Below are 71,263 nucleotides of genomic sequence, written 5' to 3' on the forward strand. Positions count from 1 at the left end.
TATATATGTAAACAATACCATGCATGTTATGAAAGCTACACTGAAGGAGTCTGTTTGGGTTTTCCCCAGTGAGTATGAGACTAGAATCTTGATTCTTGCTTCTGCTAGTGAGAAATCAACCCATTAAGACAGGGGTCTTCAAACTGGGTCCTGGAGGGCCACTGTCCTGCAGATTTCAGGTCAAACACACCTGAGCAAGTTAATCAAGGTATTCAGGATCACTAGAAAATCACAGCTATAGCCTAGGTGAGTTTGATCAGGGTTGGAGCTAAACTCTGCAGGACAGTGGCCCTCCAGCACCAAGTTTGAGGAAGCCTGCCCTAAGACCACAGCGTGAGCACTGAGCACCCCCTGCTGGCAACCTAGTCATCCCAGGAGGTCTCCCCTCAGGTCCTGACCAAGCCTAACCCTGCTTAGCTTCAGGTTGATCGCTGATGGCTTGTGCTGCAGGCCTCTTCAAGCATCCCGTCTAGCCCATAGCTTTCTAAGCATAGTAAATATATATGCCATAATAAAGATTGTTATATTAAATATTCATTTTCATATTCAAAAAATATGAAATAAATACATAACAATCAACTTATTTAGCTTGGTAGTAAATTTATTATGATAAAATATTCCAGCTGAGCTTATTTTGTGTCGTTTCATTAATTTGTAGTGCTCACAGGCGCAGGCTTTGGCTAAATCAGGCCATTTAGAGCCAATTCACAATATATATGTTCCCCATGACACATGTTGCACGTTAAAACTGAAGCTACTGTATATTATACACACCTGAATCAAGTTCAGAACCATATTAGACACTGGTTCACGTATTAAATAGATAACGCCACCTTGAGGTGATTTTTTTTTTATTATTGCAACAAATGATTCAAATCCCTGAATCCAGCATACAACAGAAATGCTTCACTGAACCATCATAATTTCAAAAAGATTCGAACCAGCATATGACGTAACGAAGCATCGTTTGCTGAAATCACGTGGCTTGGCCAGTTTGATTCGCGATCCGAATCACTGATTCAAAACAGACGTTCGGAGCTTCATAAAGCAGTGCTTTGAAAGCGCCTTTTCAGTTTCAGCTTATTTCGGTTATCAGTTTTGTTTTGTTATCAGTGAACATAATAATTTATGGAGCGATGTGTGAAACAAACGGGATCGAACATTTCCCGGTAAAAAAGATGGAACAGCATGAAAACCATCAGACCGCTCAGAGACCAGATCTGAAAACGAAAACCTGCAAGTCCACTTATAGGAAAGAGTGGATGAATGACAGACAGTGTAAGTTTGGTTATTCAATTAAAAAGAATAAGGCAATTGTTGAAAATGAATTATGCATAAGATTTAGATTTCATTGGTTACTCCAGATCAGATGTTCAAATGTCCACACAACCCATAGTTGGGAATTTCTCAAATCGATTTGACAAGTGTGAATTAATATTTAAATCATAAAATAAATGCAGCATTAAAATATCTATGCACATAATGATTAATTTTACAAAGGTGTTCTTATTGAAAGAAAAGTAGCTTGCCTTCCTCCTTGGGAAAACTATTAAATTCAGGTTAAACATGGTAGAGGAATTCTAATTAAAGGAACAGCTTGGGTTGAATTTTTTTTACTAAATGGAGAACTTGTTCGTATGCATTCACCTTCACTATTTCTCTCAAAAATGATGATCGTGTTGGTAAGTACTCCGTGTATCGTCGTCTTCTTCTACAACCCCAAATCAGAAAAAGTTGGGACCGTATGGAAAACGCAAAAAAAAAAGAATTTCTAAATTTACTTTGACTTGTATTTCATTGCAGACAATATGAACACAAAATATTTCATGTTTTGTCTGGTCAACTTCATGTCATTTGTAAATATGCATTCTTTCCTGTCATTCAGACCTGCAACACATTTCAAAAAAAGTTGGGACAGGAGCAATTTAGGGCTAATAATGAGGTAAAATGGTTAAATAATGATGTGATTTGAAACAGGTGATGTCAACAGGTGATTGTAATTATGATTTGGTACAAAAGCAGCATCCAAGAAAGGTCTAATCCTTTAGGAGCAAAGATGGGCAGAGGATCGCCAGTTTGCCAACAAATACGTGAGAAAATTATTGAAATGTTTAAAAACAATGTTCCTCAAAGAAAGATAGGAAGAGATTTGGATATTTCACAATCAACAGTGCATAACATAATTAAAAGATTCAAGGAATCTGGAGGAATTTCAGTGCGTAAAGGACAAGCTGAACAACCGTGATCTCCGATCCCTCAGGCGGCACTGCATCAAGAATCGTCATTCATCTATAAGCGATATCACCACATGGGCTCAGGACTACTTTGGCAAACCTTTGTCAAGTACCACAATACGTAGTTACATCCACAAATGCCAGTTAAAACTGTACTGTGCCAAAAGGAAGCCCTATGTTAACAGTGTCCAGAAGCGCCGTCGACTTCTCTGGGCTCGACCATCACACAGTGGAAACGTGTACTGTGGTCAGATGAATCAGTATTTCAGGTATTTTTTGGGAGGAATGGACGCCGTGTGCTCCGGACCAAAGAAGAAAAGGATCATCCAGACTGTTACCAGCAACAAGTCCAAAAGCCAGGGTCTGTCATGGTATGGGGTTGTGTCAGTGCCCTTGGCAAAGGTAACTTGCACTTCTGTGAAGGCACCATTAATGCTGAAAAGTACATAGAGATTTTGGAGCATAATATGCTGCCTTCAAGAAGACATCTTTTCCAGGGACGTCCACGCATATTTCAACAAGACAATGCAAAACCACATTCTGCACACATTACAAAGTCCTGGCTGCGGAGGAAGAGGGTACGGGTACTTGACTGGCCTGCCTGCAGTCCCGCCCTGTCTCCAATAGAGAATGTGTGGCAACGAAGACCCCGTACTGTTGCCCACCTTAAGACTTGTTTGCAGGAAGAATGGGACGAAATTACACCTGAAACACTTCATCACTTGGTGTCTTCAGTCCCTAAACGTCTTTTAAGTGTTGTGAAAAGGAATGGCAACATTACAAAGTGGTAAATGCTTTACTGTCCCAACTTTTTTTGAAATGTGTTGCAGGTCTGAATGACAGGAAAGGATGCATATTTACAAATGACATGAAGTTGACCAGACAAAACATGAAATATTTTTTGTTCATATTGTCTGCAATGAAATACAAGTCAAAGTAAATTTAGAAATCACTTCTTTTTTTTTTTTTTGCATTTTCCATACTGTCCCAATTTTTTCTGATTTGGGGTTGTACTTCTCCCAGCGTGCGTGCCGTTGAGTTCTGTTGACAACTATGCTTTGCTCAATATACGTCACTTATTCCTTTGCTCTGATTGGTTGTAGGTCTATCCAATTGAGTGCAGAGGCATTTTCTTTCCTGGTTCGGTTGAAACGCCCCACAATCATTCACAGCCCAATGGAGCAGTATGATGACATCGGGCTACAAAAATACTAAGAAAGCTTCTCTTTGCCCTAACAAACAATGATCACCATAATGGTGACCAAACAGATTCAATAAAACATCAACATCGAAACCTTTGTTAATTCTCGAAAAAGAATTCTGACTAGAATCTGAGTATGACGACGTCAGTATAGGGATCTGTTGTTTCAATTCAAGAGCGTCATTGCATGGTACATTACGTCACTTGAATATGACCTTAACAGTGTCTAATTGAGGGGCATTCTATAGGAAAGGGCATCAAAAACATAAAACTAACTTTGTTTAACCTTTATAAGATTTAATGGCAATGACATGAGAGTGACACATTCAACCTTTATTATGTCAAAGATACAATTACTTCTGTTGCATATCTATAACTTTGACTCTCACCTTTATTGTCCTTGGACTGATTTTTGACATTGATCTTTTAATGTTTGTTTTAGATCTGAAAGAAGATTCTGTCACTTGCCATCAATGTGGGCTCCATTTCACAGAGCAAGCAAGCCTTCACCAGCACATGACAATACACACGGGAGAGAAGCCGTTCACCTGCACTCAGTGTGGAAATGGTTTCAGATTGAAACAACATCTTGAGAATCACATAAGACTTCACACGGGAGAGAAGCCGTTCACCTGCCCTCAGTGCGGAAAGAGTTTCACAGTGAAACAAAACCTTGAGGTCCACATCAGAATTCACACTGGAGTGAAGCCGTTCAACTGCTCTGAGTGTGGAAAGAGTTTCGCACAACAAGGACAACTTAAAGGCCACATGAGAAGTCACACTGGAGAGAAGCCGTTCACCTGCTCTCAATGCGGAAAGGGTTTCACAGTGAAACGAAGCCTTAAAGGTCACATGAGAATTCACACTGGAGAGAAACCTTTTACATGCCCTCAGTGTGGACGGAGTTTCACAATAAAACGAAACCTTGACCATCACATGATAGTTCACACTGGAGAGAAGCCGTTCTCCTGCCCTCAATGTGGAAAGTGTTTCACAGTCAAACACAACCTTAAGAGACACATGGGCGTTCACACTGGAGAGAAGCTGTTCACCTGCTCTCAGTGTGGAAAGGGTTTTTCAGGGAAACGAAACCTTGAGAGCCACATAAGAACACACACTGGAGAGAAGCCGTTCACCTGCCCTCAGTGTGGAAAGAGTTTTTCAGTGAAACGAAACCTTGAGCAGCACATGAAAATTCACACTGGAGAGAAGCCGTTCACCTGCTCTCAGTGTGGAAAGAGTTTCACTATGAAACGAAACATTGAGAATCACATGACAATTCACACTGGAGAGAAGCCGTTCGCCTGCTCTCAATGTGGAAAGAGATTTAGAGTGAAACGAAACCTTGAGAATCACATGACAATTCACACTGGAGAGAAGCCGTTCGCCTGCTCTCAGTGTGGAAGGAGATTTAGAGTGAAACGAAACCTCGAGAGTCACATGAGAAGTCACACTGGAGTGAAGCCCTTTATCTGCTCTCAGTGTGGAAAGAGTTTCACAGTGAAGTATAACCTTAATATTCACATGAGAAACCACAGCGAGTCAGTTGATTAGACGCTGTAAAGCAGAAAATGTAAGACTTTGTTGTTGCTATAAGAACACGAATGTGAACATGCATAGAACATGAATGTGAAAGTAAAATATCTAAAGCCTTATTCGCACGGGACTAGTTTTCCAGGGGTTCGGTTGAGAAATTCATGTTTCACAGGCGTACTTTGCAATTTTAATTCCATCCAAATCTGCCAGGTCTGTGTTTTTCCTCACACTACCTCTGTAAATATACCAGGGCAAAGTACCTACTGTTTTTCATCAAACTCAACAGTCCTCTGAGAAATCTAATCCCGTCCGAATGCGAATGTCTGTGAATGCGGTTGTTGTATTATCCTAACGCTTCTCCTCATGTGTTTTTTTGTCCTATCTGAGCTACCGTTTGCGCACCAATCTTTGGCATGTTTTCATTTCGCTTCAGTATGGACCATGGTATCCAACTGAAATAACATATACAATCAATAAATAGAATCAGAACATGAAATTACAGACGCAGAGTGATAAACATTGTAACTCAAACTTTGTTTAGAAAACTGGTCCCATCCGAATAGGGCTTTAGGTTATTCTATAAACGTATCACTTCATTTAATGCCTCATGCTCTTCCCTTGCATCAGCCTTAATTCTACAGAAGAGTTTACTTGACAATATGTTTGAATAACTCTGACAGACAAAAATCATCCTGAGGGAAAGAAGCTGGCAGGGGGCAAGAACAACGTCTCTACGGTACCAGACATTTTAGAAGAGAATATCCTGCAGGTATGCCATTGATATCTCAACAATATCTGTGAAAAAAGCTCTTCAGTCCACTGTGTTCTGTTCTTTCCGATTCTTTTCCGATCAAACAGACGAGCTACTTTTGCTCAAATTGCTCAAGAAGTTAATGCTGGTTCTGATAGACTCTGAACAGTTAGGGTGCCCATGCTGACATGTGGATGTTACTTTGACACGTACCACCTACCTAAGCATTGTTGCAGACCATGTACAGCCTTTCATGCAAACGGTATTCCCTGGTGGCTGTGGCTCTTTCAGCAGATAATGCGCCTGACACAAAGCAAAAATGGTTCAGGAATGGTTTGAGGAGCACAACAACGAGTTTGAGGTGTTGACCTGGCCTCCAAATTCCCCAGATCTCAATCCAATCGAGCATCTGTGGGATGTGCTGAACAGGACTTAAAGGATCTGCTGCTAACATCTTGGTGCCAAATACCACAGCACACCTTCAGGGGTCTAGTGGGGTCCATGCCTCGACGGGTCAGGGCTGTTTTGGCAGCAAAAGGGGACCAAGACAATATTAGGAAGGTGGTCATAATGTTATGCCTGATCGGTGTATGTTTGAGTAATTAAAAAAATACTTATTGCAGGTTTGTGTAATATTCTGAGTTTGCATTTCACAGTTTATATTCATTTTGAGGAATAGGTACTAAAACTTTTTTTGAAAAGAAAAACACTCACTACAGACACACCCCAGGGCGGAGTCATTTTAGCGCTGTGAGCGGCACTGGGTGGAGTTTTGCTGTGTGTAGTAGCGGGCTGGTACCATTACTCCCGATTTCTCTCAACAGGGGGACAGACGAGATGTCGATCTGTAAATGGAAAAGTCAAAGTAACTTGCATTACTTTGAAAAAGTAACTCAGATATTTTTTTTAATTGAAAAGTAATGCATTAGTAGTTATTTGATAAAAGTAATCCGATTACATAACTCACAGTACTTGCGTTACCCCAATACTGGCTGTAACAATATGAAAAAGACAACAGACACTGCACTTACATGGTCAGCTCTTATGATTTCTTAAACAATATCGACTGGAATGCACGCTGAATCCTTAAAATCCTTTCTCCTTAAATTATTTTTGTTTTTACACGCACTTTCCACTTCTAATCCTTTAGCTGTTTTATTTACTGGAATATTTCTAAACCAGGGAAATACAAAATGTATCTGTCAATATGAGCGAAAGCACTTTGAAAATATACATCAGTGTTCCAGTTACTGATGGAACTTTTTTATATGTTACATAATCTAGCCTTAATTATAGTATTACAGAAATATTAAACATGATATGGCCATTTATGGTCTGCTGAAAGTAATTTGTTTATACTTTTACATTTTCCTTTTGATGTTTGTTGGTTGAAAGGTTAAGAGAACAATGCCATTTTTCCAAATGATCATTATTGCATTCATAGAACGAAACTTTTTAACAAGTTTATTTACAGCCATTGATTGTTTCCATTTTTAAGTCACCATGAAATCAAAATTCACCCTCTTTACTTTGTTAGTCAGTGCACACTAAAACGATATAATTTAAAACCATATAAGACACTGGCTCATGGGTTTCTCGGTCTCATACTATAATAATGATCGATGAGTTTATCGACGCACCCTCAATATGAGAATGAGGAGATACGTCATGGTCGTGGGCGGAGTCTGGCCCGTACACCATTCCGGGATCCGACGCTATCGGTTGCCAGGGGTAACATTGTAAGAGCGAAACAGAGATCAGAGCAGGAAAGACGGCTCGAGGAATTATCATCGCGGCGTTTAAGCGGAGAAATTACGAGAAAACTTGAAATGGAGAAGAAGAGGTCTCGTACAGGGAGAAACTTACTACCAGCGCCAAGCTGAGGTATTTAGAGAAGCTGATATCAAAAACGTTGACCCATACGAGCTGCCACGGCAGAACTCTTTACCACCTTGCACTGAAATGTTTCTATAAATATATTTCCTGTGCATTCTGAATAATAAATATATCTCCCCACTATCCTGCAGCAGTCCAGTGCTCGTCATCCTTAGCAATGTTTTTCTCTTACTGATCATATTTTGTACCTGTTGAGTTTATATTTTTAAATTAATTTGACTAAAAATTTAAATGATCGTTTGTGTGCGCTGGTGCTTTTATTCCAGCCTTCTTGAGTAGAATGAATGCTCGGTACGTGCTTTAAATGGATGTAATGTTAACCATGTTAAATATTGAATTAATCTTAAACAGTGATGCACAGTAGAGGAAAATGACAGTCAACTAGGCCTACCTTGAATATTAATTAAGCGTTTTGGGCATAAACATGTTTATAGCATACAGTAAAATGACCGACAATGAAAAATGACAGAATAGTGATCAACATGTTTAATACAAATAAATAAAGGTTCGTATTGATCAAGTGTCTCACACTTCAGCATCGCGCTCACTAGTTAAGACCATGACTGACACCCTGTGGTGAAATAATGGCGTACGTTTACCAGCCGCTGCTTTCTCAGATCGGCTTGGGTGGATTAAAACTTAATGTTCAGTTGAGTTTGGAAAACTATGTACATAGTAATCATCAGAATATCTCTTCTCCAGTCTCTGTCCGAATTCATTACCTGGCGGGCAGACCCCCAAAATGGCGGAAGGGGGGCGGGGCGCTGTGTCGTGACGACATCTCCTCATTCTCAATAGTTTGATACGAGCTCCGTCCGAACACTGAATCGAAACAGGAGATTCGAAGCTTCATGAAGCAGTGTTTAAAGCAAGCATCACTACGCTGCGCTTGGTTTTAAAACAAGTAACTTTTGGTTGGAGAATCTCATAGAATAGAGTGAATCAAACCTGACTGATGGAGCGATCTGGGATAAGATGGGGCGAACATTTCCTGGTGATAAAGATGGAGCAGAATGAAAACAAGCAGACAACACAGGCATCATATGTGAGGACAAAAACCTGCCAGTCGCCGTCCAGCCAGGAATGGATGGATAAAAGTCCTTGTAAGTTGATTATTTATTACAAATAAATCACAATTAATGAAAAGCCACGTGTTTAAATTTACGCCTAAACGTGTCACTGCGTGCTACAGATATTTTGCGGGTTTATATTCAATAAATCCGCAGTGCGCAGACATGTAAATAACATGTAATTATTCATGATGTGTGAATTCAGCTGGTTCTCCGGTCCGAAATCGGGGTTTTCCGCCATAGTTACTTAATTTTATGTATTTATTTCGCAGCGTCTGTCCGTTAAAACCATTTGGTAAGTCCACTAGACATGTGGAAAAAAGATGCGTCCTTTTTGTTCAACGTCTATATTTCCAATAAACATGCAGACTAATACAAAATCACCTGTTTTAGATTGAGCCTGATTTTTTGAAAGCATTGACAAGCACATATCGCGTTTCTCCTCTTTTTCTTGTGTAACAAACAGGCTGTGCCAATGAATAACGGTCCAAGCCATTAAATAAATCAGCTTAAGTTTAAATATGGTCATAGTCAGGTCAGGCTAAATAGACTTTGTGTTTGGTGAAATGATTCACAATAAAGTTTTGGTCAGTTAACCCTTACCTGAGTGCCTAACTTCAATATTTTGATTTGTAAAAATCTTTCACAGCTCAATTTTTATCAATGAACCCTTCCTTGAGTCCTTAATGACAATATTTTGATTTGTGACCCTGGACCACAAAACCAGTTAGGGTAAATTTTTTAAATTTGAGATTTATACATCATCTCAAAAGCTGAAAAGATAAGCTTTCCAATTATGTATGGTTTGTTAGGATAGGACTTTTTCAAAATCTGGAATCTGAGGGTGCAAAACAATCTAAATATTTAGGAAAAACGCCTTTAAAGTTGTCCAAATGAAGACCTTAGCAATGCATATTACTACTAATAATAATTTTTTGATATATTTACGGTAGGAAATGTCCAAAATATCTTCATGGAACATGATCTTTACTTAATTTCTTTAATGATTTTTTGGCATTTAAAAAAATCTATAATTTGGACCCATACAATGTATTGTTGGCTATTGCCACAAATATTCCCATGTGACTTATGACTGGTTTTGTGGCCCAGGGTCACATTTGTGAAATCTTTCATAGTGCCGTTTTGATCAGTTAACCCTTCCTTGAGTCCTGTTTAAATCCTTTTTGACCACTGCAGAGCGCCGTGTGATAACGGTTGTGCTTCGCTGTAATTTTCATGCATTTTAAAGATGTAGACTTTTTAAAAGTTTTTATAATGACATCCATCATTTCGAGAGATAAAATGCAAGATAGATGTGCTATGGTTGGAATGATTTTCTTATTTGTAAACAGATTTAAATGATAAAATAATAGATATGACTAATATTATTAAATATTAAATTATTCTTAATTTTCCAAGCATTTGACAGCAGACGATTATCGCCACCCGCTTTATCACTGAGGTGCCATGACCAAAAATGTACCGTGAAAGATTTCATAGTGTGTTTGAGCCTAGTATGACCTGTTACTTTTACTAACTTTTTTGTACTTGAATTGATTTTGACTTTGATATTTTAATTTTGATTTTAGATCAGCAGGAACTGAAAGAAGATTCGGTCACTTGCCATCAACGTGGGATAGATTTCATTCAACAAGCAAGCCTTAAGCAGCACATGACAATTCACACTAGCGAGAAACGGTTCACCTGCTCTCAGTGTGGAAAGAGTTTCACGAAACAAGGCAACCTTAAACGTCACATGATGCTTCACACTGGAGAGAAGCCTTTTAACTGTCCTCAATGTGGAAAGGGTTTCACGATGAAACAAAGCTTTGAGAGACACATGAATATCCACTCTGGAGAGAAACTGTTCACCTGCTCTCAATGTGCAAACAGTTTCACAGTGAAACAAAAGCTTGAATGTCACATGAGAATTCACACTGGAGAGAAGCCTTTTACCTGCACTCAGTGTGGGATTGGCTTCACACAACCCGAAAACCTTAAACGTCACATAAGAATTCACACTGGAGAGAAGCCATTCTCCTGCCCTCAGTGTGGAAAGAGTTTCGCATTGAAACAAAACCTTCAAAGTCACACGAGAATTCACTCTGGAGAGAAGCCGTTCGCCTGCCCTCAATGTGGAAAGAGTTTCTCATTTAAACAAAGCCTTGAGAGACACATGATAATTCACACTGGAGGGAAACCTTTCATCTGCTCGGAGTGTGGAAAGAGTTTCACAGAGCAAAGAATCCTTAAAGTTCACATGAGAATCCACACTGGAGAGAAGCCGTTCACCTGCCGTCAATGTGGAAAGAGTTTCACAGTGAAACAACATTTTGAAAGTCACATGAGAGTTCACACCGGAGAGAAACCTTTTATTTGTCCTCAATGTGGAAAGGGTTTCACGGTGAAACAAAACCTTGAGAGTCACATGAGGATTCACACTGGAGAGACGCCGTTCACCTGCCCTCAGTGTGGAAAGAGTTTCACAGTGAAACAAAGCCTTGAGAGACACATGAGAATTCACGCGGGAGAGAATACTGGCTAATGTCTAATGCAGGGGTGCTCAAACTTTGAGGCCTTTTTACTGTAACACTAGAGTTATAGAATTATATGTTGCTTTTATTTATATTTATTTGATATTGATATGCTTTTATTTTAGTCTGCATCTTTCATCACTAGAGAATAATGGTGAATATTGTCTGTGCCTCTTACTGAGAGAAAGTACATGCTATCAGTATGTTTTGGGAAAGTTTCTGGTCCGAGATAGAGCTTGACCAAGTCCAACCTTGAAGAAGCTGTGTATCTGTATGAGCGCTACTATTCTTTGTTACAGATCAGGGCCCGTATTTATCAAGCTTCTGAGGTGGCACTTAAAGTGTTAGTTCACCCAAAAATGAAAATTCTGTCATTAATTCCTCACCCTCATGTCGTTCGACACCCGTAAGACCTCCGTTCATCTTCGGAACACAAATGAAGATATATTTGTTGAAAGCTGATGGCTGAGAAAGGCTTCAGATAGGCCTCCATTGGCATTCAGTACATTCACACTCACAAGACCCATAAAAGGCACTTAAAACGTCGTTGCAAAGTCCATCTCACTACAGTGACTCTACAATAATTTTACGAAGCGACGACAATAGTTTCATACAAAGTGTCATACAAAGAAATATGAACACATGAAAAAACAAGAGAGGACCAATGAAATATTAATAACTGATGATAGTTGCAGTCAATGTATGCTTTTTTTGTTTTTCTAACTGTGCGTTCACACCGCCGCCGGCGAGAGCGTCAAAGTGGCCGGAAGTCATTCATTATCAATGGGAGCCCGGCGGCGAGCTCCGGCGAGAGCGGCGCTGCGCGTCTTGGACGATTTGGGCGTCAAGGAGAGTTGAAATCAGGTCAACTTTATGGTAATGAGCTACGACGCGGCTCGGCGGCAACCAATGGGAATGTAGAAGTGCTCCGCTTGAGATGATTCCAGAGAACGCAGTGCTGTAAACTTTGGTTCCGACCACATTAGTTCCCAAGCAAAAAATGGAGGAGAGGTTGATCGTTGCTGTGGCGGGTTTGATAAGAAGGCGCGCAACATTATTTATATTTATATAAATTTTAATATTTTCGCTCCCGAATGCTTGTTTTTCAGCGGGAATACAATTCATTTGCTCAAAACAACACCATTTGACCACTTGCATTAATGCTGCACTTAACCCAGGACAGTTATTGTAATGTAGGGTGTACACAAATTAATGTTAATTAAAGACCACAACTAGCAAACGCCTACTATAAACTGTAATGTTGTGTTGAAATTATACTAGCACTTAACTATGAACACAAAAGCCACACCACACAAATGGCTTTTAATTGGTTTATTTCGTTAGCAAACATGTTAAGTTCTTTCAATCTATCTTTTTGTTATTATTTTTTTTACATTTCACATTTAAATGATTTCATGAGGTTATCTTATATGGTTATACCCTACCTGTGCTCAGTCTGCACAAATGCAGATCAACATGATTGTTTGCTTTGCAGCCCCTTTAAATACAGTTTTAAAAAGACCAAGCATTCGATCTACGTCAGAGTGGCAGTGCGTCCATGAATCTTTCTACAGTGTCGATGGCAGGGCGGCCAGAGCGAAGTTTGACACTCTCGCCGGCGGCAGTGTGAACGCACAGTAAAGCATGTAGCTGTAGTTTGCCTTTTTTGCCAAATTATTTTGTTCAAGCTTTTATCATTTTATAAACTCCCTGTCATCATTTACATTATATTTTTGTTGGAAAGTGTGTGTCTCCTCCTCTCTTCTGCCATCTTGTTACTCCTAACTAGGTTAGGATACCTCTCCAACTCTCTTAAATAATTTAGGAGCAAAGACCAAGGCTGTGTTCGAAATCGCCCCCTATACCCTCATTCACTTTTCCCTACATTAGTCCACTAATATAGTCCACTTTGAAAACGAGTGAGTGATTTCGGACACTAAGTGCGCCGGAAAGGCTGCCGTTTATTTGAAACGTAGCAAACTGGCAGCTCCAGTAATAATGAAAAGATTTATCTTGAACTCTGCCACGGAAACTAGCATGTGTAAAACTTAATCAAACAATTTAATAATAGTTTTTAAAAGGAATTTATACCTGTATGTATGATATCGCGCTGGACCAGTGCGGTTTGGAAGATGGATGGTCGATTGATTCAGCTGTGGCCACTATTTGAGGGAACAGCCATTTAGTGGTGTCTGAAACCATAGTGGACGTTCGCGAATTCGAACACAGCCCTAGTCTTCTTCTTCTTCTTGGTTAATGGCAGATTGCAAACAACTTTAAGGTGCATACCACCATCCAATGTACTGGAGTGTGTAACATCAAGTTATTTTATAAATAATTATAAAAAATTTAAAAAAAGATAATATTCTGCTCATCAAACCTGTGTCTTTAATGAATGTAAATAGTGCCTCCCTGGTGACTCTTATACCCTCTCCTTCTGTTGAGACCTTGTCTTAACACTTAGGAACCTTTATGAATCACACTTACTCAAGTCTAAGAATAAGAGTAAAATTACATCATTCTTAGAATTTTGACACACTTAAGACAAAAATTTTACTCTGACTGGCTTTATACATACGGCCGCTGATTTTCTTTTGTGCCAGTGTAAACGCAGCCATACAAACCGAGTGGAGCCGTCGGTCTGGAGATGCATAAACTCTACAGGTCCAGAGGAGAATCAAAGGTAATCAATTAAACTAAGGGGAGGAGCCACCTTCATTCAGAGCTGTACAAAATGGCAAAGCCAAGCATTGGTGTGTGTTGTGGCATTTGTATCAAAGTTTGCTAGAATGGGGTTTCTGAAAGGTGTGTTATTGATGGTTGCGATTGTTGCATTTGATCTGCCTGATGCATGGGGAAGTTTGATGCATCGTCAAAGTCCAAGAAGCATGGGGCAAAAATCAGATCCAGCTTCCAGAAGTCCTGCCCTTTCTCCTCCATGGCTCTGGAACCCTTTGCAAGTGGCTTCTCCGTTTCAGAGTCCTTTGGGTCCTGCCTCCAGAGGCCTTGCACAGGAGCCTTTTGGCCTTCAGGAGAAGCAGCTGTTGCAGGGTCCAGTGAAGCCTTTGGATTGGAGGTATCCCGTTGTTCCTGAGGTGCAGAGCGAGGTAGCGGTGGACTTCCAGTTGAGGCAACCCGTGACTCCCAGCAGCGTAGCGGTTCAATGCGGAGAGAACCGGGTTCATGTAGAGGTCCAGCAGGACTTGTTTAGCAATGGTCAGTTGATCCAGCCAACCGGTCTGTCTTTAGGGGGATGTCCTGTTGTTGGTCAGGACTCTGGGTCTAGGGTGCTCATCTTTGAGTATGAATTACAGGACTGCAACAGCGTGCAGATGGTAAGAACTCTTAAATCTTAATCTGTTTGTTCCGGTTAAGGATATCCAAAGTCCTCTTCAAGGAGCATCAGTTCACACGGCTGTTGTATTTGCAATGCCAGGGCAGCTGTTTTGGGCATTCAAGACCAAGTCTTATACCTTTTTGAATGGGGAAATCCTAAAATCTCAAGTATTTGCTAAACTTAAATATAAATGACTTTCAAACCAGCAACTATCACACATGAACTGACCCATTAGTGTTTCTTAAGGCCTGTTCACACAATGCATGATATATACATATAGATGTATACAAGCATATGCTGCAGTTGTTTTCTGCTGCTGTGAGTGCTTGTCCACTGTATTGCACAATACACTTTCTCCCATTCATAGTAAAGATTAGCCCGTCTTGGTATGTTTTGCTTTAACTACAATCTCTTACAGATGAACGAGGATGAGCTTGTCTACACCTTCTCTCTTACCTACACCCCTGAGGCTCTTGCAGGTACTCCGATTACCCGGGCTGATGGTGCAGTTGTTGGCGTTCAATGCCACTATCAAAGGTAAGTATCTCAATGACTTTCACTGCTTGTGCAAATGGGAGACCATTTTAATGGCTACTTTCATGAATTGCAGGCTTCACAATGTAAGCAGTGATGCCTTGAGGCCAACATGGGTCCCTTATGCCTCAGCGGAGGCTGGTGAAGAAGTCTTGATGTTCTCCCTGAAGCTCATGTTGGGTTGGTCCAGGTTTATTTTCTTAAATGCACATTTAACGTTGCAAATTGTGGCTGTGCCTAAAGTGTTCCCTTCTCTTTTGTAGATGATTGGTCCAACCAGAGGCCTTCATACTCCTATTTCCTGGGTGGCGTTATTAACATCGAGGCATCTGTGAAGCAGTACAATCATGTGCCTCTGCGTGTGTTTGTGGACAGCTGTGTGGCCACTCAAGTACCTGATGTGAACTCCCTTCCGAGATATTCCTTCATTGAGAATCATGGGTAAGGTCATGGCCCTTGATGCTATAGGACCGTTTTGGTTGCTCTTTTTAACATCTTAGTCACGGATACGATTCATGAGTTGCTCTTTGTGGTGACTTTGCTGTCAGGTGCTTTGTGGATGCCAAGGCTACAGCTTCCAGCTCCCGCTTCATGCCTCGGTCCCAGGTTGACAAGATCCAGTTCCAGCTGGAGGCATTCATGTTCCAGGAGAGCGACAGTCCTTCTGTATGTACTACGACTATCAGGAGTTAATTCAACTTCTCTTTCCATCTGCTTTGGTTTTGACTTGTCTGTCATCCCTTGCAGATCTTCATAACATGCGTTCTGAAGGCAACTATTGCTTCTGCACCCAGTGACGCTCAGCGCAAATCCTGTTCCTTTGCCAATGGGTATGTTGCTTGTTAATTTAAAAAAAAAAATTTAAGCTGACTTTGCTCAAGTTGAACGTGCTTTGTCTTGTTGCAGGTGGCTTGCTGCTGATGGAAATGACCAAGTTTGTGGTTGCTGTGACTCGACATGTGGTCCTGATGGTGGAATTGCTGCTGCTCCCTATGGAGGTTGGTGACTTTTGCTCTAAAGGTTGCCTTTTTTTTTTTAAGTGCTCTAACTTTGCTTTGTCCCACTCTAGGTGTTCAGTGGGAAGGCAAGGCCACACTTGGGCCTGTATTGGTTCAAGGGCAAAAGAAAGTTTCTCAATAAAACTGACAAACCAATCCTTGCTTGTATCTGACTTGTCATTTTTGTGGTTTGTTTACATGACAATGATGTGCTTAAAAATGCACGACAAGGTTGTCATCAGTCCCCGTTCACACAGATCTGCAAAAATGACTAAATGGGCTGTATTATGCATGCTAGGCCAGTAGTTGGTGTTAATTTTGTCAAGAAACACCCAGCAAACATGAAATGTGCATGACATCATGGGCTGAATATGAAATCGCTCCCTATACCCTTAAATAGGGCACTATTTGAGGGGCCAGCCATTTGTAGTGTCTGAAAGCATAGTGAACCTTGAGTGCACTTCTATTTCAAATTGCACTGCAATAAGTGTACAGCTGATGTACACGGTGGCTGTCTGAATTCATTCACTTGTCTTCTGTTGTGGCAATTTTGTGGTCGCAAGTGTCCTCTCTGTTCAATCAATGCAGAAGAAAAGTCTCAGAAACGAAGTTCCAGGTCTCAGAAGGTTAAACTTTATTGTCCGAACAACAAAGTGAGATGCCAGCTGACCATCTGAAGTTCTTGGGGTAAAACATCTCTTTATGTACCTTTTTCTTATTGCTATGGATCCAATGGGCACTTTTAAGCTTATCTCTAGCGTTTGACTCCACCTCAGGTTTCGCCACCATTATAATTAAGCTATACGTTATGTTTCTAATGGTGGAAAGTCCCATGCTTTCCAATTTTTAAAAAAACATCTTTTTACTCAACAGACATGCATATTTCAGGTGGTTTCCATGCATACATACAAGTGGTTTACATTAGGGACCTTTTTACCTTTATGCACTTAAGACTACCATTCTTCTGCTTCCATTAAAAGCATGCACTTAAGACTATCCTTCATCTGCTTCCATTAAAATGCAATAATTCAATCATTATAATATGAAACATACTTGTAACATACTTGTGAATTTTTCCAACACTTCATTCACTCCTTCAAGTGAACTGTATTAGAGGACTAAAGTAGGGACTGGTGATTGAGGGTTTAGGGGTGATTTTGGCTTCAGCCATGGTTTTCACGGTGTTTACAGTCAATGGAATCATTTTCAAACACTCTTTGAAACCTGATTTCAAAACTGGCTTTTTTTGTTGTTTTTTTAGGGACCCAAATGCTGTTGTATAAATGAACACGATGCATACACTTTTAGTTGACTGGAAACCAACTTATCTTTTGACCAGAGTCCTGCATGAGTGCGGGTACCTGACAGGTGACCTGTGAATATTGCTGAAACGGTGGAACATCCTAACTGTGTCAGGTGCAGGTCAGACAAGGGAAAAACACGGGTTTAAAACAGTCACGTGATAAGGAATATAAAATATATGCATGTATATTGTAGAGGTGTTCCAAAAAAAAAAAAAAGGATTTTTTTCGGAACACATCTACAAAAATATGCCTTGCATGTATTTCAAGTACATAATTTCAAATCCATATCAATTTATTTGTGCCCCACGTGCTCTCCCAGGAGAATCACAAACACACCGTGTGATCTGCCTGCACTGCAGTCGTCAAGATGGATCCTGAGGAGTTGAAGAAAACTTATTGGATAGCCGCAAATGTGGCACTGCATCGCTGAGGAAGCACGCAGATAACTGGTAGCAAACCAAGCACAAACAGTTCTATCGAATAGTATTTTTCAAAAGGGGATAGAACTGAATGTGCCTCATAGAGATAAGGACACACAATCATGTTCTTCATGATGTAACCTTTTGACAGCTTCGGCTGAAGTTGTCCTTGTGTTAATGGTCGTGTAATAACTTCTGTATGCTGGCAATAAACATTTTTGTAAGTGTGTCTATAATGTGATATGCTAATCTGATTTTATTTAGTGTACGGGTCGGGTGTCGGTTCTGTTTTAAGCAGGTCGGGTCGGGTCCGGATTTTAATTAGTGCTGCTGTCGGAAAACGGGTCGGATGCGGATGATTTGTAGAGTGGGAGAAGTTATTACATTTCTTACTAGGTCAGTTACAAAAAGAACATCTTGACAATCAAGCTTTTATCATTTTATAAACTCCCTGTCATCATTTAACTCCAATACATTATATTTTCATTGGAAAGTGTGTCTCCTCTCTTCTGCCACCTTGTTACTCCTAACTAGGTTAGGATACCTCTCCAGCTCTCTTAAATAATTTAGGAGCCGAGACCTAGTCTTAACACTTAGGAACTTTTATGAATCACACTTACTCTCAAGTCTAAGAATAAGAGTAAAATTACATCATTCTTTGAATTTTGACACACTTAAAGGGTCATGAAACCCCCTGTTCCATCAGCCGTCAGTTCTCACCAGTTTTGAGAAATGCTATAAAAGTGGGCATGGAGGAGGATGAGGGGAGACTGAATGACAAAACTAGCCTAACGTCGTCATACTCAATTCTAGTCAGAATATGAGTCTGATACTGCTCCATTGGGATGTGATTATGGGGCGTTTTTCAACCGAACCAGGAAAGACCTCCATTGGATAGACCTACAACCAGTCAGAGCAAAGGAGCGACGCATATTTGTCAACAGAACTCAACTGGACGCACGCTGGAAGAAGTAGAAGAAGAAGATGAGTGTGAACGATCTTTCTTGGTGTTGTAAAAAAGAATTTAAGGATACACAGAGTACTTACCAACACAATCATCATTTTTGAGAGAAATAGTAAAGATGAATGCATATACGAACAAGTTCTCCATTTAGGATTAGAACCAATTCAACCCAAGCGCTCTTTGGTGACGTGATGATTACGTTACTGTTGATCATCCGTCCATCAACGTATAAAGCCTGCCCTGACAATTTAATTGGACCGAAAAGCTCCTGTTCGGGTATAGTTGCTCCACAAAGGATCAAGTCCAGACTGAATTTCCCAAACTCAAATGTTGTGTGCGGGGCTAAATTCAGCTGGAATCCAGGCTATGACAACACAGCAACTGCTTCTGATTCAGAGTTTTATTTCACTCTCAGTAAAAGCATAAAATCTTCCCCAAAAAATTGCACGCTGCAAAATATCATTACGTAACACAATATACACGTTTTGTTAGCCCACCGTAACACAAATACACAAAGTACATATCCTGTGGCAGCTATCATTTATTGCACAAATAAATGCACAGCCATTCGCATGTTCTCTGCATAGAAAATATGTACGAACACGCTGTTGCATCATTGATAACTTTTGAGACTTATTTTGCAGCGTTTTATGAGCCGTTTGATCGGTTAATGGCCCTAAAGAGCGGTTAACTCACAGTGTGGATGAATCGCGTTTGTTTCGAAGAGTCAGGATCTACTGAAGAGAACTTGTGCGACGCAGAATCTCTTACAAAGCAAAAATAATCATTCGTTTTTGATCCATTAATGCATCTCTCACTTACTGAATGCGACCTCACTCTTTGAAGCGCCTGTCAATGCTGTGTTAAAGGGATAGTTCACCAAAAAATGAAAATTAGCCCATAATTTAATCACCCTCAATTCATCCTAGGTGTATATGACATTCTTCTTCAGACGAATAAAATCTGAGGTATATTACAAGAGTCCAGGCTAATCCAAGATTTAGAATTTGATTCATAGTTGCTCTGTCTTTGAAGTCCATAAAAAGTGCATCTGTCCGTCAAATAACTGCTCCACGCGGCTCCGGGGTGTTAATAAGGCCTTCTGAAGCGAATCGACGCGTTTGTGTAAGAAAAATATTCATATTTAAAACTTTATCAAGTAGAGTTCCAGCCGGTCTTTCGATCGGCAGGGGAACTTTCAACAGTTTTTCCATAAATTGAACAGGGAAGGTGTCGGCTGAAAGTTTACTTGATAAAGTTTTAAATATGGATATTTTTCTTACACAAACGTATCGATTTGCTTCAGAAGGCCTTTATTAACACCTCAGAGTTATTTGATGGGCAGATGCACTTTTTATGGAGTTCAAAAACAGAGCAACTATTAATCCAATTCTAATGCTTGGATTAGCCTGGACTTTTGTAATATACTTCAGATTTTATTCGTCTGAAAGAAGAACGTCATATACACCTAGGATGACTTGAAGGTGAGTAAATGATGGGCTAATTTTCATTTTTGGGTGAACTATCCCTTTAAGCGAGGCATCTTGTCATAGGATAGACTTGGTGGGGATTACTGGGGTCGCCCACAAAAACATCATATTCGCCATATGCCGTGGGGGAAAAAAAGCCATTAGGATGAATGCACGTAGACCTTGTTAGACACTTTATCCTTACTCTAAAACTTCAGATAACTTTCTAGAGGTGCAGAATGCCACATGGCAAGTTTTCGGGACTGCATCAAGCAAAAATAAATAAATAAATTACAAAGAGTAAAGATAAAGCGCCTATAAGGACACACAGACTCATGAATAATTAAGCGAGTCATCTTCTCATAGGATAAGGACACACAGACTCATGAATGATTATGAGACACCGATGAGTAATTGCCATTCGAGAAAACACCAAATTCTGTTACGTTGATACAAAGTTGAATTTAAACCCGGAAGTTGAATATAGCACAAAAAGGTTTAAAATTAACTAGTACAATCAAAACGAATGGATGGTAACATTGACTACTATGATGCTCAACACTCATAACTCTGTTAAAATCTCAGAAAATTTGGTTTAGGGTTTCATGACCCTTCATGAGTGGCTTTATACATACGGCCGCTGATTTATTTTGTGCCAGTGTAAACGCAGCCATACAAACCGAGTGGAGCCGTCGGTCTGGAGATGCATAAACTCTACAGGTCCAGAGGAGAATCAAAGGTAATCAATTAAACTAAGGGGAGGAGCCACTTTCATTCAGAGCAGTACAAAATGGCAGAGCCAAGCACTGGTGTGTGTTGTGGCATTTGTATCAAAGTTTGCTAGAATGGGGTTTCTGAAAGGTGTGTTATTGGTGGTTGTTATTGTTGCATTTGATCTGCCTGATGCATGGGGAAGTTTGATGCACCGTCAAAGTCCAAGAAGCATGGGGCAAAAATCAGATCCAGCTTCCAGAAGTCCTGCCCTTTCTCCTCCATGGCTCTGGAACCCTTTGCAAGTGGCTTCTCCGTTTCAGAGTCCTTTGGGTCCTGCCTCCAGAGGCCTTGCACAGGAGCCTTTTGGCCTTCAGGAGAAGCAGCTGTTGCAGGGTCCAGTGAAGCCTTTGGATTGGAGGTATCCCGTTGTTCCTGAGGTGCAGAGCGAGGTAGCGGTGGACTTCCAGTTGAGGCAACCCGTGACTCCCAGCAGCGTAGCGGTTCAATGTGGAGAGAACCGGGTTCATGTAGAGGTCCAGCAGGACTTGTTTAGCAATGGTCAGTTGATCCAGCCAACTGGTCTGTCTTTAGGTGGATGTCCTGTTGTTGGTCAGGACTCTGGGTCTAGGGTGCTCATCTTTGAGTATGAATTACAGGACTGCAACAGCGTGCAGATGGTAAGAATTCTTAAATCTTAATCTGTTTGTTCCAGTTGAGGATATCCAAAGTCTTCAAAGATCATCCAGTCACACGTCTGCTGTATTTGCAGTGCCAGGGCAGCTGTTTTGGGCATTCAAGACCAAGTCTTATACATTTTGAATGGGGAAATCCTAAAATCTCAAGTATTTGCTTAACTTAAATTTAAATGACTTTAACACCAGCAACAATCATGCATGAACTGACTCATTAGTGTTTAAGGCTTGTTCACACCAATGCAAGAGATGTATACATACAAGCATGTGTCGCAGTTGTTTTCTGCTGCTGTGAGTGCTTGTCCACTGTATTGCACAATGCACTCTCCCATTCATAGTATTGATTAGACCGTCTTGGTATGACCTGTTCATGAGGAACTGTCTTGCTTGAACTACTACAATCTCTTACAGATGAACGAGGATGAGCTTGTCTACACCTTCTCTCTTACCTACACCCCTGAGGCTCTTGCAGGTACTCCGATTACCCGGGCTGATGGTGCAGTTGTTGGCGTTCAATGCCACTATCAAAGGTAAGTATCTCAATGACTTTCACTGCTTGTGCAAATGGGAGACCATTTTAATGGCTACTTTCATGAACTGCAGGCTTCATAATGTAAGCAGTGATGCCTTGAGGCCAACATGGGTCCCTTATGCCTCAGCGGAGGCTGGTGAAGAAGTCTTTATGTTCTCCCTGAAGCTCATGTTGGGTTGGTCCAGGTTTTTTTTTTTTTTTTTTTTTTTTTTAAATGCACATTTAGCTTTGCAATTTGTGGCTGTGCCTAAAGTGTTCCCTTCTCTTTTGTAGATGACTGGTCCTACCAGAGGCCTTCATACTCCTATTTCCTGGGTGGCGTTATTAACATTGAGGCATCTGTGAAGCAGTACAATCATGTGCCTCTGCGTGTGTTTGTGGACAGCTGTGTGGCCACTCAAGTACCTGATGTGAACTCCCTTCCGAGATATTCCTTCATTGAGAATCATGGGTGAGGTCATGGCCCTTGATGCTATAGGACCGTTTTGGTTGCTCTTTAACATCTTAGTCACGGATACAATCTAGTTGGTTGACGTTACTGACCGGGTTGACATTCATGAGTTGCTCTTTGTGGTGACTTTGCTGTCAGGTGCTTTGTGGATGCCAAGGCTACAGCTTCCAGCTCCCGCTTCATGCCTCGGTCCCAGGTTGACAAGATCCAGTTCCAGCTGGAGGCATTCATGTTCCAGGAGAGCGACAGTCCTTCTGTATGTACTACAAATATCAGGAGTTAATTCGACTTCTCTTCCCATCTGCTTTGGTTTTGTAACTTGTCTGTCATCCCTTGCAGATCTACATAACATGTGTTCTGAAGGCAACTATTGCTTCTGCACCCAGTGACGCTCAGCGCAAATCCTGTTCCTTTGCCAATGGGTATGTAACTTATTTTTGGGTTTTTAAAGCTGACTTTGCTCATGTTGAGCGTACTTTGTCTTGTTGCAGGTGGTTTGCTGCTGATGGAAATGACCAAGTTTGTGGTTGCTGTGACTCAACATGTGGTCCTGATGGTGGAATTGCTGCTGCTCCCTATGGAGGTTAGTAACTTTCGCTCAAGGTTGCTTTTGATGTTTTAAGTGCTTTAACTTGTTTTTTTCCCCCACTCTAGGAATTCATTGGGAAGGCAAGGCCACACTTGGTCCTGTAATGGTTCAAGGGCAAAAGAAAGTTTCCCAATAAACTGACAAACCAATCCATGCTTGTATCTCACTTGTTGTTTACATGACCGTGTGCTAAGAACAGACGACAAGGTTCTCATTGGTCCCTGTTCACGCGGATCTGCAAAAATGACTAAATGGCCTGTTATGCATGCCAGGCCAGTAGTTGACACAGTTACTTTGTCATGATTTTCAGTTGTTTACAGACAATGGTAAACACTTTTTTTGAGGACTTTGAAACCAGTTTTTTTAGGGCCCCAAAATGCTGTTGTATAAATTAACACCATGCAGATGCTTTTAGTTGGTTTACATGCACTTTTTACACGACTATCTGCCTGCATTAATCTCAACTGAAATGATTGTTTATTGCTTTTACTATTCAACATGGTTGACCCTCATGATTGGAATGGTGTCATAAATTGGGTGGCCACTATTTGCCAGTTTTCTATGAAGACATAGGCCTGGACAAATCACAATAGATTTAATTTTAAGAATATTCTTGGCTAAATTGATATTGAATGGTGAGATTTCTAATAGGAGATTACATTCAACACATGACAATTTTCAAGAGAATACATTGATATATACATTGGAAATTAGTTTAAATGCATCTGGAGTGAAGTTGTGCTTTACAGCAAGGACCACAATGGAAACAAGTTGTTTAAAATGTATTTATTAGACAAAAGTGAATAAAGCATGTTTTCCACCATGTCTTAATTTTAAACCTGTGCGTTTAACTGACCTGCCTAGATTTTATCAGCCACCATGGATTCCAAAAGAAAACCGAACTGGGGGGAGGAAGTGCTGACAAAGATGATGCCTGCTCTGTCGAAACAATATCGTTTGATTATCTGCTTGTCAAACACTTCAAAAACATTTTTCCCCTCCTGAAAGATTTGTGCACCTGTCTGTGCCATTACAAGCCCTTACTGGAAACTCCTAACCACTTGAGACCTCTCGAGCTGTAATAACTGGGAGAGTAAGAGTGATTCTTAACTTTAAAGGGATCCCATGGTGTCAAGACTTGTATGGCTTAATATAACAAATGTCTCTTACTGAAATATGTAGTAGAAAATCCATGAAAGATCCACGTTATTTAAAAAATCCATCATATTTTTGGAGAATGGGCGGTGCCATTTTGTTTGCGTTCTAGGTTGATGACGTAGAATGGTTGCACTCGGCAATCCACTGGCACTACCTGCAGCTATTTTTACCACAACACAACTCTAAAAATGTGTCCGAGTTAAATAAAACCAATTAATTGCTTTGATTGAATTTAAAACACACTCAAACACATGTGCGCGCGCACACACACAGAGAACAACAGATCAGCGCACGCGTTAACACACACGCTCAAATAGCTGTAATGTTATACTTGAGGTTGACTTGCCTAGTTTGTCACCTGGTTCCGATTCGGCAGGCCAGCACTCTCCCTGGCTGAATCTGAAATCGCGCTATAGGCCTACCCTCAAATAGGGCATTATTTGAGGGGACAGCCAGTGGTGTCCGAAACCATAGTGGTTAATGAGTGCACTCATTCAATCTCACACTGCACCGCAATAATGAGTGTACAGCCGATGTACACACAACAGCTGTCCAAATTAACTCGTTTTCATTCCCTCATCTAGTGGACTAGGGAATAGTGAATTAGGGGGCAATTTCAGATTCAGCCCCTGTCGTGGAGACTGACGAGGGCAGCCCATAACACATCTCGATTGAGACAGAGCAGTCTGTTAGATGTGTGTGTGTGTGTGTGTGTGTGTGTGTGTGTGTGTGTTTGAGCCCGCGCACGATCTCGATTGAGACAGCAGTCTGTCAGATGTGTGTGTGTGTGTGTGAGCGCCGATCTGTTGGTGTGTATGAGTGTTTGTGAGAGAGAGTTTGTGTGCACGTGTGTTTGAGTGTGTTTTAAAAGCAATTACAAAGCAATTAATTGGTTTTATTTAACTCTGAAATCTTTTTATAGTTGTGTTGTGGTAAAAATAGCTGCGGGTAGCGCCAGTGGATTGCCGAGTGCAACCATTCTATGTCATCAACCTAGAACGCCCACAAAATGGCGCCGTCAATTTTCCAAATATAAAATCGATTTTTTAAATAATGTAGATCTTTCATGGGTTTTCTACTACATATTTCAGTAAGATACATAATTTATGTTATATTAAGCCATACATGTCTTAACACCATGGGATCCCTTTAAGAAATTTGATAACTTGCTTTTATACTTCAGTTTGGAAGAAGGAGTAAATTTCACAAATTATCAGCACTTCGGACTAAAATGGCACTTTGAGAAGCTTGATAAAAACCGGCCGAGATGTCCAGATATCGGATATGTATCTGATTCAAAACCACACGTGGGAGTGACTCAGAATAGATTAAAAAATTTGATTTTTGTGTTTACACGTGTGCAACAAATTCCGATCTGTGTCAGATGTGAGTAAAAAATTTGGGCCCGTATGTATAAAACATCTCAGAAATGCTCTTAAGAATAGTCTTAAGCTTTGACTTAAGTGTCAAATTTTAGTCTAAGAGTAGGAGACTTTTATAAAGAAGCTAAAAGCAACTTTCAGTAAAGTCTAAGACTGATTCTTAAGTGCTGACTGAGGTGGCCCAGGCCCAAATGGCACACTTCATATGCACTTTCGGTCTTGTGGACTTACAATGGCTGCCGCGTGTCCGTTAAGTCCTTGAGACCGTAGGGTGTCCCATTTGTCATTTTAGGTCTCAGAGGGTGCCCCCTATGAGGTCGATATGCACCCTCGATGCTCACTTTTGCCGAGCGGGCACTGATGTGAACTCTGCAGCAGACTTCTTACCAACAGTCAAAGCGGCGTAATGTCATGAAAGTGGGGACTCATAGGAAGACTGCAAGGGTTTAGGGTGCCATTTGGGACAGGGCCCAAGGACTACAATTATGTCAATGCAAAATGGCCACCCTCAATCACTGAATCAGCCGGTAGTGAGGCTGCAAGGGTGAAGTCACAGCAGCATGACACCAAGCATTTTATGTAATTATAGTACAAGCATTTCATTAAGACACTGAAACTTTAATATTTACATTTATTTTAATAAAAATTGCATTGTGCAAAATGATCCTGAATTAGTATTGATGCTGTGGGATCCTTTTCTATTGATAGACATCTCCTCATTTACAGTCATAGCAATGATGTGAACACGAGTTCCATCAACGGCTCCAACAACTCCAGGGAAGCCCGAAATCCCCATAATGTTCAATTTATTTATAAAGCACATATTAATACAACAAAAGTTGACCACAGTGCTGTACAAGGGACAAGACTACATAATTATTAAATCACATTCAAATTCAATTTCATTACACCACCTTAAAAGAAGACATAAAACAAAAGCATATAAACACCACTAGCACAAACTCATGTATGATCGAACGCCAAATAAATAAAATATGATTTTAACTGTCTTTTAAACTCTCTAAGAGTGGAGCACTGCCGGATATAATGAGGTAACCCATTCCACAGCCTAGGAGCAACGGCTGCAAAAGAGCAGGCCATAAAAGTGTTTCGCTTTTGCCGCATGGCTTGAATGTAAGTTGGGAAGTCAATGAACTGCCATACGGTAGTGAATCAAAGTGATCACCCTTTATTCACATATTATTCAAATGTGTTAAAGATTTTGTAAGAATGTTGTGATCAATTGTTTTATTTGTGATAACACAATGGAACATACCAAATTGTATACGGACATAATTTTCCAGGCTGTCAAACAAAGAAATTATGAACACATGCAAAAACAAGAGAGGACCAATGAAATATTAATAACTGATGATGTTGCAGTCAATGTATGCTTTTTTTCCCCCCTGTGAGCTTTTTTGTTTTTCTAAAACATGTCGCTGTAGTTTGCCTTTTTTGCCTAATTATTTTGTCAGATAAACATATTTTGATGGTTTAAGCAAACTTGTAGGGTCTTTTTTCAAACCTCCACACATCACTTTTGGCCACTACTGTATGTTTGATGTGGTCAGTGCCACAATGGTGTTATTTAAGATCCTGTCCCCTGGGTGTTGACCCACTGCTGGGTCCTAGGCATCACCGGTGCACTGCTGCATTTTTCCTGTTGCCAAAATATGTAATTCTGACTTTTATTTCTGCCGTTAGAGCATTGATTTGTAGAGTGGGAGAAGTTTTTACATTTCTTACTAGGTCAGTTACAAAAAGAATATCTTGAATATCAAGCTTTTATCATTTTATAAACTCCCTGTCATCATCTCCAATACATTATATTTTCGTTGGAAAGTGTGTGTCTCCTCTTCTGCCATCTTGTTACTCCTAACTAGGTTAGGATACCTCTCCAGCTCTCTCAAATAATTTAGGAGCTGAGACCTTGTCTTAACACGTAGGAACCTTTATGAATCACACTTACTCTTAAGTCTAAGAATAAGAGTAAAATTACGTCAATCTTAGAATTTTGACACACTTAAGACTACAATTTTACTCTGAGTGGCTTTATACATACGGCCGATGATTTATTTGTGCCAGTGTAAAAACCAGTAGAGTCGTAGGTCTGGAGATGCATAAACTCTACAGGTCCAGAGGAGAATCAAAGGTAATCAATTAAACTAAGGGGAGGAGCCCCTTTCATTCAGAGCAGTACAAAATGGCAGAGCCAAGCACTGGTGTGTGTTGTGGCATTTGTATCAAAGTTTGCTAGAATGGGGTTTCTGAAAGGTGTGTTATTGGTGGTTGTGATTGTTGCATTTGATCTGCCTGATGCATGGGGAAGTTTGATGCACCGTCAAAGTCCAAGAAGCATGGGGCAAAAATCAGATCCAGCTTCCAGAAGTCCTGCCCTTTCTCCTCCATGGCTCTGGAACCCTTTGCAAGTGGCTTCTCCGTTTCAGAGTCCTTTGGGTCCTGCCTCCAGAGGCCTTGCACAGGAGCCTTTTGGCCTCCAGGAGAAGCAGCTGTTGCAGGGTCCAGTGAAGCCTTTGGATTGGAGGTATCCCGTTGTTCCTGAGGTGCAGAGTGAGGTAGCGGTGGACTTCCAGTTGAGGCAACCCGTGACTCCCAGCAGCGTAGCGGTTCAATGCGGAGAGAACCGGGTTCATGTAGAGGTCCAGCAGGACTTGTTTAGCAATGGTCAGTTGATCCAGCCAACTGGTCTGTCTTTAGGGGGATGTCCTGTTGTTGGTCAGGACTCTGGGTCTAGGGTGCTCATCTTTGAGTATGAATTACAGGACTGCAACAGCGTGCAGATGGTAAGAACTCCTAAATCTTAATCTGTTTGTTCCAGTTTAGGATATCCAAAGTCTTCTTCAAGGAGCATCAGTTCACATGGTTGTTGTATTTGCAATTCCCGGGCAAGTCTTATACCTTTATGAATGGGGACATCCTAAAATCTCAAGTATTTGCTAAACTCAAATTTAAGTGACTTTAACACCAACAACTATCACGCATGAACTGACTCATTAGTGTTTATTAAGGCCTGTTCACACCAATGCTTGATATATACATAAACGTATACAAGCATATGCTGCAGTTGTTTTCTGCTGCTGTGAGTGCTTGTCCACTGTATTGCACAATACACTTTCTCCCATTCATAGTAAAGCTGAGACCGTCTTGGTATGACCTCTTCACGAGGAACTGTCTTGCTTTAACTACTACAATCTCTTACAGATGAACGAGGATGAGCTTGTCTACACCTTCTCTCTTACCTACACCCCTGAGGCTCTTGCAGGTACTCCGATTACCCGGGCTGATAGTGCAGTTGTTGGCGTTCAATGCCACTATCAAAGGTAAGTATCTCAATCACTTTCACTGCTTGTGCAACTGGGAGACCATTTTAATGGCTACTTTCATGAACTGCAGGCTTCACAATGTAAGCAGTGATGCCTTGAGGCCAACATGGGTCCCTTATGCCTCAGCAGAGGCTGGTGAAGAAGTCTTGATGTTCTCCCTGAAGCTCATGTTGGGTTGGTCCAGGTTTATTTTCTTAAATGCACATTTCACTTTGCAATTTGTGGCTCTGCCTAAAGTGTTCCCTTCTCTTTTTTAGATGATTGGTCCTACCAGAGGCCTTCATACTCCTATTTCCTGGGTGGCGTTATTAACATCGAGGCATCTGTGAAGCAGTACAATCATGTGCCTCTGCGTGTGTTTGTGGACAGCTGTGTGGCCACTCAAGTACCTGATGTGAACTCCCTTCCGAGATATTCCTTCATTGAGAATCATGGGTGAGGTCATGGCCCTTGATGCTATAGGACTGTTTTGGTTGCACTTTTTTACATCTCAGTCACGGATATGATCTAGTTGGTTGACATTCATGAGTTGCTCTTTGTGGTGACTTTGCTGTCAGGTGCTTTGTGGATGCCAAGGCTACAGCTTCCAGCTCCCGCTTCATGCCTCGGTCCCAGGTTGACAAGATCCAGTTCCAGCTGGAGGCATTCATGTTCCAGGAGAGCGACAGTCCTTCTGTATGTACTACGACTATCAGGAGTTAATTCAACTTCTCTTCCCATCTGCTTTGGCTTTGACTTGTCTGTCATCCCTTGCAGATCTACATAACATGTGTTCTGAAGGCAACTATTGCTTCTGCTCCCAGTGACGCTCAGCGCAAATCCTGTTCCTTTGCCAATGGGTATTTTACATTTTATTTTTTTTAAAGCTAACTGTTTGCCCATGGGTATTACATTTTATATATATATATATATATATATATATATAAAGCTAATGTTGCTTGTGTTGAAAGTGCTTTGTCTTGTTGTAGGTGGTTTGCTGCTGATGGAAATGACCAAGTTTGTGGTTGCTGTGACTCCACATGTGGTCCTGATGGTGGAACTGCTGCTGCTCCCTATGGAGGTTGGTGACTTTTGCTCTTAAAACATCAAAAGCAACCTTAAGTGCTCTAACTTGGCTTTTTTCCTCTAGGCGTTCAGTGGGAAGGCAAGGCCACACTTGGTCCTGTAATGGTTCAAGGGCAAAAGAGAGCCTCCCAATAAAACTGACAAACCAACCCTTGCTTGTATCTCGTTGTTTTTGGGGGGTTTGTTTACATGACAATGAGGTGCTAAAAACAGACGACAAGGTTGTCATCGGTCCCCATTCACACAGATCTGCAAAAATGGGCTATATTCTGCATGCCAGGCCAGTAGTTGGTGTTACTTTGTCAAGAAACACCCAGCAAACATGAAATGTGCATGACATCATGGGCTGAATATGATATTGCTCCCTATACCCTAACTGTGCATTCTCACTGCCGGCGGCGAGAGCGTCAAACTTCGCTCTGGCCACCCTGCCATCGACCCTGTGGAAAGATTCATGGACAAGACCAAGCATTTGCTCTACGTCAGAGTGGCTGCCACTCTGACATAGCTTGAATGCTTGGTCTTTTTTTTTTTTTTTTTACTGCATTTAAAGGGGCTGCAAACAATCATGATCGGCATTTGTGCAGACTGACCACAGGTAGGGTATAACCGTATAATATAACCTCATGAAATCATATAAATGTGAAAGTAAAAAAAGCAGATCACTGGAAAGAACTTAACAATTATAGTTACATGTTTGCTAATGAAGGGAACCAATTAAAAGCCATTTGAATGTTGCGCGTCTTATCAAACCTGCCGCACCAACAGTGATCAACCTCTCTATTTTTGCTTGAACTAATGTGGTCGGAACCAGAGTTTACAGCATTGCGTTCTCTAGAATCATCTCAAGCGGAGCACTTCTACATTCCCATTGGCTGCCGCCGAACCATGAAATTACCATAAAGTTGACCTGATTTCAACTGTCCTCGACACCCAAATCGTCCAAGCTGCGCTGCTCTCGCCGGAGCTCGCTGCCGGGCTCCCATTGAAAATGAATGACTTCTGGCCACTTTGACGCTCTCGCCGGCGATGGTGTGAACGCACAGTTAAACAGGGCACTATGAGGGGCCAGCCATTTGTAGTGGTGTCCAAAACCATAGTGGTCGTTATTGAGTGCACTTATTCTATTTCACATTGTACTGCAATAAGTGTACAGCCAACGTACACGGTGGCTGTCTGAATTCACTCCGTTTTTATTCACTCCTTCAAGTGAACTGTATTCGTGGACTAAAGTAGGGACTGGTGATTGAGGGTTTAGGGGTGATTTGGGCTTCAGACATGGTTTTCAGTGTTTCCAGACAATGGAATCCTTTTCAAAAGATTTTTTCAAAAGGGTCTTTTTTTTTTTTTTTAATTTTCAAAATGCTGTTGTAAAAATGAACACAATGCAGAAGCTTTTAGTTGACTGGAGACCAAGGTTTCGTTTGCACTGATCTTTTGACCATATTTGTGTTTTTTTTTTGTCCCACCTGTGTAAAAAGTGAATGTGAACATGACTGTTTGCATTAATCTCCTAATCTCCACCTAAAATGATTGTTGCTGATCACTTTATGCAACATGGTTGACCCTCATGATTTGAATGGCTGTAAAATTATTTTCTAATTCACATTGGGTGGCCATGATTTTGGAAGATGACATGGGCATGGACCAATCACTGAATAGATTTCTTTTTAGGAATTTTCTCGGATAAATTCACATTGAATGGTGACATTCCTACATTCAACACACATTTGACACAGAATTTTGAAGACAATACATTATAATATACACATTTGAAATGAAACACATTTTCCACTATGTCTTAATTACACATTTTAAACCTGTGCGTTTAACTGACCTGCCTATACATAGCCTAGATTTTATATCAGCCACCATGGATACCAAAAGAAAACCGCACTGGTGGGAGGAAGTGCTGACAAAGATGATGCCTGCTCTGTCTAAACGATATCGTTTGATTATCTGCCCGTTGTCAAACATTTCAAAAACATTCTTCCTCTCCTGAAAGATTTGCACACGACTGTCTCCTCAGTGCCATCACAAGCCCCTACTGGCATCTCCTAACCACTTGAGAGACCTCTCGAGCTGTCTTCAATAACTGGGAGAGTAAAGGCCTGTACACACCCGGACGAATATCGCACGTGCTTATCGCCAGCGTTTTTCGTGACGTTTTTCGGCGCGTCTTGAGTGTTCACACCCAAGCGATTTTCACTGGCGATGCGCCAAGTGAACGTGCACATTCAGTCGATGCGCTCCCGGTACACAAGGTGGTGCTGCGGCACTTTACGCTTCTGACACTCGCTTGTCACACAGAAGAAGAAGAGAGACAGTATTTACATGCTTGCCAAAACCAGATATATTATGTCTATGGCCAAAACCATTCACACACTTTTGCTAACTGGCAAGCAGCATTAGCAGCCCAGCTTCTTCTTTGTCTACTTACTACTTCTTTGTCGTATCAATGTGTGCTTGGCAAGACCGCTTTGTGCTTGAGCGCCACCAAGTCGTGTTTACTGTCACTTCAGCAGCTCCAGGCACGTGAACAAAAGCGCTGGTCTCATTGGTCGGCCAGTTTTTTACGCGCCACGTCAAAATAAAAAAACGAACCCGAGGCGTTTTTTTTTTAAATGACACTTTTAGGCCTGGCGTTTTACGCGTTGGTGTGTACACTCACATTGGCGCCCATTGTTTAGTCACGAGGCGTTAAACGTCGGCGATAAACGCACGCGAAAATCGCCCTGGTGTGAACAGGCCTTAAGAGTGATTCTTAGCTTTAAGAAATTTCATAACTTGCTTTTATACTTAAGTTTGAAAGTAGGAGTACATTTCATGAATTCTCAGCACTTAAGACTAAAATGGCACTTTGAGAAGATTGATAAATACGAGCCATTAGGGTGTGCTCCACACATCACTTTTGGCCACTACTGTATGTTTGATGTGGTCAGTGCCACAATGGTGTTATTTAAGACGCTGTCCACTGTGTGCTGATCCAAGGCATCACCGGTGCACTGCTGCATTTTTCCTGTTGCCAAAATATGTAATTCTGATTTGTATTTCTACCGTTAGAGCATTGATTTGTAGGAGAGTGGGATAAGTTATTTCTTAAGTTAAAGTCTTTGAGAAGCTTGATAAATACGGGCCCTGGCCCCACTTTTAAACTTAAGTATAAAAGCAAGTTATCAAATTTCTTATGACAGTTATTAAAGACAGCTCGAGAGGTCTCTCAAGTGGTTAGGAGTTGCCAGAAGGGGCTTGTGATGGCACTGAGATAGACGTGCGCAAATCTTTTAGGAGAGGAAGAATGTTTTTGAAATGTTTGACGACAAGCAAATAATCAAATGGGTTCGTTTGGACAGAGCAGGCATCATCTTTGTCAGCGCTTCCTCCCACCAGTTCAGTTCTTTTGGTATCAATGGTGGCTAATCATATCAAAACCTAGCCTATATATAGGCAGGTCAGTTAAATGCACAGGTTTAAAATGTGTAATATGGTGAAAACTTTAAGTTTATTAGACAAGTGAAAAGCACAAAGTTTAAACAACTTGGTACAGGCTGTAAAGCACAGCTTCACTCTTAACTGCCACACTCATTTCCAATGTGTATATCAATGCATTCTCTTAAATTTTTCAAATGTGTATTGAATGTAAACTCCTTAGGAATTTCACCATTCAATGTGTATTTATCCAAGAACATTCTTAAAGGAAAGATTCCGTGATTGGTCCATGCCATCATCCAAAAATCAGCAAATCATGGCCACCCAATGTGAATAAAATTACGGCCATTCAAATCATGAGGATCAACCATGTTGCACAAGCGATCAGCAATCATTTCAGGTGGAGATGAATGCAAACAGATATCAGTTGCCAGTCGTGCGCAAAAAAAAAAAAAAAAAAACTATGGTCAACAGATTACTGCAAACACAACCTTGGTCTCCAGTCAACTAAAAGCTCATGCACATTTCATGTTTGCTGGGTGTTTCTTGGCAAAGTAACTGCATCAACTACTGGCCTGGCATACATAAGACAGCCCATTTAGTAATTTTTGCAGATCTGTGTGTCCAGGGACCAATGACAACCTTGTTGTCTGTTTTTAGCACATCATTGTCATGCAAACAAACCCCCCCCCAAAAAAGGAAAAGTCAGACACAAGCATGGATTGGTTTGTCAGTTTTAATGAGAAGCTTTCTTTTGCCCTTGAACCATTACAGGACCAAGTGTGGCCTTGCCTTCCCACTGAACACCTAGAGAGGGGGGAGCCAAGTTAGAGCACTTAAAACATCAAAAGCAACCTTAAGAGCAAAAGTTACCAACCTCCATAGGGAGCAGCAGCAATTCCACCATCAGAACCACATGTGGAGTCACAGCAACCACAAACTTGGTCGTTTCCATCAGCAGCAACCCACCTGCAACAAGACAAAGCACTTTCAACGCGAGCAAAGTCCACTTTAAAAAAAATTAAAAACCAACATACCCATTGGCAAAGGAACAGGATTTGCACTGAGCGTCACTGGGTGCAGAGGCAATAGTTGCCTTCAGAACGCATGTTATGTAGATCTGCAAGGGATGACAGACAAGTCACTAAAACAAATCAGATGGGAAGAGAAGTTGAATTAACTCCTGATATTTGTAGTACATACAGAAGGACTGTCGCTCTCCTGGAACATGAATGCCTCCAGCTGGAACTGGATCTTGTCAACCTGGGACCGAGGCATGAAGCGGGAGCTGGAAGCTGTAGCCTTGGCATCCACAAAGCACCTGACAGCAAAGTCACCACAAAGAGCAACTCATGAATGTCAACCCGGTCATTAACGTCAACCAACTAGATTGTATCCGTGACTAAAGATGTTAAAAAGAGCAACCAAAACGGTCCTATAGCATCAAGGGCCATGACCTCACCCATGATTCTCAATGAAGGAATATCTCGGAAGGGAGTTCACATCAGGTACTTGAGTGGCCACACAGCTGTCCACAAACACACGCAGAGGCACATGATTGTACTGCCTCACAGATGCCTCGATGTTAATAACGCCACCCAGGAAATAGGAGTATGAAGGCCTCTGGTAGGACCAGTCATCTACAAAAGAGAAGGGAACACTTTAGGCACAGCCACAAATGGCAAAGTGAAATGTGCATTTAAGAAAATAAACCTGGACCAACCCAACATGAGCTTCAGGGAGAACATCAAGACTTCTTCACCAGCCTCCGTTGAGGCATAAGGGACCCATGTTGGCCTCAAGGCATCACTGCTTACATTGTGAAGCCTGCAGTTCATGAAAGTAGCCATTAAAATGGTCTCCCAGTTGCACAAGCAGTGAAAGTGATTGAGATACTTACCTTTGATAGTGGCATTGAACGCCAACAACTGCACCATCAGCCCGGGTAATCGGAGTACCTGCAAGAGCCTCAGGGGTGTAGGTAAGAGAGAAGGTGTAGACAAGCTCATCCTCGTTCATCTGCAAGAGATTGTAGTTAAAGCAAGACAGTTCCTCATGAACAGGTCATACCAAGATGGTCTCAGCTTTACTATGAATGGGAGAAAGTGTATTGTACAGTGGACAAGCACTCACAGCAGCAGAAAACAACTGCAGCATATGCTTGTATACGTTTATATGTATATATCATGCATTGGTGTGAACAGGCCTTAAGAAACACTAATGGGTCAGTTCATGTTGCAGGTTTGAAGGTCATTTAAATTGAAGTTTAGCAAATATTTGAGATTTTAGGACTTCCCCAATCAAAAGGTATAAGACTTGGTCTTGAATGGCCAAAACAGCTGCCCTGGCATTGCAAATACAACAGCCGTGTGAACTGACGCTCCTTGAAGACTTTGGATATCCTTAACTGGAACAAACAGATTAAGATTTAAGAGTTCTTACCATCTGCACGCTGTTGCAGTCCTGTAATTCATACTCAAAGATGAGCACCCTAGACCCAGAGTCCTGACCAACAACAGGACATCCACCTAAAGACAGACCAGTTGGCTGGATCAACTGACCATTGCTAAACAAGTCCTGCTGGACCTCTACATGAACCCGGTTCTCTCCGCATTGAACCGCTACGCTGCTGGGAGTCACGGGTTGCCTCAACTGGAAGTCCACCGCTACCTCGCTCTGCACCTCAGGAACAACGGGATACCTCCAATCCAAAGGCTTCACTGGACCCTGCAACAGCTGCTTCTCCTGAAGGCCAAAAGGCTCCTGTGCAAGGCCTCTGGAGGCAGGACCCAAAGGACTCTGAAACGGAGAAGCCACTTGCAAAGGGTTCCAGAGCCATGGAGGAGAAAGGGCAGGACTTCTGGAAGCTGGATCTGATTTTTGCCCCATGCTTCTTGGACTTTGACGGTGCATCAAACTTCCCCATGCATCAGGCAGATCAAATGCAACAATCACAACCACCAATAACACACCTTTCAGAAACCCCATTCTAGCAAACTTTGAAACAAACGCCTCAACACACACCAGTGCTTGGCTCTGCCATTTTGTACTGCTCTGAATGAAAGTGGCTCCTCCCCTTAGTTTAATTGATTACCTTTGATTCTCCTCTGGACCTGTAGAGTTTATGCATCTCCAGGCCGACGGCTCCACTCGGTTTGTATGGCTGCGTTTACACTGGCACATAATAAATCAGCGGCCGTATGTATAAACTCAGAGTAAAATTGTAGTCTTAAGTGTGTCAAAATTATAAGATTGACGTAATTTTACTCTTATTCTTAGACTTAAGAGTAAGTGTGATTCATAAAGGTTCCTAAGTGTTAAGACAAGGTCTCAGCTCCTAAATTATTTAAGAGAGCTGGAGAGGTATCCTAACCTAGTTAGGAGTAACAAGATGGCAGAAGAGAGGAGGAGACACACTTTCCAACGAAAATATAATATATTGGAGTTAAATGATGACACAGAGTTTATGTAAGGTAAACTGACGACGGGCCATTTAATTATTAGAAAAATAATGCATATCCGAGGTGTTGATGCGGTCACGACGCGAAGCGAAGTGTGCATTATTTTTCTAATGATTCAACGGCCTGTCGTCAATTATTCCGCTTATACTACGGTTACCACACCTCAAGACATCGATCCGATGATATATTTAAAGGGATTCGTCCGGTGTTTGTACTTAAAACGCTATTGTACGTAGGACTATTTCTTCCGCGTCTCATCCAACGGCTCTTTTGCTAGTTCCAAGACGTCATTTTAAAGCTGGTAACGGAGGCTTGAGCCGTTGATAGCATTCTACTGTAGTTATTAATGAAGTTATTAGAGAGAGAGAGAGATAGAGAGAGAGAGAGAGAGAAACATCTGTCATGTTTTTTTTAGCCCTGTAATTTCCGCTATTACAGTTAACTATGCGAAGTCATATGAAATTGTAATGCGGTCAAGAGAGCTGCCTGGAACTACTTTCACTGTGAGTTTCCCAGAAATTAATTGCACACCTCAGAACGTTCATCAGCCAATCAGATTCAAGCATTCAACGGCCCCGGAGTATGCAAAATTATAAAAGCTTGATTGTCAAGATATTCTTTTTGTAACTGACCTGGTAAGAAATGTAATAACTTCTCTCACTCTACAAATCAATGCTCTAACGGCAGAAATAAAAGTCAGAATTACATATTTTAGCAACAGGAAAAATGCAGCAGTGCACCGGTGATGCCTTGGACCCAGCAGTGTGTCAGCACACAGGGGACAGGGTCTTAAATAACACCATTGTGGCACTGACCACATCAAACAGTATTTATCAAGCTTCTCAAAGTGCCATTTTAGCCTTAAGTGCTGAGAATTCATGAAATGTACTCCTACTTTATCAAGTTATCAAATTTCTTAAAGCTAAGACTCACTCTTACTCTCCCAGTTTTTAAAAATGACTGAATGATCAAATGTAGCACTCTTATGGAGATCTGATAATATTTTGTAAATATGTGAATTTAAATCTGACTAATTTTCAAATTGATTGTTATAAATCAACATTTCAGGAAAATGTTATGGATTTTCTAATCAAAATATGACTTTATGTTACAAAACAGGGCATTGATTTAATGTCCTCAATAGAGGACACCGGGACTTAAATCATGTTTATCAGGCATTTTGGGAGACACAAGTGAGCAGGGAAAGAAACTACGCAGCAATGTTCATAGAAAATATTAGATATTATTATGAAAATGTTGCCAACTATTACCCCCATTATTACACTTTGCTCCAAGAACACATTAATATGCAAATTAGAGACAGTGTGTTGAATGGGAAAACCCATGTATGACCATTTTACCCACATATTGCATAAAGTAAAATGGTATATCAATTCATCCCGTTATATCTTCCATAGTTGAAAATCATCTTTAAACAAAGTTTGGTTTAAAAAAATCCTGAACCCTTAAAATTGATTGGTGATTGACAAAAAAAAAACATTTTTTAATATATATTCTTATGCAGTCTAGTCTAAACAATGTAACGAGATGAAAATACAAAAGACTGTATTCCTGGGTCTTAGGAGGATATAGACCCCACTTTATTGGTATTTAAATAGTATTAGCTTCCGTTGGACTATATTTTTGAACTTCTGTGTTCTACATGACTTTCCTTGAATGGACAACATAAGTTTTAAAAAAAAAACATTCATCAAAATCATAAATAAAGTCATACAGTTTGGATAAATGTATAGGTCACCTATAAGCTGTTTTCCTAATATTAGCAACAAACGATGCTGGTCAGTGTGTCACTCACCACTTCATAAAGCTACAAGTCTCTAACTAGAACTCATTTATGATCTTTTTATGCAGTTTTTTTGCTTTTTACATCTGCGGGTTCATCAGATCAACGCCCTCTAACGGCGAACTAGTACATGTGACGTAATGAAGCCTCGTTCGTTGTTGAAATCACGTGACCTGGCCAGTTTGATTCACGGTCCGAAGTCCGAACCACTGATTCGACACATAAGAAACGCTCACGGCTCGGATCTTCATTTTGTAAAGCGCCTATCGCTACATTAAAAGCTGCTGTTTTCCACACTCAATCAATTTAAAGCAAACCAGCTTCGGTTGTAGAATCTCGATTAGAGAATAGAGTGTATCAAAACGGGCTGATGGAGAGCTATCTGCGGAACAAACTTGATCGATAAAGATGGAGCAGCATGAAAACATGCAGACCACACAGGGACCAGATGTCAAGACGATAACCTGCCAGTCGACTAAGCTTCAACAGGAGAGTGAAATACAGTGTAAGTTGGCTATTAGTCAGACTCAAATATATTAACAATTAATTTGTCAATTCTGTTAAATGTTGTTCGTGACTAATAAAGCCAAGTGTGTCAATGATTTATGCCTAGAAAGGTGGTTAAAGGGACAGTTCACCCAAAAATGAAAATTATGATTTACTCACCCTCAAGTCATCCTAGAAGTGTATGACATTCTTCTTTCAGACGAATACAATCAGAGTTATATGTCCTGGCTCTTCCAAGCTTTAGGCTATAATGGCAGTGAATGGTTGTTTCTGTCTTGAAGTCCATAAAAGTGCATCTATCCATTATAAAAGTAATCCACACTTCTCTGGAGGGGGGATGATAAAGGCCATCTGAAGCGAAGCGATGCATTTGTGAAGAAAAACATCCATATTTAAACATTTACAAACTGTAATCTCGATCTTCCGCTAACTGTCGTATACGCGCGTTCACGAGAGACTGGCGTTGTATGACGTAGGAGGCTCTGGTGAGAATATGCTAGTTCTTGTGAAAACCAAAATTTGCTATTTATTTATAAAGCACATACTAATACAACAAAAGTTGACCACAGTGCTGTACAAAGGCCAAAGACTACATAATTATAAAATCGCATTCAAATTCAATTTCATAACACCGCCATTAAAAGAAAACATAAAGTATATAAACACCACCAGCACACACCCATGTATGATCGAACGCCAAATAAAAAAAATATGATAAATATGAAAAATATTTTCTTAAATATAATATATAAATATTTTCTATCCTCTGCGCTTCCGCGTTCGTCACTGGAGCGTCCTATCATACGCTGGAACACCAGTCTCTTGTGAATGCGCGTACGACAGTTAGCGGAAGTTCAAGATTACAGTTTGTAAAGTTTTAAATATGGATATATTTCTTATACAAACACATCACTTCACTTTATAAACCTCCCGGAGCCGTGTGGACCACTTTTATGATGGATATGGACATCAAAACAGAAACAGCCCTTCACTGCCATTATAATGATTGGAAGAGCCGAGACATTTTTTTTAATATAACTCTGATTGTATTCGTCTGAAAGAAGAATGTCATATACAGGGCTCGACATTAACACTTGTCCGCTTGTAGAGCCCTATGAAATCCGTTTTATTTTTTCCCAAATTTCCATTTTTTCCGTTTTAATTTTTGCTAATTCCTTTTTTTTTTCGTTTGAATTTTTGGGAATTCATTTTTTTTACCCTTAACTGTTATTTTAGTCGTAAAGAGAGTGTTTTTAATGTTAATATAATAGAACATAAAGGAATAGGAATGACCTTAAATTTATTGAGGTAACAAACATCACATTTTTTAGGACAAATACCGCATGATGCAACATAACACTGCACTCTAAATACTTCAAGTCACAACAAAATATTAGTGCTGTGAATTGATAATTAAAAAAAAAACCTGATTAATCAAATTTTTTCTGTAATTAATCATGATTAATTGCAATTAAAAACATTGGAGTTTTTAATATTTTGATATTGTAATAATTTCAGTTACTCTCCCAAATTAATTTAGAAACAACTTAAAGACAGCATATTTTAAATGTGTTGTAATGGCATCTTTTTATGAATGAAGGCCAGTATCACTGATACTAATGTCTCTATGAAACATTGATGACGGTACATTACAGTATAACTGAAAGCTACCAATTTCAACATTTATTAGGCTTTAAAAAATAACAACTTTTAATTTAATTGAATATTATAATGAACTGACGGTAACAATGTTGTGCTGTTGACGCTTGCGCAGCCTCTCGAGGAGGAATTACAACAAATGAGCGCCTCATAAAAAAAAAACTCACGGTAGTTAACATACACGGTTAACATTACAAATTGTGGAGTTTTTATATTTATAACATATGATAGCCTACAGTTTTTCCTGAATACCATCACGACTGAAAATGACACTAATTTCATATGACAGTTTCATAAACAATTAATTAACATTTTAGATGCATTATTCACTGTTTTTGTTCGATTTCAGCAGCAAAAATAGTTCCATACAAAGATCTCAGCAGAACCAACGCATCTCACAGCAAGGGTGTGTTACTGAATGATTCAGTGTTTTGAATGAATCGGTTGAATCAAAGATTCAGTGACCTATTCGTAAACGACTGCCTCATTCTTGAATGAATCATCCGTTTGAATGAATCGTTTAAATTAATGACTCAATGACTCACTCATTAATACGGTCACCTGCTTCCATCTACTGGTGGTTTAGTTTATTTCTTATTTGTACTGTATATTCAAACATATTTAAAAAAATCTCATTACAGTATTTAATGTAAAATAAATAATCAAGAAGTAAAATTTTTTTGTGTAAATTATTTAATTTGATTGGTAACAGTCCTATAGTGTCTTATTCTAATTAAATTTCTAGATCAAATTAAAAAAATTAATAAAATGAAAGCTGAAGCATAGCCTATATTTAATAAGATTGTGGGAAGAAAGCCCTTTATAAAAGGTAAAAATATCACAAATATGCAGATTTAAATATGTCAAAGCTGACTGAACACTGATGAGAATATTGCTTCAGAATAAATTATATTTACAAAAAAAATTTTTTTGTGAATGGTTAAAATGCATATGATAGTTCTCTCTCTCTCTCTCTCTCTCCCTCTACCTCTTTTTTTCACACATTATCTCACATTTATTGTCCTTGAATTGAGTTTTGACATTGATTTTTTTAATGTTTATTTTAGATCGTAAGGATCTGAAAGAAGATTATATCACTTGCGATCAATGTGGGCTGCATTTCACAGAGCAAGCAAGCCTGACGCACCACATGACAATACACACGGGAGAGAAGCCGTTCACCTGCCCTCAGTGTGGAAAATGTTTCACATTTAAACAAAGCCTTGAGGCTCACATCAGAAGTCACACCGGAGAAAAGCCGTTCACCTGCCCTCAGTGTGGAAAGAGTTTCTCATTTAAACAAAGCCTTGAGGCGCACATTAGAAATCACACTGGAGAGAAGCCCTTCACCTGCTCTGAGTGTGGAAAGAGTTTCGCACAACAAGGACAACTTAAATATCATGTGACAAATCACACTGGAGAGAATCCTTTCACCTGCCCTCAATGTGGAAAGAGTTTCACAGCCAAACAAAGCCTTAAAGTTCACATGAGAATTCACACTGGAGAGAAGCCGTTCACCTGTCCTCAGTGTGGGATGAGCTTTTCACAACAAGAATACCTTAAACGACACATAAGAATACACACCGGAGAGAAGCCGTTCACCTGCTCTCAATGTGGAAGGAGTTTCAGAGTGAAACGAAACCTGGATTGTCACATAAGAACTCACACTGGAGAGAAGCCGTTCGCCTGCCCTGAGTGTGGAAAGAGTTTCACAGTGAAACAAAACCTTGACAATCACATGAGGATTCACACTGGAGAGACGCCTTTCTCCTGCCCCCAGTGTGGAAAGAGATTCACTGTGAAGCAAAGCCTTGCCAGTCACATGAACATTCACACTGGACAGAAGCCGTTCTCCTGCTCTCAATGTGGAAAGAGATTCGCTGGAAAACGAAACCTGGAGTATCACATGAGAATTCACACTGGAGAGAAGCCGTTCATCTGCCCTCAGTGTGGGAACAGTTTTGCAATGAAAAACAACCTTGAGAGACACATGAGAATTCACATGGGAGTGAAGCCGTTCACCTGCTCTGAGTGTGGAAAGGGTTTCACAGTGAGACATGGCCTTGAGGTTCACATGAGAGTTCACACTGGAGTGAAGCCGTTCATCTGCTGTGAGTGCGGGAAGGGTTTCTCAGTGAAACAAAGCCTTGAGAGTCACATGGTACAGCACACTGGAGAAAAGTCTTGCACCTGCTCTCAGTGCGGAAAGAGTTACACATTGAGACAAAGCCTTGAGAGACACATGAGGATTCACAGTGGAGAGAATTATTTCAGCTGCTCGGAGTGTGGAATGAGTTTCACGGTAAAACATGGCCTTGAGAGACACATGAGAATTCACACTGGAGAAAAGCCTTTCACTTGCCCTCAGTGTGCGAAGAGCTTCACACAACAGGAGAACCTTAACCGTCACATGAGAGTTCACACTGGAGAGAAGCCTTTTCAACCGAGTGGGGGAATCTCTTCCTCCGCCTGTGTGCAGCATCCATCAGAATGAAGTGTGTATACTAGGGATGTGACGGTGAGGAAATTTTCCCACCGGTTAATTGATGTGTGACAACACCGGTAATACCGGTATCACCGGGAGAGGCTTTTAAATCACTAATTCTATCTAACCGAAAGTAACATGCACACGACCGCTCTGAACTGAAAACGCGTCAGTGCGCACACACCGTGAATGACAGCTCGTCTGTAAATGCGCGCTCTGTGAGGCCATGGGTGCGTCTCAATCAGTTCCCTAGTTCAGTAGTCAGGGCACTGATCAAGCATTGATCAGTCTATGATTGAGATGCATGCCATGAATGAATAACAGTTCGTCCGTAAAGCCTCGTTTATACTCGACGCGCCCGCACGAGCGCGAGGGTGCGCGCGGCAAAAATAAATGCGCGCAGTCAGCGTAGCGCGGAGGCTAGCACTGCAGAGCCAGGCGAAAGTAAACAATGCGCGCTCTGTGCGGCCGTGCACATTTTACTTTCGGTTTTGAATTAGCGCCAATTCGACTGCGGGTTGCTTGAATTGTGGGTTCATTAGCCTATTATTTTTAATGAAAAACACAACAACAAAACAAATGACAAACTCCCTTAAATAGGCGCTTTTACGTTTCGCTTTGAAACCAAATCTTCCGCGATCATCTCAGTCAGCTCCTCACTCTTAAATCTGATGAATGACTCCTGCCGCTGCCGAGACTCACGGTCGGATCCTTCAGATACGTTCAGTTTTTATTTGTATTGTCTGTTCTCTAACTGAACTAAATAATTTTATTACTATAAAAAAATCAAAAAGACGGTGGGCGGTGCCACGGTGGGCAAGTGATGTAACCGGTGTTGAGTCTGGACACCGGTAACACCGGCAACACCGACTATCGTAGCAAGCCTAGTGTATACCAGAAACCCTACCAGCTATCAGAGGAGCGTGACGTAGTCAACATTTTATATGATTAGGAGGCCATGACTGATCAATGGGACCAATGGGACATTTGGTCGGGATGCCACGTTTACACCCCTACTCAATCAAGTGTTTCTATTGTTCATTATAATGGGAGATGCTGAACTTCAGCAAGAACATGTTGTAAATAAAACAATTAAACCTCAATAAAATTCAATGACCAGCACTTTTTACAATTAGTTAACCATAATCTCGGTTAATCATTTGAATATATTGAGTCATTTGAGTAGCAGTGCCATCCATTGCCAGTCACTCTGCAGCTTCTTCCGATCTGGCCTAGGGCATGTTACTGAGTTGAGGCGGTCGTCAGTGAGCCTGCCTCTTCTGTTGGCCCGGTGTTTACATGCACATGAACTTTAATGCCATCCCATTCTTAATCCGTAGGGTTTAATAAGGACCCTTTGCATCTACCAAACTTTACACTTGCACAACCACCAAACCCAGACTCGTCCATGGGATTACCAGACAGAGAAGCGTGATTGGTCACTCCAGAGAACACGTCTCCACTGCTCTAGAGTCCAGTGGCGGCACGCTTTACCCCACTGCATCCCACGCTTTGCATTGCACTTGGTGATGTAAGGCTTGGATGAGCTGCTCGGCCATGGAAACCCATTCCATGAAGCTCTACACACTGTTCTTGAGCTCATCTGAAGGACACATGAGGTTTGGAGGTCTGGAGCTGTTGACTCTGCAGAAAGTTGGCGACTTCTGCGCACTGTGACCCTCAGCATGTGCTGACCCCGCTCTGTGATTTTACATGTCCTACCACTGAGTTTCTGTTGTTGCTTCCACTTTGTTATAATGCCACTAACAGTTGACCATTGAATATTTAGTAGAGAGGAATTTCACAATGGACTTATTGCACAGGTGGCAACCTAACATGGTACCGCTTGAGTTCACTGAGCTCCTGAGAGCGGCCCATTCTCTCACAAATGCATGCCTAGTGCTTGATGGTAGCACCAATTAAATTTTTTCCCGCCTTTCTACTACATAGACAGCCACGTTTTATTAAAAGCCCATTTTACCAGCAGTGAATTGACAGTGAACAGAAATGTATTATTTATTATTTACATCACTTTTACTCTTTCTGTCCATTGTGCTGACCCATACATAGAAATGTTGGTCAGAAAAATAATTTATTCAATCTTATTTTATATGTGCTCTCAGAAGAGTAATAAAAGAACATTCCATAGAATATTTGGCCTGGTCGTATTTTGATACCATCATGACGATTTTGAATGTTTTATTCCAATGTACAGATTATTTTAACACCTAAATAAACGGTTTCACAAAAGTTACAGCTTTGGTTTTGTTTAGTTTTTTTAATTGACTGTTTAAATAAAAACATACCAGGTAGAGATTTTTATCTCTGAGGAACAATAACGCAATTTTTATATTTTAAATTATATGAATATGTAATGCATATTTTGCTGTAAGAATATATGTGGCACACTCTTTTCAGTCCACCTTTCTTCTGTTTCTGATTATTATTAATTTTTTTTGTATTCCAAGGTAACACTATCTCTCGTGGTATGTTCTTTAAATAAACAGAATCTCATGAATGATCACATTGATATAACACGGTTTTCCCTGAATTTGTTTTAACCCTAATTAAGTAAACATAACATAAACCCAAACGTTCATACGCTGATTGTTGACGTCTGTGTGTGTGTGTGTGTATGTGTGTGTGATGCAGTAGTTCATGTGCACAATGTGTTTTTTGAAATCCTCCAGATTATCTGATTGTCTCACAGTTGCTGGATCTCAAGCTGTAGTATCACAGGCTTGCTATAATCAATACCATAAACCTACACATCACCCATAACCACCCACTGAGCAAAGTTATGTCCAAAAGACGTCTTTTCAACGTCTTTGCCACTAGAGGCGTACGTTGAAAAGACGTCCACTGAGGAGCCAGAATGAAAGTTTTTATGACGTCTGTTTTTGACGTGTTCTGCACGTCCGATATAGACGTTCATGGAACCTCAAGGTTAAAAACTAGTAATGTGCTCATTGTGGACATATTTCCCATTTGTAAATGCAAAGCAACTCACAGACAGTGTGTGTTTGTCCAGAAATCATGAAAATAGAAACTTCGCTCACACCTTTAGACACTTTAGACAACTTAGCATCTGTAATTCACACATCTTTAGATCGTGAGAGAATCGTGGGATTCAATCCAGGATCTTCTTGCTGTGAGGAGACAGTGTTTCCCACTGAGACACTGGAGCTGCCCTTAATCTCAGACATAAGACACACTTTGACTATTTCTGTCAGACGTCTACAGAAGCTCTTACTGAGAATTAACAGAGGTTTAGATGTTGATGTTTGTTTCATTTGAAGTCACCATTGTGGTGGGAAGCGTTTGCTTTAGTTGGGCTCTTGGTCCCTGTACTTGAGTTAGCTTTTCTTTGGCTGCTGTAACTGTGTGTGAGAAACACAATAGTTGTGGCTGAGAAAGCAAAGACAAAGCGACATCAGGTGTTGTCAGCTTCTTGTTGATGACTAAACTTTTGGAAAGTGATCATTTGATGTTTTTTTTTTTTAAGTTTTGTGTGCTTGTTTGGCAAACTAACTCGTGAATGTAACGTACTGGCACCAATAGCATCAAAATGATCACTTGTCCTGAGGGATGACAAAACAGTATGTGCACACAATGTTTTGAGCAAATAGTTCATATGGTCACACACAGACATCAAGATTTTGCATATGATTCACAAAAACGGTGACAATCAAGCATTAGTTTTGTACTATGAAGCTACCCATCATGCATTGCAGCATGAAGCTTTTTTGTTTTGATTGTCACCGTTGTTGTGAAGCATAGGCAAAATCTTGATGTCTGTGTGTGACTATGTGAAATGTTTGCTCAAAACATTGTGTGCACATACTGTTTTATCATCCTTCAGGAAAAGTGATCATTTTGATGCTATTGGTGCCAGTACTGTTTTCGCAAGCTTATAGTGGAAATAATAAGATATTAAAAAGAAACAACGCATGCAAAACTCACAGGCACAACATCAGATGCTTGCTATCTGATGATTTAGTCATCAACTTTCTCAGCCACAACTATTGTGTTTCTCACACACAGTTACAGCAGCCAAAGGAAAACTAACTTAAAGGGGCTATATGCGTTTTTCTGAAATTTAAACTCGCGACTGACACCTGTGGCCAAAAAACAGAACTGCTCTCATTTTCTGCTCGCTCTCGCAGCGGTGGTGACGTCACATCCGCAGACAGCGCGGGAAAAGACGACCCGCCAGAAAATAGGAAAAATAGGATACAGGCTTAATAGGTGCACCCACTGTGAGCGGACAAGGTGTCAGTATGCTCATCAGGAGATGTTTGAGTCATAAATGGTAAAATAAAAAGGCTATTGTTACGTTTATTATGGGGAAAAAGTTGCATATAGCCCCTTTAAGTACAGGGACCAAGAGCCCAACTAAAACAAACGCTTCCCACCACAATGGTGACTTCAAATGAAACATAAATATCAACATCTAAAGCTCTGTTAATTCTCAGTAAGAGCTTCTGTAGACGTCTGACAGAAATAGTCAAAGTGTGTCTTATGTCTGTGATTAAGGGCAGCACCAGTGTCTCAGTGGGAAACACTGTCTCCTCACAGCAAGAAGATCCTGGATTGAATCCCACGATTCTCTCACGATCCAAAGATGTGTGAATTACAGATGCTAAGTTGTCTAAAGTGTCTAAAGGTGTGAGCGAAGTTTCTTTTATTTTCATGATTTCTGGACAAACACACACTGTCTGTGAGTTGCTTTGCAATTACAAATGGAAAATATGTCCACAATGAGCACATTACTAGATTTTAACCTTGAGGTTCCATGAATGTCTATATCGGACGTGCAGAACACGTCAAAAACAGACGTCATAAAAACTTTCATTCTGGCTCCTCAGTGGACGTCTTTTCAACGTACGCCTCTAGTGGCAAAGACGTTGAAAAGACGTCTTTTGGACATAACTTGGCTCAGTGGGCAGAGCTTTTGACTCTGAGTGAGATCAATTAATCAGGTTATTGCATTATTATTGTCATAATCAGTGCATAACCATCAACATCTGAACACATTTTCTCTTGGCAATGTTCCAATTAAGGAGCGACCATTTTTTATTAGTGCAACATACACGTTACATAATATAATCTTAGAATAACACAGTTAATGGTCTGCAGAATATACAAATTGCAAAAGCTAAAAAGCAAATAATATGCTGTGGAGAGAGGGTTAATTTACATATATAGTAGAGGAAAACATGTTATCTGGAAACAGCTGGTTTAAAAGTGGGGGAGAAAATGGAGGTATTCATCTAACTATAAAAACAACTGTTTCTTTCTAATTATTGTCAGGTTTTATAGAAACTAGAACATATAATTTGCAGACAATATAAAGAATAGAGAAAAACATGATGGACGAATTAGGAAAAATGGGATTAATAGGGACAGGCATAAAGGATACAGTCTGGAAAGTGGTGTGGATGAACAAGGCAGAAGATGTATTATCAGTTTTGATATTAACAAAGACAGGTCCGGTGATGAGAATATAGCCTGGTGTAATGGACATTACAGGAAATAAACCCAGAAGATGGCAGTAGCGCAACGCCTCTGGATGAAAGCTGCCGTTAATCCCCAAAAGAAGAAGAAGACCTGACTGATGGAGCGACCTGGAAAATAAACAGGATCGAACATCTCCTGGAGAGAAAGATGGAGCAGCATGAAGACAATCAGCCCACACCAGATGCGAAGACGGACACATGCCAGTCATCACCGAGGCAAGAATGGACGAATGAAAGTCCGTGTAAGTCTGCTATTTTTGGTTATTTTCAAACCCAAATGCTGGGTTCAGCCTGTTGGGTCATTTTATTGGGTTATTTTTAATATTTTTGTTTGCCCATGTGCTGGGTAGTTTTTTTCTGTTACTCAGCTGCTGGATATTTTTACTGTTAATACAAATGATGAACCCCCTCACTCACATACAATGTCAATGTCAAAGATCATGTCAAACGTGCGCTCCGCTGACAGGAGGCGAGCGCGGTGCTGATAGTGCGCCAGCGTCGACGCGCAGCGGTGTCTGCTAGAGGTGGGCAGATCGATACTAATATCGATAATATCGATACCAACGTTGGTATCGGTATTGATCGATACCAACGTGAAAATATCGATACTTAAGTTTCAGTTTCTCTCGTTTTGCGACCTGGCCGTGTTTGTCAAAATGCTGCTGCTGTCAGAGAGCAGAGCAAGCTCTCAAGAGTGCTGCTCGTGCTCGACGCTGCTCTCCTCCCCCTCTCCTGTGTTGTACCGTCACGTGACTCACCACTAGCGCTACCACCACCAGTCAGGCGCGCGCGCCGCTCAGCCGCGCATTTGCCCAAATCGTTCAAGACGCGCCGCTCTCGCCGGAGCTCGCCGCCGGGCTCCCATTGAGAATGAATGACTTCCGGCCACTTTGACGCTCTCGCCGGCGGCGGTGTGAACGCACAGTAACAGCAGCATGTCAGAGGCGGAGAATGGCAGCAGAGAGAAAGAGGAGCGTTGTATGTAAAACTTTGTGACTTTGTTTATTTAAGAAAAAAATCCTGAAAAGAAGTGCACTAAAGAGGAGAAACATTTTTTGTTAATGCTACTTGAAAAGAGATTTTGTTTTTACATTTTTTATATTTGTGAAGTAATCATTTTGTAACTTTGTTTATTTAAATAAAACAGAAGTAACCAAAAGTTGTTTCTGAACAAAAGCTTTTGTAGTACTGATTAATAACCCAAAATGCAAATCACAAAAACAAATTAAAAGTCATGAAAATTCATTTAGATTTAGGTTGAAGACACATCCACCTTAATTATTAAAAAGTATCGATATTGGTATCGGTATCGGCGATACTGGCCCTGTATTTACTTGGTATCGGATCGATACCAAATCTAGCGGTATCGCACACCTCTAGTGTCTGCTCGCGCTATGCGTTTGATGTGTTGAAAGCCTACTGATAGGCTACCAGTTTTCTTCACACGGATTCCCATTGGCTGCTCTTGCTAGCACATCCTAAAACGTTTACTACTTTGAGTATTTTATGATTATAAAGACTGACTTGCCTAAATATTGTAGCCTATATAACATATTTTAAAGTGCATTTTTCTTATTTAAAATAAAATAAAAAAAACCTTGTCTGACCCAGCATTATGTCAAAAAACAACCCAGCATAGAGTGCAAAACCCAACAATGTTTTTTGTCCAATATCGACCTAGCGCTGGGTTGCCAAATAACCCAGAAATGATTTAAAACAAAATTTTAACCCAGCATTTTGTGTGTGTAGGGATTTCTCAGACCAACAATATAATTTATATATATATATATATATATATACATATATATACATGAATACATACCGCATTAAGAATTGAATTTGGAATCAGTGAAGAATGAATTTGAAGAAGAAAAATAAGAATAATTCATATATTCATCTGAAAATGTAATCTACAAATGCATACACAAACAGATGTTCCTGCCACGTCTGACGTTGCTAAGCTTTTTCATCTCGCTGCACATAGACTTGCCTGGGAAAAAAACGAGCGCGCCGCATGAGCATGACAACGGCGTTGCTCTCTATTTGAGCGCACTTGACGCGCGTCTACATTTAAAATAACAAACTTGAGCGTGCAAAAGACGTAACATATGTGAACGGCCCCGTAGTCAGTGCATGGTTACATAAGCGTAGCAGTCAATGTACAGGACATTTAGGCCCAATGAACGGGACGTCCCGGCTGGCAACCCTACTTTTAAATCAAGCTGTTTTTAATATTATAGAGCATAAAAATATCCCCATGTCGTACATGTATCTTTATTTAGCATTGAAAGGTTGCCTACCTGTTTCATATTTCAACATGTTTCCGTTGATTTCACACATTTTGCGTTTCAGCGGCCTGCGTCCGGAGGGGGATCTTTAAGAAACCAATTAGAGACCAGCTTCAGGTCACTTGCTGTCCGTAGATTTTTGTACTCAGATAGACATCCATTTGTCCGATGTCCCTCGCGCATGAAACATATTGAAGAACATATAAAATAGTTAACCGCCAGTTTTTATTAAATGCTGAGGCTCTTACTAACAGCCGGCACGTCGTATGAGTAAACTATTTTATTTTTATTTCACTTTTATATAATTTTTGTATACATGTTTATTTCTGGAATTTTGATGGGGGCGGCGCGCCCCAGCGCCCTCTATTGACTAGCCGCCACTGTTTGTAACACAAGTGTTCGAACAACTGCCCCACAAGCCACATACAACAGTACTTACGGTAGAACCTGTAATGCTTTACATAGAGGCCGGATAGCGAGTGAGTGAGAGTGCGTTCCGCCTTAAAGCTACACTGTGTGATATTTTCCCCCATCTAGCGGTGAAAAGGTATATGACCATCCAGTGAATTGTAGTTTCTGTTCCTCTCAATTCCGATTTCGTTTTAACTCCTACGGTGGCCGATTTAGTCCAAGATTAACATGGCTTCCAGTTCGATCTCGTCCACATTCGACACGGTGCCTGTGGGATATTCTGTGCGCAGTGGGATGGTTGGAACTCAACTGGCCTAATTATTCGGCTAGAAAGAACTGCAGCTAATCCAGAGTGAACTTTGATGATAGTAATGTTTATTCAGTCATCCAATTTTAAGGCATAAACAGGTTTGCGTGGATATGTACATAAATGTGGTTTCTGTGAGAGAACAAATAAGGATGGTAAATATACATGATAATGAAATGACAGAAGATACACAGTTAAGAACTGCATAACTATACTTATAAGTTACATTTGTATAATGTAACCGTAAACCAGAGCTTATTGTACTATATATAGGCGCTAAATGCAGCTGCATTAAAAGGAGCAGAGCTGCCGCTGCCGCTGCTAACAAGCGTGTCAGATTACAAAAGTGTGTGCGCAGCTTTAGCACTGCAGTGCGCTCTGTATAACAATTGTTAAAATGCCGATCAGACCTGATACATATTTCCATCAACATACATTACAAGCAAATATTTTCTATAAACGAATAAACATTGTTGATAACAAAATAACTGAATGATTTTTCAAATAGGTGAGCATTACGCTAATGTATGTTGACACAAAAATACTTCTGAGGTGACATCAACTGAATTACGCGACGACACACTCTGAAACACATCTACAATGACAATAACTATTATTACTTATGGAGTTATTAACGCACAGAAATACCACACAAGGAAAAACAGACTTTTGAGGAATAAACAAGCCAGGAAAACTCAGTATAACTCTGTTACTGGACGCTGCTGAGGTGAAAACTCTCTGCACATGCACCAGACAAGTCTGAACAAGTTGACGCGCACATGCGCGAGGCAGGGAATTTTGTACAGTGCCATCGAGTGTTAAAACGCCAAAGGCGAAGCTTGAATTTACGGGTATGTCCCTCTTTGGCTAATATACTTTCAAGATGGAGGGGCAACATGGCGACCTGCATTCGAACCCCTACCCGTATGTATTTTAAATGGCATATTATAAACTTACGAGAATACTTTATTACTTGAAAGAAGTAAATATACATTAATGAGCACATATTTTTGAAAGAACTAAGCGTTTTTTGCTAAGAATAAACTAAAAAAGTTACACAGTGTAGCTTTAAAGGAGCTGTACCTTATTCTACTTGTTACAAACTGTAATAACGATACTACCGTTTAAAAAAATACAGTGGCACCGGCAGTATTTTGGACCCTTAGTATCGTGATACTACCATAGTACCGGTAAACCGTGCAACCCTATAGTAGAGAAGTATGCGATTTCAGATGCAGCTTTAACCTTTAGTATGTCAAAGATAAAACAATGACGTCTGTTCCAAATGAATTGGGTGCAGATCCAAAACTTTGTCTGTCTCATCTTTATTGTACTTAAATTGATTTTTGACTTGTTATGCTTATTTTAGGTCTGGAAGGACTGAAAGAAGATGATATCACTTGCCATCAATGTGGGATATGTTTCACCAAGCGAGCGGACCTTGAAAAGCACATGAGAATTCACACCGGAGAGAAGCCGTTCACTTGCTCCCAGTGCGGAAAGAGTTTCACAGTGAAACAAAGCCTTGAGAGTCACATGAGGATTCACACTGGAGAGAAGCCCTTCGTCTGCTCTCAGTGTGGAAAGAGTTTCACAACGAAAACTTCCCTTAATTTTCATATGAGAACTCACACTGGAGAGAAGCCGTTCATCTGCTCTCAGTGTGGAAAGAGTTTCACAGTGGAAAAAAAACTTAATATTCACATGAGGATTCACACTGGAGAGAAGCCCTTCACCTGCTCTCAGTGTGAAAAGAGTTTCAACATGAAACAAAACCTTGATATCCACATGAGAAATCACACTGGAGAGAAGCCGTTCATCTGCTCTGAGTGTGGAAAGAGTTTCACAGTCAAACAAAATCTTGATAGCCACATTAAAATTCACACAGGAGAGAAGCCGTTCATCTGCCCTCAGTGTGGAAAGAGTTTCTCAGAGAAACAAAACCTTAAATGTCACATGAGGATTCACACTGGAGAGAAACCTTTCTCCTGCTTTCAATGTGGAAAGAGTTACACAATGAAGCAAAGCCTTGAAATTCACACGAGAAGTCACACGGGAGAGAAGCCATTCTCCTGCTCTCAGTGCGGAAAGAGTTTCACAGTGAAACAAAACCTCGAGAGTCACATGAGAATTCACACAGGAGAGAAGCCGTTCAACTGTTTTGAGTGTGGAAAGAGTTTCACAGAGAAAAAAAAACTTAGTATTCACATGAGAATTCACACCGGAGAGAAGCCGTTCTCCTGCTCTCAGTGTGGAAAGAGTTTCACACAACAAAACCACCTTAAATGTCACATGATGCTTCACACTGAAGAGAAGCCTTTCTCCTGCTATGACTGTGGAAAGAGTTTCAACATGAAACAAAAGCTTGCAAGACACATGAGAAGCCACACTGGAGAGAAGCCGTTCTCCTGCTCTGAGTGTGGGAAGAGTTTCACAGTGAAACAAAACCTTGAGAGACACATGAGGATTCACACCAGAGAGAATGGAAACGCTGTGAGTGTGGAAAGAGTTTCAACATGAGGAGTTCCCACTAGAGTAAAGCCTTTCAACGAGTCTCCTCTGTGTGCAGCATCCATCCAAATGATGTGAGGGCAGTCATAGCAGACCAGAAAACCCACCAGCTATTGCAGAAGTCTGATGTAGTCGATCTGTTTATGGGATTATTCTGATAAAAGATCAATGGGAAAAATTGGTCAGGTTAACACATTCACACATCCAGTTTGCGCGAAAGAGGCGAATTGAGTGTCTTGCGCAAGTTATTTTATTTGGATGCTTTTTGTGCATTCACGCGTTTCATGCGAATATGCTTCTGACACCCGACTTGAAAAAACGAAACTTTGGCGTCTGTTCGCACCACGTTAACCAATCAGGATCCTGCTTGCAGCTGCCACATGGTGAAGTGACAAATGGGCAGTGTTGCCACAGTTACTTTGAAAAAGTAATCTGATTACTGATTAGTCCTTTAAAAAGTAACTTAGTTACTTTACAGATTACTTGATTTTAAAAGTAACTAAGTTAGATTAAAAGTTACGTTATATTCAGCAGTTGCCGACAACACCCCTGCCGCCTCAACATAAAAATGACAACCGTTTTTGTCAACACTCACTTTATTGGAAGTGCATTTTTAACAGTAACGTCCACAATGTATGTCTTGACATTTTAAGTTGAAATTATTTAATAAAAATGGTATTAAAGACAGACTTTCTTGACTTCACTTAACATAAATACTCTCCCTGAGACGCAAGAAGAGAGCAAAAATATATATTTTTACTAAGGAAAATGACAAAAATAGTAACTCACAGTGACTTGGATAAGTTACTTTAATCTGATTACTGGTTTGGAAATAGTAACGCGTTAGATTAGTCGTTACTGGAAAAAAGTAGTCAGATTACTTAGTAACGCGTTACTGGCATCACTGCAAATGGGGGCAGGCCCGCTCGGAGTCACTCATTCAAAACAGTGGCTGTGTTTAAGGACTTGGCACTTAATCTGGACTGAAAGACTGAAGGACCTTGGCGTATGATTGCATTATTATGGTATGACAATAATGAATTGTTGTTACTGTTCTTTCATGCGTTTAATAAAATAAAAAAAGTCGCTCATTCAACATGGAGGAATGACTGATATTGGCAGTGAGCAGTCACACAGAGCTATATGGGCACGGGACAGGCGGAAGTACAGCCGAAAGCGGCCATCATCCAGGCGCAGCTCCTGGAGTGCCTCGAATGTGCGTCTATTCCGCTTCAAACGCTCGCTTTATACGCTTTGGACACGCAAGTGGATTCAAAATGTTCAAGCGTCCAGCTAGACGCGATAGAAGCAAATTTGATGAAATGAAAAAAATGAAAATTAGCCCATAATTTACTCACCCTCAAGTCATCCTTGGTGTGTATGACATTCTTCTTTCAGACAAATAAAATCTGAGTTATATTACAAAAGTCCAGGCTAATCCAACCATTAGAATTTGATTCATAGTTGCTTTGTTTTTGAAGTCCATAAAAAAGTGCATCTGTCCGTCAAATAACTGCTCCACGCGGCTCTGGGGTGTTAATAAAGGCCTTCTGAAGCGAATCGACGCGTTTGTGTAAGAAAAATTTTCATATTTAAAACTTTATCAAGTAAACTTTCCGCCGACCGCCTTCCGTGGAAAAGTGTTGAATGTTGAAAGTGAAACTCAAGATGCGTACGGGACGTCATGACGAGCGGACCTGGTCGCGTTAGTCTTTCGATCGGCAGGGGAACTTTCAACAATTTTTCCATAAATTGAACAGGAAAGGCGGTCGGCCGAAAGTTTACTTGATAAAGTTTTAAATATGGATATTTTTCTTACACAAACACATCGATTCGCTTCAGAAGGCCTTCATTAACATTTGATGGGCAGATGCACTTTTTATGGACTTCAAAAACAGAGCAACTATGAATCCAATTCTAATGCTTGGATTAGCCTGGACAGTTGTAATATATCTCAGATTTTATTCGTCTGAAAGAAGAATGTCATATACACCTCGGATGACTTGAGGGTGAGTAAATTATGGGCTAATTTTCATTTTTTGGTGAACTATCCCTTTAATTTAGTATTTGTGCACTGTCTGCGCAAATACCAAATTGAGTTCTCTTTTGTGTCCTTTTGCACTTTAATATTCAAGGCTAAAAATGCATGAAGTTCCGTCAACTGTCCCGAACGTTGTTCATGCTGGCCTCGAGTCATCGAGCAGTTGAGCCCTGTCCAACGCATCGGCACAGAGCGCAGTATTGTACTCGATATGATACTGGTGTCAGTGCATCCCTAATAACAAATATAGCCGCAAGCGACAATAATTGGGGTCCAAGCATTAACAGCCCATGTGGATGATTATGAAATGTATCTGATGATGTGTTTTTATAGCAACGTACATCTTGAATCTTCACTAAAAGTCACGGTTTGTTCTTAATATGTGTATTTGTGGACTCGTATTTGAAATGTATGTCATAGGATGTCAGGACAATTTCAAATGAATGTGAAGATATAATTTGCAGCTCAAAACCTTATATATCTGAAGAATTTATCTTATCTTTATTTTTTTTTTCTGTTTCCTCTTAATATTAAGCTTGCCGTTTCACAAAAGTGTTACATTATTCATAACACAACAATAAACGTCTCTAGAAATTGTATAATATATAATCATGAAATGGACATCTAAAATTGTCTCAAGTATCAAGGACAAGTAAGGAAAGTATGAGTTGAGTGTCTCATCTAGGTCTTTCAGATGCTGGGTAATAACATGTGTGCATTACACAAGGGAAACATATCGAGTTGATTCTATTCAACAAATGAGGGTGAGCTTGGACCTGAAGCCTCGCAATTGGTCTGTACTAGAAGTGAGAATATTTTCATCTTTGCCTTGCATTTTTGCATTCAGGTCATTGAGATGCTTAAAAACATAGGCGAGTTTTGTACACCATTCCACGTCGGCAATTAGCTCTACATATCCTGAATTCTCCTGGATGAGGAACATTTTTAACTCTTCGATCCGTTTGTAGAGTCGTGCCAAAATCTTGCAGTGTGAAAGCCATCGAATGACCGTATGTAATAACAATTTTCTGCTCCCATGTTCTTGCATGAAATCAAAAATAGATGCCTCTTAAGTGGGCGTGCCTCAATTAAACTAACTAGGCCTATTTCACTTTCTGTTGATTTGATGTTATTATCTACTAAAATTGAATTGGCTGTTGGTGTCCATATTTTTTTAGTATCTGAGTCATATTAGAGGATATGTTAGGACATCCAATAAAGAAGACACATACCAATTTTCAACTTCATGGTTCGTATGGTTGCCGAGTTATCATGTTTTTTTGGTTGTAGTGCCCCCTATTGGCAGAATTAAAAAAAACTTGTTGTGCATGACCCAGTCGTCTAGCCATCACAATTTGGCCCTTGTCAAACTCGCTCAAATCCTTACACTTGCCCATTTTTCCTGCTTCTAACACATCAACTTTGAGGACAAAATGTTCACTTGCGGCCTAATATATCCCGCCCACTAGCAGGTGCCGTGATGAAGAGATAATCAGTGTTATTCACTTCACAAAAGAAGCCAAGAAGGTGGTAAAAAATAACTGTGGGGTTCGGGGATGGCCCAAAAATAAAAGTGGAAAGTACCTGTGTGTAGCCTACAATCATTGGTCAGGAAACTGTAAAGAGAAAGCTGCAATTGAGATTGTTAGATGTTTAGCTGGAATCTAGGCTTTGTTGATTGGAACAATAAAGCCTGATTTTTGGCATCTGAAACTGAACACAACAGAAGATATTTTGAAGAATGTTGGTAACCAGACAGTTGACGGTAGCCATTGACTTTCATGGTTTTTTTGTTGTTGTTCCTACTAAGTCGATAGCTACTATCAATGTTTGATAAACAACATTCTTTAAAATATCTTCTTTTGTGTTCAACAAAGAAACTCATACAGGGTTGGAACAACTTGAGGGTGAGTAGCCTAAGTGATGACAGAATTTTCAATTTTGGGTGAACTATCCCTTCAAGTGCTGAAAACAACTTGCGGGTCAACACAATGTAAATGCAACAAGAATACAGCCCAAACATGTATAATAATGACACTTTTGCAAACCAATAGCAAATGTTTTGAAAGTGTAATCTATTAAATATGATCTAAAAATCATTAAATGCTATTAAATAAAGTGTATGTATCATTTGTGCTCTTTTATTAATTATTATTGTTTTGTGTTGTCTTGTTTTCTGGGAGAGAATTGAATATCACTCTCCATTTTGCGCTTCTGCATATGTTTGCACTGGTTCATGGTTCAGCGCCTGCTAGCGGCGAACCATTGAAATGTTAGACCGTTTCGAACCAGTATATGACGTAACAAGGGCTCTTTGCTGGAATCACGTGACTTGGCCAGTTTGACGAGCTATCCCCGAGCCACGGATTGGCATTATTCAAGCAGCGTTTTGAACGCCAAATCAGTGATATCAAACCAAATGAATTTTGTTTGTAGAATATATCTATCAGAGAACAGGGTGAATTAAACCTGACTGGTGAAATCAGCTGCATCGAACATTTCCTAGTGATAAAGATGGAGCAGCCTGAAAACAACCAGACCACACCAGATGTGGAGACGACACCTATGCAGGAGTGGCAGAATAAAAGGCAGAGTAAGTTTGTTATTTGTCTCTTACAATGTAACAAATCAATTAAACATTACTGTTGACTAATGAAAAGCCACATGCATACAATTATTTATGCCTACAACCAAAATAGGTGACATTCAAATAGTCATACCAATATTTTAAAGGTACAACTATGTAACTTTTTTTTGTTGTTTAAAATGTAATTAATGAGCCAATACATCATCATCCTTATTCAAAAACTAGGGTTTGTCTAACCCAGACCTTATTCAAAGCAGCATCATGATGACAGGTATGAAAGCTCCTAAATCACTTATATTTTTCCACAGCTCATGTTGTCTGCAGTTTTTTTTTTGTCTACTGAAATTTCTTGGAAAGATATTTTTGCAGTGTTTCGTCAGCTGAACTACCCAAAAACCCCATTATATAACAGTACAACCCAAAGATGCTGCTGTGAATTATGTCTATAATGGAGGGTATGCATTGATGTCACTTTTCCACCGGAACACGCCCCCCTCAGTCGGACTGAGTGGCAGAAGAGACGCTGAATGACTGGAGTTAATAGGGGAAACTGTAAAACAAACAATTATCATACATTTTTTTTAAAAATATAAGTGTTCCTTACAACTTACCAAAGATCCAGTTATTCAATGAACATTGACATGCAGACATGATCTTTATATGAGCCTGATTTTGACGCCAAGGAAATATATAAAACAAATTTGCCTGTGAATACTTTATATAAGTACAATATAGGAAGGTCTAAACCCGGTGATCACTTATATCAATGATATATGTATATATATATATATATATATATATATATATATATATATATATATATATATATATATATATATATATATATATATATAATCTATAATATATCTTCATACCATCCAGCCATAAAAAAATCAAATTAGACAGAATATACAATGGTAAATAATGAATTGGCGAGTTAATACAATATATAAAGATACAATTTATAGGGTATGATTTTACCACAAAATTTAACACATTGACAAAATGATAACTGCAAATCCACGTTTCGCTGCCTGGAGTTCAGTTGTTTCTGTGAATTGCTGTGATCCATTTGCTTCTCTTTTCTGTAGCCTTCGGCAGTCTGTAAAAATATACCTCAGATTTCTTGTCAAGTCTGTTTGTACAGTCAATCTCAAAGCTTCGTGGTTATTATTTATGCATTGTATAACTCATAAAACGTCTCGGTTACGTATGGTAACCCTCGTTCCCTGAAGGAGGGAACGGAGACGTACGTCGGTAATTACCAACGAAATGGGATCACTTCGGAGAGCCCCTATCAGCTTCGAGAACTTAAGAACAGGCCAATGAACAATTGGCGTGCGAGATTTGCATCTTGCGCTCCGCCCCGCGCCGCGGGTATAAACAGGAAGCGAGAGCACCGCACTGACGTTTTTCACTGAGGAGCCGAACCAGTGACTCGGCCAAGCAGTGATGGAAGGAACTGTGGCGACGGGACGTACGTCTCCGTTCCCTCCTTCAGGGAACGAGGGTTACCATACGTAACCGAGACGTTCCCTTTCAGTCGGTCACTACGACGTACGTCGGTAATTACCGACGAATTGGGATCCCTATGGAAAGCGCCACAGTTACTACCACTACCAGCGCCCAGCGAGAGCCCCTCAGACCCCGTTCTGAAGCGGGCGAGGAGATTCACGCCAGGAGAGTCATACTGCTGTTCCGCAAGACCCATTCAGCAGACTTGATTGGATAACGCTGGGAAAGCGTGCCCGAAGGACGCTGCGGGAGCCACATCATGCCCAGAGGGAGTTACCATGTGGAAAAATACGTATGGGCTGGCCGTGGGCAGCTCAACATACGAAGTCCCAGGGGAGGCCCCGGCCTAATGCAGGCGGGGGACGACACCGTACTGAGACGGCAGAGGAATTCTGCCAAGGGAAAGACACGAGCTCGCCGTAGGGAGCTGTACCGTGGAGAACACACGTATGGGACCACCGTAGGAGTCACGACATACGGAACCCAGCCTGACACAAGTTCCACCAATGCATACGAGTGCCAGACCTGGCGTCGGACGCTCCGCAACATCCGACTGCCGAGGGGTGCGGAGGACTCAACAGGGTTCGCCAATCCTGGGGAACTCGACTGGAGAAAATAAGCGCACGTATCCGTTCCAGGGGAAGGGAATGGCGCAGCAAGCCGACACTAGAACGGGCACTTCAGTGAAGCTGACTATGGGAAGCGAGCACACGAGAAGCCACCGGCTCTACACGCAGGCTATAAAACCTAGCGAACGTGTTGGGTGTCGCCCAGCCCGCAGCTCTACAAATGTCTGTCAGCGAGGCGCCACGAGCCAGCGCCCAGGAAGAAGCTACACCCCTGGTGGAGTGAGCTCTAACCCCGAGCGGGCAGGGCACATCTTGGGATTCATACGCCAAGACGATGGCATCCACTATCCAGTGGGCCATCCTCTGCTTGGAGACAGCCTTTCCCTTCTGCTGTCCTCCGTAACAGACGAAGAGCTGCTCTGAGGTCCTGAAGCTTTGCGTTCTGTCCACGTAAGTCCGGAGAGCACGGACGGGACAGAGCAAAGCTAGGGCTGGGTCTGCCTCCTCCGAAGGCAGCGCTTGCAGGCTCACCACTTGGTCCCGGAAGGGAGTAGTGGGAACCTTGGGCACATATCCAGGCCGGGGTCTCAGGGTCACCTGAGAATCACCCGGCCCGAATTCCAGGCACGATTCGTCGACCGAAAATGCCTGCAGGTCCCCTACCCTCTTAACTGAGGCCAATGCAATCAGGAGTATTGTCTTTAGAGACAAGATCTTAAGCTCTACTGACTGTAAAGGCTCGAAGGGCGCCCTCTGCAGTGCGGTCAGCACCAGAGTCAAGTCCCAAGAGGGTATAGAAAAAGGGCGAGGAGGATTTAGTCTCCTCGCTCCCCTTAGGAACCTGACGATCAGATCATGCTTGCCTAAGGACTCACCATTAATGAGGTCATGGCTTGCGGCGATGGCGGCAACATATACCTTGAGGGTGGAGGGAGACAGCCTTCGCTCCAACCCGTCTTGAAGAAAAGATCCCAGGGCCAGCTGTGTGCCAGTGCATCCGTGCCGAGGGTCCCCTCGGACAGGGAATAGAACAACTGGCAGTGGGTCGTGTCGTGGGCGGCAAACAGATCAATCTGTGCGGCCCCAAAGCGACTCCAAATCAGCTGGACCACCTGGGGGTGGAGTCGCCACTCTCCGGGAAGCACTGGCAACCGCGACAGCTCGTCGGCCGCACGGTTGAGCAGGCCCGGAATTTGAATAGCACGAAGGGACCTCAGATGCTTCTGACTCCACAGGAGGAGATGGCGGGCGAGTTGGGACAAACGGCGGGAGCGTAGACCACCTTGTTTGTTGATGTACGCAACGGCCGTCGTGCTGTCCGTCCGGACCAGAACGTGCTTGTCTTTGAGCGACCCTTTGAGGCGGCTGAGAGCAAGACGAACTGCCAGCAACTCTAGGCAATTGATATGCCATTGCAGTTGGGGCCCCGTCCACAGACCCGATACTGCAAGCCCGTTGTACGTGGCACCCCAACCCGTGGGTGAGGCATCCGTGGAGACAACATGATGCCTGGACACTTGTTTTAGAGGCACTCCTGCCCGTAGAAATGAAGGGTCCGACCACGGGGTGAGGGTTTGGCGGCATCTCGGCGTCACTTGGACACGGAGGGACCCGCTGTGCCACGCCCATCTCGGGACCCGGTCGTGTAGCCAGTGCTGAAGCGGTCTCATATGGAGCAGCCCTAGCGGCGTTACTGCGGCTGCTGCTGCCATATGCCCCAGGAGCCTCTGAAAATGTTTCAGTGGAACCGCTGTACTGCGTTTGAGCGTACTCAAGCAGCTCAGCACCGACTGGACGCGCTCCTCTGTGAGGCGCGCAGTCATGGCGACCGAGTCGATCTCCATCCCGAGAAAAGAGATCCTCTGTACGGGACAGAGTTTGCTCTTCTCCCAGTTGACCCGAAGACCCAACTGGCTGAGGTGCCGGAGCACCATGTCCCTGTGTTCGCACAACTGCTCCCGCGACTGGGCAAGAATCAGCCAGTCGTCGAGATAGTTGAGGATGCGAACACCACGCTCTCTCATGGGAGCAATGGCCGCCTCCGCGACTTTCGTGAAGACACGGGGCGACAGGGACAACCCGAAGGGTAGGACTTTGTACTGGTATGCCCGTCCGTCGAAAGCAAAGCGTAGAAACGGTCTGTGTCGAGGGAGAATCGAGACATGAAAGTACGCGTCCTTCAGGTCGATCGCTGCAAACCAATCCTGGGGACGGATGCATCTGAAGATGCGTTTCTGGGTTAACATTCGGAACGGCATCCTGTGAAGGGAGTGGTTCAAGTAACGCAGATCCAGGATCGGTCGTAACCCGCCACCTTTCTTGGGTACAATGAAGTACGGGCTGTAGAACCCGGACTTCATATCGGCTGGAGGGACCGGCTCTATCGCGTCCTTCGCCAATAGGACAGCGATCTCTGCCTGAAGCACGGGGGCGCCCTCCTTCGGTATAGAAGTGAAGTGGACACCCCTGAACTTCGGGGGACGCCGGGCGAACTGAATCGCATAGCCGAGTCTGATGGTGCGGATGATCCAGCGAGACGGGCTGGGGAGCGCTAGCCAGGCCCCCAGAGACCGAGCAAGCGGGATCATCGGCACCACGGACGTACCTGGAGCGGGGCAGCGCAGCGGAACGCAGGGGCCCCAGGACGACATGGGAGTGGTCCGTGCAGGGGTCTGGGTCTGACACACGACCTGCATCCGCTGAGGGGACGGGCGAGCGTGGGGAGGCACTTTGTGTGCGTCCGCACAACCGACGCCCCCTGTTGGCGAGGAGAGAGGTGTCTGAGGGGTACGAGGCATGGTAGCGTCGCATACCGCCAGACGCGCTCTCTTGGCACCCAGAGATGTTAGAAACTGCTCTTTTAGTGAAAATTTGGGTGCCACTGGCACTGGGGCCAGTGGCGGAACAGAAAGAAAAATGGGGTTCCCCCGGCCCTCCACCGGGGGAAGGAGTGGTGCTGCAGCCATCTCCTGAAGAGCAGTTTCCTCCATCTCTGGGCGGCCCGTCTCAGGGTCTCTTCCGACGGCGCTTGCCACCTGGCTTGGCAGCGGCCTGAGCGGGCTGGACGTTCTTCCCGCGACCGGCTCCACGCCCACGGCCGGTGGAAGGCTGCTGCTGGGCTGGGGCGGGAGCGGGGGCGGCTGCAGGAGGACGTCCTCGGCGACGGGCAGGCGGAGGTGCTGCAGCCGGCGGCTGGGTGGAGGCAGCAGCGGGCCGCCGGTGCAGGATGTGTTTGATGGCCTCCGTCTGCTTCTGGGCGGCCGAGAATTGCTGGGCGAAATTCTCGGCCGCGTCGCCGAACAACCCGGCCGACGATATGGGGGAGTCCAGGAACCGGTTCTTGTCAGTCTCCCTCGTCGGCCAGGTTGAGCCAGAGATGCCGTTCCTGGACCACTAAGGTGGACATCGCCTGACCCACGGAATGGGCGGTAACTTTCGTCGCCCGGAGGGCGAGGTCCGTCGCCGCCCGGAGCTCCCGGAGGAGCTCTGGGTCAGACCTACCCTCGTGCATGTCCATGAGTGCCTGGGCCTGGTGCACCTGGAGCAACGCCATGGCATGCAAGGCGGACGCGGCCTGTCCGCAGGACCTGTAGGCCTTCGCAGTTAGACTGGACGAAAGCCTACAAGCTTTGGACGGGAGACGAGGATCACCACGCCACTCGGAGGCGGTCGCCGGACGCAGCTGCATCGCGACGGCGCGTTCGACTGGCGGGATCCTCTCGTAACCCTTGGCCTGTCCACCGTCAAGGGTAGTGAGGAGGGAGGAGCCTCCAGGTCTGTTTCTGGCACTGAAGGGTGTCGTCCACGACCTGGAAAGCTCCTCATGCACCTCCGGGAAGAATGGCACTGGGGCGGGACGCTGAGAACCAGCGCGACCCCCCCCCCCAGAAACCAATCATCCAACCTAGAAGGTTCGGGACGTGGTGGAGGGTTCCACACAAGCCCGACCTTTTCGGCGGCCCGGGAAAGCATAGCCGTCAACTCAGGGTCCGACTCAGCCGTTGCCACTCTCCCAGAGGGAGGCAGTACAGCTGAATCCTCATCCTCCGAGGACTGGAACTCCCCCTCCGATGCTGCGATAGACATCTGCTCGTCCGCGGGCGCTCCGAAAGAGATGACTGGGCGCCCGTGGGCGGGACCAGCGATCTCTTCCGGTGGCGCCACCGGCAGCGGTGCTTGTGAGGGTTCAGGGACCTGCGTAGGGACACTAGGCGGGTTTGTCCTGAACGTAATCCTCAAGTCACCCCGGTCATCCGTCGAAGTAGGTCTATTCTGGTTAGGGATAGCTCTAGATCGAGGTATGGGGAGGGGGACTCCGCCTTCCCGGAGGTAGGTGAGTCTAGACCTAAGCACCGCAATAGTCATGTTCCCGCAGTGAGAACACGAGCTATTCACAAACGCTGCCTCAGCGTGCTGTAAGCCCAGGCACGTGATGCAGTGAGTGTGGCCGTCAGCGGGCGAGAGGGAACGACCGCATCCAGAAACGCACGGGTGGAATGACATCTTGAAAAAGACGCAGTGTCACACCCGTGTTGCTCTTTTTGTGAGGAAACGCTCTTTTAAGAGAGTGCTGAAGCACCCAGGGAAACCGCGGCAACACATAGGGGATAGTGCAGCCTGTGTTTGCACTCAAAGAAAGGAACGCCCACCGATACCAACAGATTGCTGTGATAACAGCAGTTTGTTCCTTCTAGCAGCTTGAGTTCGCGGTCCTGCTGGAAAGCGCCGTCACACCAGCACACGATCCTCTTCTCTGTTCTCTGATGAATTCTCTTTCGCTGAAAAGACAGGAAAGCAGTCTCTGCAACTTCAACGCCGGTTCGGCTCCGAAGTGAATGACGTCAGTGCGGTGCTCTCGCTTCCTGTTTATACCCGCGGCGCGGGGCGGAGCGCGAGATGCAAATCTCGCACGCCAATTGTTCATTGGCCTGTTCTTAAGTTCTCGAAGCTGATAGGGGCTCTCTGAAGTGATCCCAATTCGTCGGTAATTACCGACGTACGTCGTAGTGACCGACTGAAAGGGAACAATGTGTTTTTATTATAATTATAACATTTATTTCAACATCTTCTAATTGTCAGAGCCGATAGCCTTGTACCCAGCAAACACAGAACGTTCCCCTAACGTTAGAACCAAAATGTTGCAGGAAGGTTATTTTTAAATAAAGTAAATAAAAATAACGTATACAGAACATTCCCTAGTGTTTATTTTTAGGTTATTATTTTGCATAATATTTAGCATCATTAAATAAAGCTGTTCCCATTAAAGTTTCATTTTTTTGTTCTAATATATGTATTTAGTTCCAGATAAAACTATTGAATTCAGGTAAATCAGGTCAGAAACTAGGGAACAAGCACAGCATTAGTTTATAATTTGTAATAATTACATAAAAAATACTATATTTTGATAATATTTTTGTTGAACGTGGCATTCCAAGAAATTATTAATGTTGAAAAAAAGTGTTGTATTAGATTTTTTTAAAATAAACTTTTTTTTTTACAATCGTGTCTAGATAAACCCCTTTGTTTAGCCTACTAACATATCCAGTGCAAGTTACTTCACATAATCATATAAAAACATTGCATTACATGAATTGTAAAATGGATTTGGTTATAGTTTCTTATTTTACCATTATTTAAAGTAACATTTTACATGCAAGAGTAAATGTGTGTGATATGAGACATATGAAAATGTAGCTGGTTTTAGTTACCCAGATCAAATTAAAATACTGAGTCACCTTGTTATTGCATAAGTCATTTAATAACACTTTAAAACAGCACTCAAGCCAGAGGGACTTTCAGGACTCAAGCCCATCCCAATTTCTAGTCCGATTCAGCGAAGATCTAGTTCAAAAGAACAATCTCTTCACAGACTGTAACAAATGTTTTTATTTTTCATATGTATCATGTTCATCTTGCTTTTAAAAATTGTATACATTAAAAGTAAATAAAAACAATGAACTAAACATTCTTTGACAAAAGCAGGGGTCCAATAGCATGCAGAATGAAGCAAAGGCAATAGAAAGGAAACACAAAAAAGTGGTTAAATAAGTTATAACAAGGGATTGGGTCCAAATTCAATGCTCAATAGCTCATTACCGTATTAATGAACCAGGCTACATAGTGACAGGTCTACAATGTCCTTTGAATTTATTTATTTATGATTTAATGCCATATCAGCTGCAATGGCTATATTCATGGCAATCAGCAGTATCACTTCAATACATTGTTTACAATAATTTAACAATTTTGACTTAAAAACAAGCACTATACAAATTCAGGCATATATACCAATAACAACAACAGTAATACAGTAATACAATTACATAGAATCTTACATTTGAATATTTGACAGAAATTCAAAAATTACTCCAGGAGAAACCTTTTAAAAAATATCCATTAATGTGTTCTCTGAATAAAACCGTTGTCTAATATTATTTAAAAAGGACATTCTATTAAAATATGTTTTACACTCGTGACATTCTTACACAAATCACAAACCGGTTTCTCTTCCCCCTTCATTAAATATGAATGAGTGAGTCTTGAATGTCCAATTCGGCATCTCGTATATACAACCTGGGGTCCGTTCTTCGTACCTCGCTAACTCAGTTAGCTGGATTCGATTGTTGACGATTTGGCTTTTGATCTTGGATTTTTTGGTTCTTCGAAGCTCATCCTGAACTTGCTGTCATAGCTACAGGTCCGGAAGCTTAAACCTGCTCGGGAGCAACTTATTTCAAAGCTTGCATCTTTTTAAGCGCCATTGATACTTAAAATTTGTCCCAATCACTGCTTCTTTATTACAAGAGTTACTTACTGAACCAGGGGCAATAATAATTTTAAATAATAATATAAAAATGTATTTGAAAATAATATTATAATGTTGTGTACAATACTATAGACACAGCCACTTGATTGAGATATTTATTTTTGATAGAATAATTACTTTATCATTTTATTAAGTCTTACACACGTTGTACAGTTAATCTGAGCCATGCATTCCTTTTAGTGGTGACGGATATTATGGGATGACTTGATGCAACGCAAGAGATGCAGATAACTTGATCTTGACCCTTAAGAAACTTAAATTAACGCTGTCACAACAAATCTGCTGATTGAATAAAAAATGTTAATTAAATGCCATTTACAACATTGAAATAAAAATGTAAAGGGTGTACAAATGCTATAAAATCGTGAATATAAATCATTGGGAATCATGGACATTTCATTTATCTATTATAACTTTGATGTTGTTTTGGTTGCTTAGCTGTTTCCTTAAAAAGGTCCAGAAATTATTATTATTATTTTTTTTATTAACAAGACAGAATATTACAAAAAAAAAAATCAGAATTTGTCAAGTTTTTTGCCAGGTGGCTTTTTAATAATATGATGTCATTACGTTGTCTTGACGCCAGCCAGAGTATCGATGCATCTGCACTCTTCAGGGAACACAAGAACGCGCAGTAATCTTCGATAACTCAATCCAGATATTTTAAACCAATCCGCAAATTCGTTTGAAGAACCAAATTAGCCAGAGATCAGTTATCACGATTAAAAGATCTGTGATCTGTCGAATCATCTCAGATGTATTAAGCGACGTACGAAGAACGGGTCCCTGGTCATATTTATTTTCAAAATAATAACGAACTCCTTGATTTAAAACTGGATTCACCTCTAGGGATGTGACGGTGAGGAAATTTTTCCACCGGTTAATTGATGTGTGACAACACCGGTAATACCGGTATCACCGGGGGAGGCTTTTAAATCACTAATTCTATCTAACCGAAAGTAACATGCACACGACCGCTCTGAACTGAAAACGCGTCAGTGCGCACACACCGTGAATGACAGCTCGTCTGTAAATGTGCGCTCTGTGAGGCCATGGGTGCGTCTCAATCAGTTCCCTAGTTCAGTAGTCAGGGCACTGATCAAGCATTGATCAGTCTATGATTGAGACGCACGCCATGAATGAAAAACAGTTCGTCCGTAAAGCCTTGTTTATACTCGACGCGCCCGCACGAGCGCGAGGGTGCGCGCTGCAAAAATAAATGCGCACAGTCAGCGTAGCGCGGAGGCTCGCACTGCGGAGCCAGGCGCAAGTAAACAATGCGCGCTCTGTGCGGCCGTGCACATTTTACTTTCGGTTTTGAATTAGCGCCAATTCGACTGCGGGTTGCTTGAATTGTGGGTTCATTAGCCTGTTATTTTTAATGAAAAACACAACAACAAAACAAATGACAAACTCCCTTAAATAGGCGCTTTTACGTTTCGCTTTGAAACCAAATCTTCCGCGATCATCTCAGTCAGCTCCTCACTCTTAAATCTGATGAATGACTCCTGCCGCTCCCGAGACTCACGGTCGGATCCTTCAGATACGTTCAGTTTTTATTTGTATTGTCTGTTCTCTAACTGAACTAAATAATTGTATTACTATAAAAAAATCAAAAAGACGGTGGGCGGTGCCACGTGGGCAAGTGATGTAACCAGTGTTGAGTCTGGACACCGGTAACACCGGCAACACCGACTATCGTAGCAAGCCTATTCACCTCATATAATTTGTTATTTACACACTCGTTCCATTCCTTTTGCCATTTCACGAGTTCGCACTTACATATAATTTATAGAGAGTAATTCAATGCGTTTGTGGCGTGCTGTCCGGGGGGAGGGCTTCGAGCTCGGAATTAGGCCCGAACCCAGAGTACCCCCCGTATATGTAAGTGGTTTTAGAGTTAAAAGGTGTGGCGAAGGGGTGGTGGAAGGGTTGCTGAGAACTGTCAACAAACGGAGGAAGGACTGCTGCGTGTATATATACCTCTATTGTTGATTAGCTGAGTGCTCTCCAACTGTGTCAATTATCTGAACGTGCTTCTCCCGAACCTTGTTTATAAAACATAATTTATTGTAAATGTACAGGTTCAATATGGGTTTAACGTCAGATGCTGGTATTTTACATTCTGTCATTTCCAACTGAAGTGCTTCCTTTGCTGCTTTATCTGCTTGTTCATTACCAGTCAATCCCATTTGGGCTGGTATCCAACAAAAAACAATATTGACATCTTGTTTCTTTAAAGAGTCCACTTTTCCTATTATGCTTGCTTTGAATTGATTTTTGAAATTGATCTTTTCATGTTTGTTTTAGATCTGAAGGAACTAAATGAAGATTATGTCACTTGCGATCAATGTGGGATGCATTTTACTGAGCAATTGAGTCTTAAGCAGCACATGACAATACACACGGGAGAGAAGCCGTTCACCTGCCCTCAGTGTGGAAAGAGTTTCACACAACAGGGACAACTGACGCGTCACATGAAAATTCACACGGGAGAAAAGCCTTTCACCTGCTCCGAGTGTGGGATGAACTTCATAGAGAATCACAAACTTAATATTCACATGAGGAATCACACTGGGGAGAAGCCTTTCATCTGTTCTGAGTGCGGAAAGGGTTTCACGCAACAAGGACAGCTGACGCGTCACATGAAAATTCACACTGGAGAGAGACCTTTCTCCTGCTCTGAGTGTGGAAAGAGTTTCATGGATCAACGGCAGCTTCTAATTCACATGAGAATTCACACTGGGGAGAAGCCTTTCACTTGCCCTCAATGTGGAAAGAGTTTCACACAACACGGACAGCGGAAACGTCACATGAGAGTTCACACTGGAGAGAAGCCTTTCTCCTGCTCTCAATGTGGAAAGAGCTTCACAGTGAAGCAAAGCCTTGAGAGTCACATGAGGATTCACACCGGAGAGAAGCCGTTCACCTGCCCTCAGTGCGGAAGGAGTTTCACATTGAAACAAAGCCTTGAGCGACACATTAGAATTCACACTGGAGAGAAGCCCTTCACCTGCTCGGAGTGTGGGATGGGCTTCATAGAAAAACAACAGCTTAATACTCACATGAGAACACACACTGGAGAACAACCTTACATCTGCTCTCTGTGTGGAAAGAGTTTCATTTTTAAACAAAGCCTTGACAGACACATGAGGATTCACAGTGGAGAG

General features: G+C 41.7%; 8 protein-coding genes across 8 annotated transcripts in view; 7 read left to right on the plus strand and 1 right to left on the minus strand.

The window, feature by feature from the left end:
- The first annotated feature begins 8,461 nt into the window (after window positions 1-8,461).
- LOC307123934 (uncharacterized protein) lies at window positions 8,462-11,848 on the plus strand. The gene is made up of 2 exons (XM_079812798.1): window positions 8,462-8,721; window positions 10,278-11,848. The coding sequence occupies exons 1-2, from the start codon at window positions 8,574-8,576 to the stop codon at window positions 11,231-11,233; spliced, it is 1,104 nt and encodes a 367-aa protein (XP_079668924.1). The 5' UTR covers window positions 8,462-8,573; the 3' UTR covers window positions 11,234-11,848.
- Window positions 11,849-14,073: 2,225 nt separating this feature from the next.
- On the plus strand, window positions 14,074-16,264 carry LOC307124198 (zona pellucida sperm-binding protein 3-like; the record flags this gene model as incomplete). Its single annotated transcript, XM_079813245.1, has 7 exons — window positions 14,074-14,210; window positions 14,299-14,557; window positions 14,978-15,096; window positions 15,170-15,273; window positions 15,357-15,534; window positions 15,642-15,759; window positions 16,163-16,264. 7 exons carry the CDS (start codon window positions 14,074-14,076, stop codon window positions 16,262-16,264), a joined length of 1,017 nt encoding a protein of 338 aa, XP_079669371.1.
- Window positions 16,265-21,154: 4,890 nt separating this feature from the next.
- LOC307124200 (zona pellucida sperm-binding protein 3-like) lies at window positions 21,155-26,172 on the plus strand (the record flags this gene model as incomplete). The annotated part of the gene is made up of 8 exons (XM_079813248.1): window positions 21,155-21,291; window positions 21,380-21,638; window positions 22,065-22,183; window positions 22,257-22,360; window positions 22,459-22,636; window positions 22,775-22,892; window positions 22,976-23,058; window positions 26,058-26,172. 8 exons carry the CDS (start codon window positions 21,155-21,157, stop codon window positions 26,170-26,172), a joined length of 1,113 nt encoding a protein of 370 aa, XP_079669374.1.
- A 1,913-nt stretch (window positions 26,173-28,085) lies between these two features.
- LOC307124201 (zona pellucida sperm-binding protein 3-like) lies at window positions 28,086-32,115 on the plus strand (the record flags this gene model as incomplete). The annotated part of the gene is made up of 8 exons (XM_079813249.1): window positions 28,086-28,222; window positions 28,311-28,569; window positions 28,988-29,106; window positions 29,180-29,283; window positions 29,367-29,544; window positions 29,667-29,784; window positions 29,866-29,948; window positions 32,031-32,115. The coding sequence occupies 8 exons, from the start codon at window positions 28,086-28,088 to the stop codon at window positions 32,113-32,115; spliced, it is 1,083 nt and encodes a 360-aa protein (XP_079669375.1).
- Window positions 32,116-34,472: 2,357 nt separating this feature from the next.
- Window positions 34,473-36,529, minus strand: LOC307124202 (zona pellucida sperm-binding protein 3-like; the record flags this gene model as incomplete). Its single annotated transcript, XM_079813250.1, has 8 exons — window positions 34,473-34,572; window positions 34,641-34,723; window positions 34,807-34,924; window positions 35,066-35,243; window positions 35,327-35,430; window positions 35,504-35,622; window positions 36,046-36,304; window positions 36,393-36,529. 8 exons carry the CDS (start codon window positions 36,527-36,529, stop codon window positions 34,473-34,475), a joined length of 1,098 nt encoding a protein of 365 aa, XP_079669376.1.
- Window positions 36,530-39,057: 2,528 nt separating this feature from the next.
- On the plus strand, window positions 39,058-45,772 carry LOC307123935 (uncharacterized protein). Its single transcript, XM_079812799.1, has 2 exons — window positions 39,058-39,373; window positions 42,102-45,772. The coding sequence occupies exons 1-2, from the start codon at window positions 39,277-39,279 to the stop codon at window positions 43,526-43,528; spliced, it is 1,524 nt and encodes a 507-aa protein (XP_079668925.1). The 5' UTR covers window positions 39,058-39,276; the 3' UTR covers window positions 43,529-45,772.
- Window positions 45,773-49,121: 3,349 nt separating this feature from the next.
- On the plus strand, window positions 49,122-55,649 carry LOC307123281 (uncharacterized protein). Its single transcript, XM_079811769.1, has 2 exons — window positions 49,122-49,280; window positions 53,414-55,649. Exons 1-2 carry the CDS (start codon window positions 49,187-49,189, stop codon window positions 54,562-54,564), a joined length of 1,245 nt encoding a protein of 414 aa, XP_079667895.1. The 5' UTR covers window positions 49,122-49,186; the 3' UTR covers window positions 54,565-55,649.
- A 3,256-nt stretch (window positions 55,650-58,905) lies between these two features.
- Window positions 58,906-71,263, plus strand: part of LOC307123936 (uncharacterized protein) — a 13,965-nt gene continuing 1,607 nt past the window's right edge. Inside the window, exons 1-2 of the mRNA XM_079812800.1 lie at window positions 58,906-59,189; window positions 70,404-71,263. The exon at window positions 70,404-71,263 is cut by the window's right edge and continues 1,607 nt beyond it. Of these exons, the coding sequence (XP_079668926.1) occupies window positions 59,111-59,189; window positions 70,404-71,263 (939 nt within the window). The 5' untranslated portion in view covers window positions 58,906-59,110. The remainder of the gene's footprint in view (window positions 59,190-70,403) is intronic.

Source organism: Gobio gobio (genome assembly GCF_949357685.1).
Source record: "Gobio gobio genome assembly, chromosome: 3".
Classification (NCBI taxonomy): Eukaryota; Metazoa; Chordata; class Actinopteri; order Cypriniformes; family Gobionidae; genus Gobio; species Gobio gobio.

Excerpts from the sequence above, each read along its gene's own strand:
- LOC307123934 (XM_079812798.1), top strand. The coding sequence starts at position 8,574 with ATGGAGCGATCTGGGATAAGATGGGGCGAACATTTCCTGGTGATAAAG. Across the intron at positions 8,722-10,277 it reads ATGGATGGATAAAAGTCCTT|ATCAGCAGGAACTGAAAGAA; the intron begins GTAAGTTGATTA and ends TTTTGATTTTAG.
- LOC307123935 (XM_079812799.1), top strand. The coding sequence starts at position 39,277 with ATGGAGCAGCATGAAAACATGCAGACCACACAGGGACCAGATGTCAAG. Across the intron at positions 39,374-42,101 it reads ACAGGAGAGTGAAATACAGT|ATCGTAAGGATCTGAAAGAA; the intron begins GTAAGTTGGCTA and ends TGTTTATTTTAG.
- LOC307123281 (XM_079811769.1), top strand. The coding sequence starts at position 49,187 with ATGGAGCAGCATGAAGACAATCAGCCCACACCAGATGCGAAGACGGAC. Across the intron at positions 49,281-53,413 it reads ATGGACGAATGAAAGTCCGT|GTCTGGAAGGACTGAAAGAA; the intron begins GTAAGTCTGCTA and ends TGCTTATTTTAG.